This window comes from Periplaneta americana, chromosome 10, assembly GCF_040183065.1.
Source record: "Periplaneta americana isolate PAMFEO1 chromosome 10, P.americana_PAMFEO1_priV1, whole genome shotgun sequence".
Lineage (NCBI taxonomy): Eukaryota > Metazoa > Arthropoda > Insecta > Blattodea > Blattidae > Periplaneta > Periplaneta americana.
In genome coordinates, this window is record NC_091126.1 from 20,492,224 (window position 1) to 20,564,312 (window position 72,089).

Sequence of the window (72,089 nt, forward strand, 5' to 3'; positions counted from 1 at the left end):
GGCTACCATATGCTAATTCATTTGAGGTCTTCATATTAAGTCTTCAATTCTTCTGTAGTTTGAAACGATAAGCATACACGTGTTTCCCGCGTAATGCTAGAGACTCGTCGCGCCGATACAGAGCCCAGAGTTTACTGGTCAACATAGGTTATCGACGTGTTACTGATTTACTCATTGAGTTCCCCATGGTTCTTACCATCATCACTTTTCTTTATTAGTCTATCATTGTGGTAATGGATACTATTACTGTGCGTAATGCTGACTCCGTTTATTTTACTTTATCCGCTGACCGAAGAAGTCCTGTTCACACAGGCCAATATTTAAAAGAAAAAAATTGTTGTCCGTTTGAGAACCTTTTCCCAAAGGCGGTACTTTGATTTTTACCATACACTTCTAATTCGATGGTATTTGAGTAAAGGGAGATAAACCATAAAAATGAGTTTTGAGATAAGTGAAAATTGAACATTGAACCCTTATTGCAAATACTTTTCTACAAAAATAAACACATCAAATGCTTGTCTTATATTTTTTGCACACCAACTTGTAGAATTTAACCTGTGTATTCACCTGGAGAAGCAAACACTATTTGCAAAAAAAAAAAAAAAAAAAGTGACAACCCCCTTTAACCGAACATAATCGAATTTTTCGTGATCATATTATAATCTAATAATACAGGAATTTTAAAAGGATGGAATGACATAATTAACTTTATGCTCGACCATGCCGAAATGTAGTAATGATACACCTGGTAGCAGTCCTTTAATGCATGTCATTAAAGTACACCTACTCATTAAAGTACAGGTGTTCAGCCAATGACAAGTCAGCTTTGTACCGTTATAAAACCTCAGCCAATGACAAGTCAGCTTTGTACCGTTATAAAACCTCAGCCAATGACAAGTCAGCTTTGTACCGTTATAAAACCGCAAGTATCGATTATTCTCGGATATGCACTCGAAAGAGAATTAGCGAAAAGTCACGGAGGCTGGAAATCCAATACTGTCGCAGAAGGTTATGTTCTGTTACTATAATAATTAGCGTTAATTGTAAATAATATTCAAATAAATTCAATTTGTCATCTCGTTTTTCAATGTCTAATTTAATTTCAATGTTATATCAAAGTTAATATTTAGTTTACTCTGTAGGTTCTTATAGGCTATCAAGGTCAATGTGGATATCTGTTCCTCAGAAAAAATCAATACTTTCGCGTCTGCGCACATCTCACAATTTACGAGGTATTGCTCAAGGTCAGTTAGATACAAATGGAATGAATAATTTCAAGTTAGAAATATGGTCGAGCGTAAAAAGTCGTATGAAACTCGTCTATAATGGTAATTAAGAAGCTCGTATGAAAATTATGAAACTCGCTTGCGGTCGTTTCATAAACATCCATACTCGCTTCTTAATTACTATCATTATGGGCTCGTTGCATAATGTACTATTAGTTCACAATATAGTTCCGAAGCGTTCAGTATGAGTGTATAATCAGTGAATTCGAAGTTAGTAAGATTCTGTATTAAGGGGTTTTGGTCATTATTTCATGCAAAATAATGGTAAAAATAGCCTATCTTCAAACAGTCATAAATATAATACTATTTATCAGAGGTCTTTCATTTTTGTTAGCTATGTGTGTATACATATTAAGCTTTAAAGTGAAAAAGAATGGTTACTCTAGAGTAAACCTTTATCCTTAAATTAATTTTTTTAATTAAGCACAATTTTTTTTTATAAATTCACTACATGTCTGTGATTAGGTACACTCTATTCACTTATTATAGCACATATTGAATTGAAAATTTGACCACTTATTGCTAATAGATACTAAAACATACCCTACTAAAATTATTCATGCATCTGTAACATTATGGGTATAGGGCTTATAGCAATCATCACCGTCAATAAATTTAAAAAAAAATTGAAGATTAGTATAAGCTCTATGCCCATAATATTACAGATATTTTAATAATTTTAGTAGAGTATGTTTTAGTATCTGTTAGCAGTAAGTGGCCAAAATTTTAATTCAATGTGTGCTAGGATAAGTGAATAGAGTGTACCTAATCACAGGTATGTAGTAAATTTATACAAAAATATGTTTAAATTCAAAAATTAATTTAAGAGTAAGATTTACACTAGATTAACCATTCTTCTTTCATTTTAAAGCTTAATGTATATACATATATCACTAAAAAAAATGAAAGAGCTGTGATAAATAGTATTACATTTATGACTGCTTGAAGATAGGCTATTCTTACCATTACTTTGCATGCAATAACGTCCAATTCCCCTTAAAAATAAAACTTGAAGATAACTTGTCATGGTATGAAAACTTTTGCATAGCAAGCATAACGAACATGATTTTGTCCCCACAAAACCTGGAATTAGAAACTGTGCAAAGTACAGGGTGAACAGTAAGTAATACAGGGTGCGTCAGAAAGAACGGATGGATTTCACATGGCAAGAAAATTGTAAAGATTCATCAAATCAAAAATTTATTGTTATCAACATATTCACCAATACATGCAGTTTATTTATGTAAAACAACATTATCCATATGATGTCCTTGGCTTTCAATACAGGCATCGAGGCATTTTCTGATGTTCGCCATCACTTTCACAGTCATAGCTGGTGCAATTGCCACGATTTCTTCACGAATCGCTGTCTTCAGTTCGTCCAGTGTATGTGATCGATGTTTACAAACTTACGCATTCAAATGGTCCCAAAGAAAGAAGTCGCAGGGCGCGAGATCTTACCGTAGCCTCGGACAATCTCAGTGCAATAGAATTTCGTCCAGGTGATTTCTTCTTTAATGTTGAACCTGTGATACGAAATGAAGCCACCCACCGCAAAATTGTATTCCGAGTTGGAATCCTAGCGTGACATCCGATGTCGAAATGAGTCCTGAGTGGCGATCACAGACTCTTCATTTTTCAAAAATGTCTCTACGATGAAAGCACGTTGTACACCAAACCAACACCATATTCTCAACTGAAACTGCATTCTATGGCTGACCCAACAGTCGTGGTCCCCCTCACTATATCTCTCTCCTCGTTGCGTATCGATAGTTTGAAATCCATCCGTTCTTTCTGACGCATCCTTTATCATCTATTTCTGGGGGTTATTCTTTGAGATATTTCAAACGAAAACGTTTAATTTAATTTTGCTTGTTTTTGCTTCCTTCTCGAGATAAAAATTGTTTTATATGAAACATTTCATAGCGTGTTTTGGAAACGCCATTGATTTCATTCCCTATATGCTCAGTCATATTAAAATAGCACTGTATTATGATAATAAACGATTGGAAGAAGTTTAGTTTTGTCCTTTAAATATGCAGAAATCTGATCAGAATAAATGTAACTTTTCGCTCTCCAAGGAAATTTTATAATGTCACATTGCTTTGATTCAAATTTCTGCACATTTAAAGGACAAAAATAAAATTCTTGCAATATTTATTATTATAATAATACACCGCTGTCTTAAATTTACTTTGCATATTCGATTTAATTTAATGGGTTTCCCAAAGCACGCTATGAAATGTTTCATATAAAACAACTACATTTGAAAAATTGGCACTTCGCACATTTAGAATGTTAAGTCTTCAATTGTTAACAATAATAAAAAACAGTTCATCATAAGAATTTGAAGAAGAGGAAAAATAAATAAAGCAATAAAAACACTCAATATACGAGTATCCATGCTCTTAAATATGCAAAATAAAACAAAAATAAATTTATTTCAAAATCCTCAAAATAATATACAAAATAACTCTGGCTTTGTTTTTGGAGCTACAAGTTTCTATGAGGGAAAATATTTGCGCATTCAATAAAAATAGATTTTTCATAAACGTATGCAGTCTAGTTACGGCTATAAGAAAGCGAGTTCTATGATAGGCAAGTGCAGGTAAACATAACATCAATATGTGGAGTACTTGCTAATAATTAATTCCCCACAATTAAATTTTTGCACACTGATCGCAAATAAGACTTTAGTGCCGTTGCGATCAGGGGAATTTAAATGATGGAGAACTTGCATTCGTCATTGCACAAATAAAAACGTCCAAGATAATTTAATACTCTCTCTCTCTCTCTCTCTCTCTCTCTTCTGCAGTATTCAGTATCTTCCAACTGTACGACTTTCTTTCCATTCCCGAGTACTTCCTCAATCTGCTTTCAATCATACGTTCACATTGCATGAATAGCATCGCTATTAACGAAGAGCTTATTTACTTCGCCGTCAATGTGTATTTATATGTGATGGTGTTTGGACGTCTCTTGTGTCCATCGAAACCTTTTAACATCACAAATTCTGACGCGTACGACTGTCTATTCTCCGGACGCTGGATTACAAACTTCCAAATACACACCTATGTGATATGGCGTAGTGGGTTAGTGTATTTCAGCTTATTTACAAGGTGCCCTAGCATACTGACTGGACTATGCCCATGGCTTGTCAGTATATCTTTTCATTAATAGTCTTCCTCGTATGTAATCGTGAAAACTTTGTAACTAATTCAACAGTTCATAGCATAAATACACGTCAAAAAATTGACTTTCATACTCCATCGGCAAGTCTATCGTGCTATCAAAAAGGAGTGCGTTATATGGCAGTAAAAATTTTTAATAGCCTCCCTATCGATATAAAAAATGAAACTCAAAACATAAAATTATTTAGGGCCAAATTAAAGAAGTACCTAATTTCTCACGCCTTCTATTCTGTATGTGAATTCATGACATTCAATAACACTTCATGAAATTGATACTAAAACTATGTGTTGTACTAGTAGACTATATTGTAAATCTCGTCTGTATATATTTCATCTAGACTGTGACTATAAATTAAGATTTTATAATAGTATTAAGTTTTTTGACTTGTTTCATATTCTAGCTGTAAGCATGTATGAATACCATGGAATGTTAATAAATACAATACAATACAATACCAGTAAAGCCTGTTTGTTTGTTTGTTTGTTTGTTTGTTTGTTTGTTTGTTTTCGAATTGCCGACAGATAGCCACACTGTTTTCTTCACTTGCTTGTGGGAATAGTGGTACCCAGATATGAATGGTAATAGGGACTTGATTCTCTAATTTTATCTGTAGTAATGTCACGAGAGGTCTGAGATTTATCTGGGAAATCTCAGACCGCGAGTGACATTTATTAGGACTATTTCGTGAATAAAATAAACATGTAAATAATATATCCCTAAAATTCGATCACAACATGTTAATAATTGTATATTAACGAATATTTAACCTATTCCCACATTGTGAAGTTGAAATACTCGTAGATAAATATCGATAAAGAAATTCGATGGTATTATTCAGTAATGCCAATTGCAAAAAGCGAAATACAGGTTTAACAATGTTAATTACATGTACTGCACTTTTCTCTTATTATTATAACATAAATACATTTTCATTATCTGCTGAAATCATAATTTAATTTAACAGTAACAGTGGGGACAGCTATATACCAATGCTTATGTATTCACAGCGAGACATGTTGCTACACAGTGAAGCCATATCTGTATAGATAGGCCTAATTAAAACACGAATTTTATTACGCCATAAGGAAAGCAGTTTCATCAAAGACATTATTGCTATGTAAGGTCTTTGGGTTTGATATGCGATAATGTTATATAAATTTGAACATCTGACTTTCTATTAATTGTTTAATTTCATTCACGAAATACAAATTTTATAGGCTACTTATTATAGGTTACGTTACCTGTGGTAGCAGGACCAATGTCAGCTGTGCCTTATTTCGACCGTTACACACAATCAGAGCTACACGAAAGCATTTTTTATAGCTCGACAAATGCATTCTCGCTACAGTGTGTAACGGAACTAAAGCTGCATCTACACAGTTCAATATTTCAATCGCGTATGCGTGCAATTTGGGAAGAATATTGATAGAAACAAGTTTAAAAGGTACGGTCAATTAAGATGCATGAAAATTCTGTGTCTACATGGAGCGCCGTTTTGAACGTCGTCTTCACTGCGTCAATATATTAATTAATATTAAATATCAATCTTGCATTCATCGCTTTAAAGTTGAAAGAAAAGTTTAACCGTGTTGTTGCATCTTAATGTATTCATGATCATCAATTTACGGGGAAACAGTTGGCGACAACGACTAAACAAAAGAACGACCATGCGATAAATTAATAGCGATAAACCTAGCTGCAAAAATTATCGCAAAGTATGACTGTGATTGGTTGGAATTCAAAATTTCATTACACTTCACTGGTTGAAAATGGAATGACGTCATATAAACGAAATAGTCAACAGTAATCTCACTAGAGGTTTTGATTTGTCTAGAGAAAATCAAAACTCGAGTGAGATTTAATTGACTATTATACGATTAGAAGAAAGTATATAAACATGTAAACAAATGCTAGGGACGCGATAAAATTGTGCGATAATCAGCCATGACTGGTTGAAAGACGTCCTTTTGTACCGTTTTATTGGTCAAAAGTACTGTATGACGTAGTAAAAGTGTAATAGTCTTCATAATTATCACTGTTTTGTAATAATTGTATTGATTTTGTAATTTTATTGAATCTTTGTTATGTTCCATTTAGTACAAAATAGTTATTTATAGGAATCGTCCTTGAACACAAGCTTGCTCAGACGGGTGTGCGCTACATCAATACTATGTATTTATTTTGTATTATATGTTGCAATAAATACTAAATACCTTCTATTGTGTACTCCTGTTAGTATGTTTTTTATCGTACATAAACGTAACAAATATTTTAGGGCTTAGTCTATAGCTGTTGGAATTCTACGAATGTAGAAATGGTTCTGAGCAGAATTAAAGGAAATCGATTAAAATTGAACTTGAATATTAAAACATACTGCATTAAAAAGAAAATAAGCATACGTTAGTTTGAAAACAGATTTTCAAATACTCCTTTTCTAATATTTTGAGATTAATTCCAGAGAGGAAAAAGCAAAACAAATTCACCCCTCGTGACAAGCCGCACCACCCCAGAAGATGATACAAATTAATCCCATCCCATAGTAGGGGAGACTGTTGTACCTTCAGCATAGTGTACCTTTGAACATTTTTTGGTTTTTAATTTTTGCTGCTACCTAGAGGACTCAAACTGAAGTGGATTGTAGAGAAAGCCGCTAAGTAGCTCTGGTCGTAGTTTCGGTTTGATTTATTGCAAAGAGTAAGTTCCGTGGACAAAAGAAGTTTTTTTAGTACCAAAAGTAAACATTTCGTTCATTGATATATATTTTCTAACATAAAACCAGATTGTATTTGTTACTATCTTTCAAGTACGGTCTGTTCCCTATCATCTGGTGAGTAATAACATATTTTAATTTCCATGATTTATTCGAATCTCTAGTTTTGGGAGCCATATTTGTTTAAAAGTGCATCCTCTTGTACCTTTGAACAAAAAACATCTTCTACCATGGAACATGTTTCAAAGTACACAATACTATCGGTTTTTGTTTTTCTTTTATTTTAAGATCATGTCACGAAGTAAGTCTGGAGTTAATAGGTCCCTAGTTCATCCGGATGCCTTGAAGAAAGCTGTTGAAGCAGTTATTGCACCTCCAGGAAATAAAATCTCAATCAGAGAAGCCTGCTCTGGTTTATGATGGCAAATACATTTTAAATATAATTGTCAGTTTTTTTGGCTTATATTCCCACCTATATTCTATGTTTTCCAACTTAAAAGAAGGTATGTTCCAAGGTACGTGAACCTATTGTACCTTTGAACACATTACATATCCCTTCATTTTATTTTTTCCATCCTTAATAGATCTGTAAAGCAGGAAAAAACATACGGGAAGTTGTAAAGGAATCTTCAATAATTATTTCAAGCACCTTTTTATTTAAAAAATTTCATTTCCCAAAATTAAAAAAAAATAAAACGTGAGAAGTGTTTAAAGGTACAACAGTCTCCCCTACACAGAAGATGCCTTTCTTGGAAATAAAGAAACCACGTTTTTTGCTGGCTTCTATGATTTTCACGTAGCTGTACTTGGCATCGGAAAGGGTCGCAATGTACCCCTCCCAAAAAGGCTCGGTTTTCTTGAGCATTGATGCTGTGAGACACCGTGCCTCTGACTATGAACTCACTCATTACTGGTCTGTCACCTCTCACCACAGTTCAGCTGTCGTGTGACTCCTGACGCACATGACGTCATTCAAAAATCGTTTCCAGAGATCACTATCTCTCGTGTAGTCCTGATTTGTGCGAGTCGTCCCTCGCACCTCGCATGCGTCGGTTCAGGAAAACCAAGGCTTAAAGCAGCGGTCATCAGCACAATGCACACTCGGGCTAGCGTCTCTTACTCGCGGACAAGACATTGATTGCACTATGCTGATGATCTCCAACTCTATGTACATTTCCAACCTGATACATTAACCCATTAATGCCCAGCGTATGATTAAAAATACGGGTTGAGAAATATTTTTTCATTCATTTCCCTTTGACTTCAAGTTAACCATTTTTTTCATGTAGGCAGTACATGGATGTGGTTTAAGATTCAGGCATTGTTGAATGATCTGTGATCGTTTCTCTTGTTGGTATGAGGTTTCGAGTTTGGATCTTAAAGAAAAGAAAACAATGATTGGAATAAAGGTACTTATTTTCAATATAGATTATATCATGCATTATGAAAGTAGTGCTAATATTACTTGTTAGGTATTCGTGAATAATTCAGGCCATTTGGCGTACATGTTTCTTTGTATAGAAGCATAGCAATTTCAGTTTCTAAATATGGTATGATATATCATACGCTGAACAGTAACGATATCAATTTCTGTATATTCTGTTAGATTAATTTTCCTTGGAGCATGTGTGAAATGGACGGCAAAAAAACCTACAAACTATAAGCCTAGAGCAGAGGTGTTTAACACCAACCCACTGGAAAGAGGTGAAAGGGGTATAATGACGTATTATCCCTTCCGCGCAGGGTGAGTGAGTAGGCTACTCGAGACAGTGGTGGCATTTAGCTTACTGTTGTGTATTACTCACACAATTCGAGAAACTGTAAAATATGCCGTAAAAAAAGTTTATCCATATATCATAGGATCTATGGAAGACATGTATCAATACCTTGGCATTTTGATTTTGTCTGGATATCTCTAATTGCCTTCGCGAAGAATGTACTGGGAGATTCGTCCTGATAGCCATAACATTCTAGTTGCAAACTGTATCACCAGAAACAAATTTGAAACAATTCATCATTTCCTTCATTTCAATCACAATAACACAATTGAAAAGAATGATAAAATATACAAACTTAGACCCCTCTTCAATCGTCTAAATGAAAGGTTGACATGGTTCCGAATTCATATTCAGTTGACGAAGCAATGGAACCATATTTTTGTCATCATAGTATCAAGCAATTCGTACGATGAAAAACAATCAGATCTGGGTATAAGCCTTCGTGCTTGACGACGCCTGCAGGGTACCTTATAAAGTTCGAACCGTATACAGGGAGAGTCGACCGAGCACCAGGGTGACTCTAGGAAATGGTATTACATAGATGCTTTGTGTTGGATTGCTACCTAACGACAGTAAACTGTTTATAGACAATTATTTCTCTTCCTTTGGGTTACTGTAAAAATGTTCAGTAGTAAATATCACGTGCTTTGGAATTATAACAGCTGATAGAATTGAAAAGGCACCTTCAAAGGATCTGAAAAAATCCGCTAGAGGTAGTTGTCATGCCATCAGAGACACATCTAGTAATTTGACAGTGGAATGACAATGCAGCAACACTAGATGTAGTTTCTTTATGCTCATGCTCATGGTGAAGTACTAAGGATAAGAGAAAAATCATCGTTCAACAACCGAAAGTTATAAAAATATATAATGCGTATATAGGTGGTGTGGGCATGTTTGGCAAATTGAGAGGACTCTATCGACTTCGACTATGGTCCAAGAAATGGTACTGGCCACTTATCAGATTTTATATCAACGGATCAGTAGTCAACTTGTGGATGCTCTACAGACAATTGCTGGAATTCACAAGACAAATTATAAATTCATTGCTTGCAACACCACTAATAGGCATTTCTAAGACTGTAATACCTAAAGGGAGAAACCAAGTTCTCAATTAAATACGTTATTATAGACTTGATCACATAGTTGTCTGGTAAAGCACTCGGCGCAGATGTGCTTACCGTGGGAAATGTGCTAAATTTTGTTGCGTCAAATGTAATTTTGATCTTCATCCTGATACTTGTTTTCTAAAATAATATATAAAATGAAGAAAACCGAAAAAAAAAGATGTTGAAGTATCTAAAGTAATAAAATGTGATTAGACATCGATATATTGCTCAAATATTAGATCAAAATTCCTTTCTTACATTGTAGGGGCCTATTAAGTATTTGCATGAAACTGACACTGTAACTGCCCAGCGTATGTTATATCATACAGGTCATATCTACTATACCGGAAGAGACAAAATTGAAATTTTTGTGTATTTGTACTCAGTAAGGTGTAACAATTATAATATAAAATTATATGATTATGGATTCCTTTTTTTATCTGGGTATTAATGGGTTAAATGATTCTATTCACAAATTAAACAGCGATCTCATTTCAGTCTCGACATAGGCCAGCAGACTCAGACAGACGGACAGGTAAACTGCGTGTCGAAAATTATTTTGTCAGTGCCAGGAATTCTGGAAACCTGCATTTCCGTAAAAAAAAATCTGGAAAGAATCCTCTGCAGCGTCACAATACATTTTTCCACACACGCGGTGTAATGAATAAGTAACAGCAACATAAAACTAAGTTGAAGTTACCTTATTTTTACATAATGTACATCTTTCTACTTTTTGTATTAAAGCTGCTAATGACTAGGCCTGTATTGTTAAATCGTGTTCAAGACGTAGGTTTGTAAATACTGTGTTCGCAGTACCGGTCCTTAAGTAGAGTATTGTTAAGAACAGAACTACTTCCATCACATTACCTCCTAGATCCAAGGCTGGCGGTTATCAGTTAAGTTTCTGCACTTCCACTGCGACTGGTTCCGTCAAGTGCTAATGGAATTTCCAAACACTAGCTCTTCGCATTTAATTGTCTTTGTGCAATATACATATATTCCTTCTCTAATTAGGAAAATCACAGTTAAAGCATTAACTTTGTTTTGAACTTGAAACCACCTTTGGCAACTGCATCTGAAGTGCCGTCAGTCTAAAATACTAGCAAACCTGAGTTTCAAGTATGCCAGCAAGTCGATGAACGATGTTTGTTCCCATAATATTTGCAATTACAAAAATAAAGTCTTACTTACTGGCTTTTAAGGAACCCGGAGGTTCATTGCCGCCCTCACATAAGCCCGCCATCGGTCCCTATCCTGAACAAGATTAATCCATTCTCTACCATCATATCCCACCTCTCTCAAATCCATTTTAATATTATCTTCCCATCTACGCCTCGGCCTCCCTAAAGGTCTTTTTCCCTCCGGCCTCCCAACTAACACTCTATATGCATTTCTGGATTCGCCCATACGTGCTACATGCCCTGCCCATCTCAAACGTCTGGATTTAATGTTCCTAATTATGTCAGGTGAAGAATACAATGCGTGCAGTTCTGTGTTGTGTAACTTTCTCCATTCTCCTGTAACTTCATTCCTCTTAGCCCCAAATATTTTCCTAAGAACCTTATTCCCAAACACCCTTAACCTATGTTCCTCTCTCTCAGAGTTAGAGTCCAAGTTTCACAACCATAAAGAACAACCGGTAATATAACTGTTTTATAAATTCTAACTTTCAGATTTTTTGACAGCATACTCGATGATAAAAGCTTCTCAACTGAATAATAACAGGCATTTCCCATATTTATTCTGTGTTTAATTTCCTCCCGAGTATCATTTATATTTGTTACTGTTGCTCCCAGATATTTGAACTTCTCCACCTCTTCGAAAGATAAATTTCCAATTTTTATATTTCCATTTCGAACATTATTCCCATCACGAGACATAATCATATACTTTGTCTTTTCGGGATTTACTTCCAGACCTATCTCTTTACTTGCTTCCAGTAAAATTCCCGTGTTTTCCCTAATCGTTTGTGGATTTTCTCCTAACATATTCACGTCATCCGCATAGACAAGCAGCTGATGTAACCCGTTCAATTCCAAACCCCCTCTGTTATCCTGGACTTTCCTAATGGCATACTCTAAAGCAAAGTTAAAAAATAAAGGTGATAGTGCATCTCCTTGCTTTAGCCCACAGTGAATTGGAAACGCATCTGACAGAAACTGACCTATACGAACTCTGCTGTACGTTTCACTGAGACACATTTTAATTAATCGAACTAGTTTCTTGGGAATACCAAATTCAATAAGAATTTCATATAAAACTTCTCTCTTAACCGAGTCATATGCTTTTTTGAAATCTATGAATAACTGATGCACTGTACCCTTCTTCTGAAATAATATCAGTTCTCATTCTTTTAATAGTATAATAGATAGTAATTAATTCTAGTTAGACTTCTTTCCATGCAGAATGGAAATTTTATGTGATATTTTTAAGTTGTTCAGATATAAATTTCTTTCAGTTTGTTTATTTCAAAACTTGATGTAGTTATTATCCAATAAATGAAAACCTATTTCAACCGAAGACATATTAGGGTTAAATGTTTACAATTACAGTACATTCAGGTTATCTTTTAATAGTCATTACGCAGATACAGTGCTTGGACATTGAATATAAATATGATACAATAATTCAATAATAAAATTACACATACAATAATAGACTACTGTACTCCAACCATGAGAAAGTCTCTGCGGAATGAGACGAATGAATGTTGATGTCATAAGATGTCATAAGGTCACACACGTAGGTACTCGTATCTCTATTGGCTAGCTCTCACAGCAGAAACAATAACATTGATACACATATTTATGCAGGGACTTCATTTTATTTTTACTTCAACTTTTATTGTACCTGAGTTTTTGAATGTACTTCACTCCCACCCCTTCTACTAACTAAGTTCCAACTGTCCACACAGAACCAAGGGCGCAATACTGAGTTAGTGATTACAGTACGTTTCAGAAATATGTTCGCGTTTTTCAGTGACGAAAACTTCCAATATTGAATCATATTTTCGCACAGGTACTATCGTCCGTTTACCTACGTCGCATCCTGATTTCCCCCAACCTGCTTCTGCTCGCTCCACTGTAAAGACTAGTGGCTGGGATTTCTTAGCTCTTTTCTGAAAACATTAATTTCTGTTAGAAATTAATTGGACGTCTACGTAATATTATGCAACTGCTTAAAATAATTTAAATAAAAGGGCCTCGTTAAGTAATTAACTGTCACGTGATCCCCCCCTTTCTACGATCCTGCGACATGATCACTTTCACGGACAGTAGATAGCATGTCTGAGTAATTTTATCTGTGCGGGTCGGGCAGAAGTGAAGACTGAATTTAGAGTACGTAAGGTACTCTTTTATAGAGTAGGTACAGAATTATTTCAACATGAGTTGCTAAGTATGAAGGACGAAACTGGTAATTGGAATTAGATGCAATAGTCTATAGTGCGAGAATAGGCGCAAAAGAACTGAAGCCTGTATCGAAATGAACGGTCACCATTTTCAAAAATGTCTTTAAATATCCATATTATGATCATTTTTCATTTTAACTTCATTCTCTATATCGTACGCTAATGTGCTGTAGACAGTATAATATATACTGCATAATGAATACGTCCGAATGGATAACTCAGTTCGTGAGTAAAAATACTTATTGTTAATACTGTACTGTATTTTGATTAAACAAAACCTAATGAAAATTATCACACTCAAAATCGCGATATTTCCTACTTTACGTAAATGGATGAACTACTTTTCTTCCCTCCTGTACCTAGTAAAGTGATTTGTTTGTATTTTACGTCAGTATCATCGAACTACAGTCGTGGAAGAAGGTAGCAAACGGCGTTTCCGGGTCTCAATCACTAATCCAAAGTTATAGCCAGGTTAATATTAAAAATGTTAATAAAAATAAAATTATGTCCCTGTACTACCGTAGTTACAAAATTAGATCACTGATAATATCCTGGTCTTTTATTCCCTCCATACAGGAAATAACATATGCAGGAGAGCGCATGGTTTTTAACTGACGTTATAACGATAATATTATCTATCTACTTCGCTCCAATAGATGACGCAATAGTAAGCACATTCCTTTCACGGCTGATCTGCTGGTTGGAGAGCAGTAGAAGTAATGGAAACATCATAATTGGAAAAAATATGATAGGAATAAATTTGGCTTTTTGGATATTTACGTGCAGATTTGAAGTGAGATAAAAAGCTGGTTAATAATGTATGGAGGCTCAGAATGACACTTAAATTTGAGGCGTAATGAATGTTTAAAATGAATGGCATTTGCAGCTTAACATAATTGACATCAGTACAGATGAATGTTTAAAATAAATATGAAATATACCAAAGTACATATGAATGTTTAAATTAAACATCAAGTCACAGGCTAACTAAAATTAGCCACAGTACAAATGGATGTTTAAAATATACAGCTTATTACAAGTTAACTAAAATTAACAAAAGTATAAATGAATGTTTACAAGAAATAGCAAATTACAATCTAAAAATAATTTAACAACATTACAAATGGGAGTTGAAAATAAGTAACAAATTACAGGCGAAATGAACTTAACAACTGTACAGATGAATGTACTCGTATAAAGTAAATGACAATTTGAAGGTAACTAAAATTAACAACATTACGAATCAGTGTTTAAAATAAATAGCTACTTACAAGTTAAATGTAATTAACTGCAGTACAAATGAATGTTTAAAATAAATAACAATTTGAAAGCTAACAAAAATTAACAATAGTAAAAATGAATGTTTGAAGAAAATAGCAAATTAGCCTATAAGATAAATAAAATTAACTGTGAAAATGAATGTTTGAAGTAAATAGCAAATTATAAGCTAAATAAAATTAACAGCAGTACAAATGAATGTTTAAAATAAATAGCAAATTACAAGCTAAATTAAATTAAAAACAGTACAAATGGATGTTTAAAATAAACATCAAATTACAATATAAATGAAATTTATAGCAGTACAAATGAATGTTTAAAATAAATAGCAAATTACAAGCTAAATTAAATTAACAACAGTACAAATGGATGTTTAAAATAAACATCAAATTACAAGCTAAATTAAATTTATAGCAGTACAAATGAATGTTTAAAATAAATAGCAAATTACAAGCTAAATTAAATTAACAACAGTACAAATGGATGTTTAAAATAAACATCAAATTACAAGATAAATGAAATTTATAGCAGTACAAATGAATGTTTAAAATAAATAGCAAATTACAAGCTAAATTAAATTAACAACAGTACAAATGGATGTTTAAAATAAGCATCAAATTACAAGCTAAATAAAATTTATAGCAGTACAAATGAATGTTTAAAATAAATAGCAAATTACAAGCTAAATTAAATTAACAACAGTACAAATGGATGTTTAAAATAAGCATCAAATTACAAGCTAAATGAAATTTATAGCAGTACAAATGAATGTTTAAAATAAATAGCAAATTACAAGCTAAATTAAATTAACAACACTACAAATGGATGTTTAAGATAAACATCAAATTACAAGCTAAATGAAATTTATAGCAGTACAAATGAATGTTTAAAATAAATAGCAAATTACAAGCTAAACTAAATTAACAACAGTACAAATGGATGTTTAAAATAAACATCAAATTACAAGCTAAATGAAATTTATAGCAGTACAAATGAATTTTTAAAATAAATAGTAAATTACAAGCTAAATTAAATTAACAACAGTACAAATGGATGTTTAAAATAAACATCAAATTACAAGCTAAATGAAATTTATAGCAGTACAAATGAATGTTTAAAATAAATAGCAAATTACAAGCTAAATTAAATTAACAACAGTACAAATGGATGTTTAAAATAAGCATCAAATTACAAGCTAAATGAAATTTATAGCAGTACAAATGAATGTTTAAAATAAATAGCAAATTACATGCTAAATAAAATCAACGACTGTGCAAATGAAGGTTTAAAATAAATAGCGACCTACAAACGAAGTACAATTAACAACCGGGAAACGAACTCGGGACCTCAGGAGCTGTAACCAGAAGCTCTAACCATTTAACTATAAGGCTGGACGATATATTTTAATATAACACGTACAGTTCTTACATTTTTTTTGTATTACTACTGAATAATTTTTTATCTTAAACTCATAGGGGGGAATTATTCTAAACTGTCACCCAAAATAACGACTCTGATGGGGAGGAAACTTACGGGGTAATTCATAATTTGAAACTTCTACTAAAAAGGGAGATACAGGTATTTTGTTTATACGTTTATTTGCAGAGAAATAGCAGGAGTTCTGCTTTTAGACTGTAGTTAATTCCACATGCATACAAACTCTAAAGATTGGAGTGAAATAAGTGGAATTCCTACGGGTGGGTTTTGAACGCCGTAGATACCACAGAGATAGCTGAGGCAGTTCTCTAACGATCAGCATGTATCACAGGCCGCCCAAGTATGTCAGTTGCTATCGTCAACTGGCCATCCTCAGATTGGCATCTTGATCATCTCTGGCATGCAAGCGAGTCTCGCCAACATGGCGAACGTTGGCTACAGGCCTGGCGTGGTCCGTCGTCATGTTCGTAGCTTTGGCGCTGCTGTCTTCCACGTGATTGGTTGATGCCTTACTCGCAGACTTTAGCCAGCTAGGAAATTATTGAACGTTGCAGCATTTTTAGTTCATAGACCTATTAAAGCTTGTGTTATAACGATTGAGCGGATTATTATGTAAGTAAATATTTCATATCGCACCCCCTCCCGTGAAATACTGTCATATGTTCAAAATCACATTATTTCGTAAACATTTTCCCACACTGTTTTACTCGTTGTAGGTGTGATATTCTAATAATAAAATAGTAAATTATCAAAAGTTTTGGTACTTATTTATAAAGATATTCATGCTCGACCATGCCGAAATGTAGTAATTATACACCTGGTAGTAGCCCTTCAATGCACCTCATTAAAGTACACCTATTCATTATAATTTAGTTGTTCAGCCAATGAGAAATCACTATTGTACCATTATAAAACCGCAAGTATCGATTATTCTCGGATATGCAATCGAAAGACAATTAGCGAAACGTCACGGAGGCTAGAAATCCAATACGTCGCAGAAGGTTATGTTCTGTTACTATAATAATTAGCGTTAATTATAAATAATATTCAAATAAATTCAATTTGTCATCTCGTTTTTCAATTATAAATCAATTTCCAGATTATATCAATATTTTTATTTATTTATTTTATTTTGTTGCGTTATTTTACGACGCTGTATCAACATCTAGGTTATTTAGCGTCTGAATGATATGAAGATGATAATGCTGGTGAAATGAGTCCGGGGTCCAGCACCGAAAGTTACCCAGCATTTGCTCTTATTGGGTTGAGGGAAAACCCCGGAAAAAACCTCAACCAGGTAACTTGTCCCGACCGGGATTCGAACCCGGGCCACCTGGTTTCGCGGCCAGACGCGCTGACCGTTACTCCACAGGTGTGGACTATATCAATATTAATGTTCATGTTAATCTCTAGATTATATCAAGGTCAATGACATACGTCCCTCGGAAAAAATCAATACTTTCGCGTCTGCGCACATCTCACAATTTAGAGGGTCAGTTCCGCTCTTCACTTAGATAACCATAACATGAATACTTATGAATAATTTCAAGTTAGAAATATGGTCGAGCATAAAAAGTCGTATGAAACTTGCCTATAATGGTAATTAAGACGCTCGTATGAAAATTATGAAGCTCGCTTGCGCTCGTTTCATAAACAAACATACTCGCGTCTTAATTACTACCATTATAGGCTCGTTGCGTAATGTACTATTTTACAGCAGTAGTTTACTAGGAAACAGCTTATTATTAAAAATCACAATTTTCGAGTTACGACATTATTTTACTGGGAGTGTGATTTGTACGAATATAGACGCTTTTGAATTAATTCAAAATAAATTCTAGACTTTTTTAGTTGGTTAATTAACGCTTTATCAATTACTAGGGCCCAGTTTCACCGACAGTTAAAACAGAGTTAATGTGATTTAACAGTGGACTTAACACTGAGAGTGTTCCATGAACCACTGTTAACAGTAACATAATGTTAAACTCGCAGTTATTTTATCTTGACAAATTCCTGCAGTTAAAACCCTATCTGTGTGTTAAGCATGGCTGCCAGAAGAAATATATATCAAGCTATTTTGCTTAATGAAGATTTGAAACATATAGAACAGGCCTGCAAAAGGTTTGCTCTCTCCGAGCCGGCTCACAGCTCATGAGCGGAGGCAGATATTGACTGCGCTCTGTATAAGGATGGACTGGAAGAAGGGATGATCTCGTACAAAATGTACACAAAAGAAAGTACTATTACGAGTGTTTATGAAATGAATCCACGTTCAGTGTTTGCAAACTATCTTGGAATATTATGAATTAATAAAGAAATGTTTATTTTACAGAAATAATAGAAATTCTATAGCTACTTAAATGTACAATAACATTTTGTTATATTTTTATATTTATCAGTACATCAAAACGGGGTTTTATGCTGTTGGCAGCTGAAAGGAACAGTAGCCCACTGATCGTAATGAAACATCAGTTACAGATGTTCGATGCCTGCCTTTATTAAAGTTGATTATAGAAAACAGTTGCTCACAAAAATATAAATGTTGAGCCAAACATAACAATCATTTTCACAGCCAGCCTGTGTTGTCGTTGATATTATTGCTAATGTTTAGTCTTGTAAAACTCAACCAGGCTTATCCAAACGATCTTTAGGCCTTACATCACATTAAAGATCAATAAGTTCGAGCTGTAAATCGTTAAATGTTATGTTCCGTCTTTTAGATTCCTCCATACTGTACTGTAGCAGTAGGTAAGCAGCTTGAAACAGTTACTGAGAATAGGCGTACTCACTGCACTCCACTAGATAACTGAGTGGTCGTTTCCCTCTCCTCTACCAAAGCAAGTCTATGTCATTCTGACCTATCTTCCTCTCCGTTTCTGCGAGCGCTAAACACGGCTCTCCCGCTCAGAAGGAGCGCGCGCGCGCTCGTTGAGCGCTGTTTGTGCAGGTATGATATAGAAGAAAGACAAAGAAGAAGGGATGATATTATGATAAGAAGAAATGATATTACTGATTTACCAGAAATAAAATTTCTGGAAATATACAGAATTTCAAAGACTGTGACATTAAAAGTGCTAGACGAAATTCAGGAGAGGTTAGATTATCCAAACCAAGGAAATTTTCCTCTGTTATCAGTACAACAACTGCTGATAGCATAAAGATATTATGCATCAGGTTCATTTCAGCTCGTAATGGCAGATAATGCTGGTTGTATCTAAAGCAACTGTAAGCCGAACAAAAAAAAGTTTCTTCAGATGCTATTGCAGCATTAAACCACAATATATTAATCTGCCACAGCAGAGAGACATGGCAAATGTAGTAAATGGATTTTACCGTCTGGCGCATTTTCCTGGAATCATAGGTGCTGTAGATTGTAATATCGAAATTCAATCTCCTGGGCGTAAGAGAGGTGAGATATACAGAAAGTGGAAGGGGTTCTTCTCTATAAATGTGCAAACAGTTTGTGATTCAGAAATTCTAATTAGAGACATTGTTGTGCGTTGGCTTGGATCAGTGCATGATAGTACAATATTTAATAATAGCAGGTTAAGAGCAGAGTTTGAAACAGGGGGAATTAATAATGGGGTTCTCTTGGGTGACAATGGATACCCGTTATGTCAGTATCTATTGACCCCATACTTACGTTCACAAACAAGAGCTCAGATTATTACAGAGCTGATAAAAGAACAAGAAATTGTGTGGAACGAATGTATGGCGTGTGAAAAAGAAGATTTTCAGCCCTCCGAATGACGCTTCGCATTAAGGTTGCAATGATTTGGAAGTAATTATTGCAACCGCAATTTTGCACAATATAGCCGTTCAGATGAAGGATGATACCCCTCTGAAGACATACTACTCCATCAGTACCTTGTTCAAAGAAGAATTAGACCCCACCCTATAAATGCCCTAATTACTTACAATAAATATGCTTTGGGTCAAAAAAGAGCCCAGATATGTAACGTGAAGTTTTAGAGCTGCTAAGTTGCGAGGGTTAATATAATATATACTGGGTGTTCAGTTCAAAATGTGTCATGGCTCGCTGTATGCCGTCATGTGGCTAGCCGATGAGCCTAGAGAATTCAATCTTCCTACACTTCCGCAGCTCAGGTGTATAATCTAAGAGGCAGAGAAATTGCCTAGGAAGTACGGCGTTCATTCTGAAGACTACGTACCGATACGTACGGTAACGCCGGTAGTGGCAGGAATGTGAACTGTTTGGAAATACGTACTGTCGGGATATGGGGAGAGGGTTAAGACGATTACTTACGTATTTGTTGACATTAACTTCGACGGTCAACATGGACACGGAGCATTTGATTTGTGTTGTGGAATGTTACCGTACGCAACCGATGATAACAAATACCCTGCGTACGACTTGCCGGCGCAAAACACAGTTCGAAAGAGGTTATGGTAGCACACAGACCGTACAGACCGCCATCTGTTGCTACGACGTTCAAGTTATACCGTACACGTTCTCAAGTTCAGATTGAAGAACGCCTTAAATAACAGGCAACTTCTCTGACATGTAAGCAGAAACTCGCTTCAAATCGGTGACCCAACAACAGTGACGTCATGACACTTTTAAATGAACACCCAGTATTATGTAGTAATGCAGCCGTGGCGAAAATGTAACTCACGAGCACATTGTGGCTCGCAATGGTAGCTGTGCATTTCCTTTGCTTCCTACCTCCCACAACCCCCACCCTCTCATCACTGGAGTCAAACTTCGTTCCATTTGTATTTGTCTCTGACCTGCGAGTGGCGTATCGTCACAATGTCTCTCTCGAAACCATGTACCTCTATAAAAACGAAAGTTTCAAGTAGGATAGGAGGACTCATTTCTTTGATGACAATATGATGAGAATATTAAATGTATGATTTGTTCACGCTGGTTCGATTCCTCATGGGGGAAGGAATTTTCTCATGAAATTTCGGCCAGTATATGGGACCGGTGCCCACCTAGCATCGTGATGCACTTGGCGAGCTACGATAGATAGCGAAATCCGGTTGCGAATACCAGCTATAACAGCTGGGGGATCATCGTGCTAACCACACGATACCTCCATGCTGGTTGGATGAACGTCCACCTCTGCTTCGGCATGTGGGCGTGAGGCCAGCAGCCGACTGGTCGATCTAGGCCCTTCACGGGCTGTAGCGCCACGGATTTTAATGATTTGTTCACAAGTATTACGAGGAAAACGGTTGTATAACATATAACGGCATTATAAGTTACTATATGTTACTGATGATACATTAAAAGATTAAGTGTTATTATTATTATTATTATTATTATTATTATTATTATTATTATTATTATTATTATTATATTATCTCTGTACGTCGATCCTTTTCAGCAGATGTACGAATAATGCGGTTAAATCTTCCATTTAAACTCACAGATTTACAATGTGATGTTAAATGAAAGCTAGATATCAGGACTTGACAAATGTTCAACCTTTCAATTGTCTGCCAAAAAATAAATATCCCAAGCTTCGTTCTTCCGCTTGCTCTGTTGAAGCCATGTTCGCTACAACTTACGTTTGTGAAAAATTATTTTCAACAATGAAAATAATAAGAACCAAATTTATATCACGACTGAAAGACAAATACCTTCGTGATCAACTACGACTGGCAGCAAGTGACATAATTCCTAATTTTGAAACTCTGTCGCAGAGACATTCTGAAGACAATTAATTTTAGGTTGTGATAATGTGTCCTATGTTTTCTAGTTCATTTCTTTCCTCGTTACACATACTAAACATTAGTTTGTAGCCTTGTAATGTATAAAATTTTATTTAAGAGCTAGACGTAAGGAAAATGAAAATCCGTTAATAAGTCAGACAGTTGCTTCACTTCCCCTTCGGGTGTCCGCCTCCCTCCATAGGTGCTATGCACGTTGCAGGTTACACAGTGGCTCGGCGCACGATCACATTTTCGCCACCGCTGTAGTAATGTATCCCCTTCATGAGACAAGAAAGCGCTATGGGGACGTGGACATAGAGCTCCATGTTTTCATGACTTCGGCGCTAGAATGAGGTGGTGTGGTCGGCTCCACGCTCCGACCCCCCTTATCTCCGAAAAGATCCTGTACTTAGTTCTATGGGATACTGAATGCAGCATGGGTTCGTTCTAGAAGTTTCGGCAACCAAATAAATTCCACCGGGAATTGTGGGCTGTACCTTCCAGTTTGTGGCCAGTTTATCATAAGCGCCCATATTTAACATAATAATTATTAATCTGTTTTACTAATTGTAGTGTCAGTTACACAGACATAAAATCATTCTTGTTCTCTGAATGATATACATGCCTTTAGCAATATTTCACAGACAGCTGTTCCCAATAGATGAAGTTTGGAAAACTCGGGAACATTTCACACAAGCATAATGTATTGGACAGCCAATGTCAGTGAGCCAAATGGTAAGCTGACAAGAAATGTAGTCATGATTTCCTCCAAGAAATAAGAATTTGTATACTTTATTAATTTGTAATTTCACGACGCTTTATCAACTGTTATCAGCCATCGGCGTGGCTCAGTCGGTTGAGGCATTTGCCTCCCGATCTGAAGTTTTGCTCGGGCGCAGGTTCAATTTCCGTTTGGACGGAGTACCTGGTTGTTTTTCACGAGGTTTTCCCCAACCGTAAGACGAACGTCAAGTAATCTATGGCGCATCGTCGGCCTCATCTCGCCAAATATCTCGCTATCACCATTCACGTCGACGCTATATGGCCTAGCAGTTGACACAGCGTTGTTAAATAACATATGTGTATTTCAGTACATCATAATAATATAATGAATTTAGTTTTTTGATACATTTTGAATTTTAATGTCTTTTATGCTCGACCATGCCGAAATGTAGTATTTATACACCTGGTAGCAGCCCTTTAATGGACCTCATTAAAGTACACCTATTCATTAAAGTTCAGGTGTTGCACCAATCAGAAAATACCATTGTAGCAATATGAAAGCGCAAGTATCGATCATTCTCGGATATGCAATCGAAAGACAACAATAAATCAATAAATCACCTATATTTGAAATAAAGTCAGTTCTGTTACTATAATAATTAGCGTTAATTGTAAATAATATTCAAATAAATTCAATTTGTCATCTCGTTTTTCAATGTCTAATTCAATTTCAAGGTTATATCAAGATTAATGTTTATTTCACTCTCTAGATTATATCAAGGTCAATGTCGACATTTGTTTCTCAGAAAAAACCAATACTTTCGCGTCTGCGCACATCTCACAATTTACGAGGTATTGCACAAGATCAGTTCCGCTCCTCAGTCAGATAAGAATAACATGAATACTAATGAATAATTTCAAGTTAGGAATATGGTCGAGCATAAAAAGTCGTATGAAACTTGCCTATAATGGTAATTAAGACGCAAGTATGAAAATTATGAAACTCGCTTGCGCACGTTTCATAAACATACTCGCGTCTTAATTACTACCATTATAGGTTCGTTGCATAATGTACTATTCAAAGGTTAGTTTAATAATATATGAGGTGTACAAACAATACTGTTATAATATACTGTATATGTAGGTAATAAACACAAAAAAAATGTTTATATTTTCTCTTGTAGTGCTAGCATATTTTATTATTATAGTAAATGTTCTACGTTTTCAATAACATTTTTTTGTGACTTCGTTTGAAATACAATTTCCAGTATTTCCTTATTGTATAGTAAAAAGTTACCTTAATTTGAAGGAGGTTATAGAGAATTGAATTTAATAGGAAAACACATATGTCTGTGGTACAAAGTTTCCCCAATTAGCTGTGTAACTTTGTACCACCATTAAATTTCAAATTTCACCTATTTAAAATATGATTTTTGATGTTTATTATGTCTCAACTCATTAAATAATTAGTTTTCTTGAACAATTTACTTTTTAACGTCAATTTCAATAGACATTGTTTTAGGTAAGAATATAATAGAAGTGGTACAAAGTTACCCCAAATGACTGTACTACTTGGGACCGGTCTTCATAGGAACTCTATGTGCGTTTTCTTAGCGGACATCCCCATCATTGTAATGTAAATGAAGTGAGTTATTTAGACTACCCGTTTTCTAACGTACTTTAACATAAAATAACGAAGTAACTCTAAATAGAGTTACTGTAACTAAGCTTTGCTTCATAAGATATAAACATTTTGTGTTGCTTATAAATAGGCAGTAGCGGCTATATTCCTAGATTACACACAAGCCTTTGACAGAGTTTGGCATGCGGGCTTGATACATAAATTAATTAACAACAATTTAAATTGCCGCCTAGTGAAGCTGTTGGACAATTATATTCCTGGCAGAACGTTCCAGGTTAAACTGAACGACGTGCACTCCACGTCGCGAGGTATTAACGCTGGAGTGCCTCAGGGCAGCGTTCTGGTACCGATACTTTTCCAAATTTATATTAATGACCTACCTTTTCATCAAAATTTCAACAATAGCATTCTAGCGGTATACGCGGACGATTTGGCATTTCTCACTGCATCGTGGAAGCCAAATGTTGCCATTAATAGGCTACAAGGTCACCTACGTGACATTGAACCATGGCTCCTCAGATGGAGAATTAAATTAAATACAGACGTGGACAAATTATTAGCAAAATTGAAGATTTTTATTATATATTTTTACAAAATATGATTTTTCAATTTAGACTACAGTTGACATTTTTGTGTATTTCCAAATAATTAGCCAAATTGAAGATTTGTATTGTATATTTTTCAAAATTTAACTCCTCAATTTGGACTACATGGGATATTTTTGCACATTGACAAATTATTAGCAAAACTGAAAGTTTTTATTGTAAATTTTTACAAAATTCGATTCTTCAATTTGGACTACAGTTAACATTTTGGATATTTCCAAATTATTAGCAAAACTGAAGATTTTTTTTATATTTTTACAAAATTTCCCTCTTCAATGCAGTTGACATTTTTGCAAATTTACAAATTATTAGCAAAATTGAAGATTTTTATTATATATTTTTACAAAACTTGACTCTTCAATTTAAACTACAGTTGACATTTTTGCATATTTCTGTCTACTGTAATGATGTAAATATGCAAAATTGTCAACTGTAGTTTAAATTGAAAAGTCAAATTTTGTAAACAGAATTATCATAAAAATCGTCAATTTTGTTAATAATCTGTCCACGTCTGTATATCAAAAACACAAGCCATATTATTTAGCAGGAGAAATAAATTCAATAGACCGGGCATAAATCACACAAAATTAGCCATAAATGGATCACAAATCGAGTGGAAAACTTCAGTAAAATATCTCGGAGTAAAGGTTGGTTCACAATAAATCGGGAACGGAAACGACAACGAGAACGAGAACGGAAATAATGTTAAAATAAATGTATTTAAATGTGAACATTCACAATAGTTAATTGTGAATGCTCACATTTAAATACATTTATTTTAACAATATTTCAGTACTCGTTCTCGTTGTCGTTTTCGTTCCCGGTTTATTGTGAACCAGCCTTAACACTGGACAGACGGCTCACTTTCTCCGAACACGTACTACAAAAACTCAGACTTTCCAATGCTAGATTGGTGGAGCTTTATCCAATATTAAATAAAAGCAGACATCTAAACATACACACAGCTCTAACTTTGTATAAAACATTAATTAGGTCAGTAATACTATATGCTTGTCCTGCTTGGGGACATGCACCTATTACAGTCCGTAAAAAATTACAAGTTTTCCAAAACAAAATTTTAAGATTCATCACAGGACTTCCTAGAGTAACTCCTGTTAGATTGATTCATGAAGAACTAGAAATTCCGACAATTCAAGAATATATTTCAAGTCAAGCCTTCTGCACGTACACCAAGTCGTACAGCAGCACAAACCCACTAATTTCTTCACTAGGAAATTACGACCCTGCATTAGACAAACATAAAAGACCTAAGAGCGTACTCCACCCTCTAGCTTGGAACGACAACGTACAAGAGGAATACCAACTTGAACACTAAATAACCACTTGACTCCACACACAGACAAGGCTATTAATGCACTAATAATGTTATTTCTCTGTTTCAGGGTCATCACGTTATTGGCAGCATAGATACATTGCTCTTATTGCAAACAATTTTTATGTACGGTAGCTTTACTGTATTTGCACTTTGAATCATGATTAAACTAAAACCTCCCACCTGAACATATATAAATAGACATATGGGACATCACTTTATTTTTACCAACATTTTTAACATTAACCTGGCTATACTCGGAAACACTGTTACCCCCTTCCATTACAGGAGTTTGGTGTTACTAGTGCAATATGTAAGCAAATCATTTTACTAGCTATAGGAGGAGAGTAAAGTAGTGTATCCACTTATGTTACAGGGAAATGCGATATTACGATTTTCAGTTTACGATGAAAGAGTAATGGAACGGAGAAAAATTCTCTCCGGCGCCGGGATTTGAACCCGGGTTTTCAGCTCTACGTGCTGATGCTTTATCCACTAAGCCACACCGGATACAACTCCGACGCCGGTTAGAATCGTCTCAGATTAAGCTCCAACTCTTGGGTTCCCTCTAGTGGCCGCCCTCTGCACTACGTCATAGATGTCTATGAACGCAGGATCGAAGTCCACATATGTGCTGAGGTGCACTCGATGTGAGTGACTAGTTGGCCGGGATCCGACGGAATAAGCGCCGTCTTAAATCACGAAGTGATTTACGCATATCATATATATTTTCAGTTTGTTTATTACTTTTACGGAATTTTATCAAAATACAGTAGAGTAGTAACAGTTTTTTTTAACTCAACTCTTCAGGCGATTTTATTCATCATATAATGGCTACTTTATTCAATATATTACCGTACTTTCGATAACTAATTATTTCAGTTCTGCTCAGTCTACACAGATAAAGTTATTCAGTCATGCTACACACCGTACCTGTTCGAAATAAGCAGGGCCAGGTTTTTATGGAGATCGCGAAAATCACGACATAATAGATGTACAATAGATTTTTACTAATCTTTACGAATTAAGTGATTCTGATTAATAATATGCGGATAAAATAATCACGACAAATCGCGAAATAGAGTTCTAATAGCGAAATATGGACACATTCGCGCATTATTACTGTGTCGTTTTATAGCGAATTTCATATTCTGAGTTCTTTTTTCGGACTATTTTTTTCTTTTGAATTTGTTATAATATCGAAGTACGCTACATTACATCGTATTCCAGGTGTTCTGATTACATTAGTGAACAAAAAGACGGAGAATTCAATATTTCGCTAATAATTTGAAAGTTTTAATTTGAGGGCTGCAAGTTTTTTTTCGTGTTTAATGCATGTGTGTTAAATACAGTCTCAGTCCAACAAATATTGTCTATTGGCCATACCGCACCTTTACCAGAATCCAACGAATCTTTGATATTAATTATTTGTGAAGTAATATTCATACTGAGTTAATACTCCAATTTCAAAATAATTGTATTTTTCAAAATTTTCATTAATACCCGCCAAGAGTACAAATCAGTCTCCAACAATCTCCGCCGACACTAGGATTAAAAAACACAAATGATAAAGTTAATCTCCATAAATACCTGCCCCTGGAAATAAGCTTCAATAATATAGGCTCTTTCTTCTATAGAAAACGCAACCATATTTCTGAAACACGCTATACTCTGGACTGTTTACTTCACTGCTAGCAGACTTCGAATGCAACAGCGGCCGTAAGTTTGTGTGGCTGACGGGAGCAGGAAAATTAGTGAAAGAGGTGGGAGTCAAGTACATTCAGAAACGCAGGTACAATAAAAATGCAAGTAAAAATAAAGTGATGTCCCTGTATTAGTTTATTTCTACTTCCAATAATCGAATAAATGGAATAGATTTACTTAGAGTATGTGCGGGTGGCACAGTCGGTAGAGTGCTGGGCTTCTATGCCCGAGATTGCGGGTTTGATCCCGGCCCAGGTCGATGGCATTTAAGTGTGCTTAAATGCGACAGCTCATGCCACTAGATTTACTAGCATGTAATAGAACTCCTCCGGGACAAAATTCCGGCACAACGGCGACACTGATATAACCTCTGAATTTGCGAGCGTCGTTAAATAAAATTTAATTTAAATTTAAATTACATAGAGAGGCCATGTCCGTTAAGAAGACTCCTATATTATACCCAGTGTTATTTTCTAACCTACGATCGCTCTACAGGTGTTTACGGATAGAACTTCTTAGCTTATGAATGAATATGTTTTATTTATTTTTATTTTATTGGGTTATTTTACGACGCTGTATCAACATCTAGGTTATTTAGCGTCTGAATGATATGAAGGTGATAATGCCGGTGAAATGAGTCCGGGGTCCAGCACCGAAAGTTACTCAGCATTTGCTCGTATTGGGTTGATGGAAAACCCCGGAAAAAACCTCAACCAGGTAACTTGCCCCGATCGGGATTCGAACCCGGGCTACCTGGTTTCGCGGCCAGACGCGCTGACCGTTACTCCACAGGCGTGTCTGGGGAATGATAAAATACGTGTTTATGTCAATAGCATGTCACGGAAACCCCAAGAAAAGTTGTCTGAATTTTGTAGGACTTTACTTTAAAATGACTGGATGCGTTTGATTTTACTTATTGCAGCCCCACTTCAACAGGGCACGTCTAAAACAGTAGAGGTCGTCATAAAGATGTGTAGAATAGCATCACAATCTAGTATATACATTCACGAAACTTGAGTTGTGAGGGTGCTAGGAACAATAGACTGTGCCGGAATTATTTTGCATTGTCTATAATGAGGCGATATTAGCGATCCTAATGGTTAGCAACTATCTATGGATGCATATTTACTACGTATTGAGCTCCGTGACTGTATATACTAGACTGTGGCAGCATGCAAAAAATCGATAAAAGAAGAATGTAAATTAAAAAAAAAAAAGAGCGTCGCGTCTACCCTGATTGGTCCGAATTGAACACATGGCAACGAAACTTAACATGACGTGGAAGGAAAGATTGCCAATGGCAAGCTCTTAAAATGCTATACGGCACGGTAATTGAATAGTAATATGCGTTACAAGAGCGGTATGTTGAAGTTTTCATGTTCGAGGAAAAGTTTGAAAAAGTGAAACGTAGTTGAGCTTTTTTAATTTTCGAGAATTGAAAGAAAACATACCGCTCGTGTATCGTACATTATTTTTGTGCGAAGATCGTTTATTACATACCTGAAAGAGGAATTTCTAATTAGTTGCAATGAAATCTCCATCTTGGTTTCTGTTCAATGACGGCAAATTTGCAAAACAAAAATATCTATCTTCAACATTGTTGCTTTAAAATATTTTCTGTGTTTACTATACTCCAGCATGCCGTGATATACGTCTGTCTTTTTTTTTCCCCAGTCTGTGATGAGTCTGGAATCTTGTTGATTTTTTCACGGCTTCCTTAATGTTACTTGCACCACGAATGCAGTAACTTTAGTGGAGTTGTAGAGTTTACTTAATTTTTTTCAAATATTTAAAAACAATAATTAACAGTGCAATTTAGGTTAAATTGCAGTGGTAAGTTTCCAATTTATATTTATTACTATATTGAACGTCTTTAAAAATAATATGTTAAAAGCCTAAAGCAGTAAAATGAATATGACGCTTAAGCGGTAAGAATAGGGAAATTGTTATGTGTGTTACGTTGGGAATACTGAGTGTGGTATTTCACACTTACCGCGTATTGGTTTTGTGCGAAAAGCAAGCAAATACGCACGATCTCGCACAAAGTTCTATTCAGCGCCGTGTGTTATTCGTTTCGGAAACATTATTTCTACGTTTCCATGGAGTATTCACATCGAACTGACTACACTTACCGTATTGAAATCTTCATGAAAACGGGAATTCAGTTCGATCTGAGCCTCAAGGTCGGTACACGTAAAAAGTGGGATCGGATCGTATTCAGTTCGAATTGAGTTCCATAAAAACGGGTATCGTATTCATTTCGATCCCAATACGCTAAACGCGTGATCGATTGTCATTTGTATGATGTGTCAGCTGTTTAACCAACAGCGAGGGACATATGTATGTTGAAAAAGAGTGTTGTAAAACATAATATTTAGTGTTTTCCTAAAAGTCAATATTACCATTATTTATCAACACCCAGAATATTAAGTTTTCATGCGCCTCATTTGGAAAACACAACATTGTTTATACCTAATGCCTACAGAGTGACCAACACGCTAATATGTCGCTGACATGTTAACCAACATAACTACTTTCGAAACTTCAGCTTCCGTACTCAGATCGGTTTCAATACGTATCGAAAATTGCATGAAAACAGGGAACGTATTCAGATCGAACTGAATACTGCATGAAAACGTAGTATATGTTAGGTTCAGTGCATCGTAATGCCTACTTTATCCAGATTTAAAATCAATCTCCCTTGGCTGGATTTCAACTGGCGAACCTGTGTTCCAGTAATCAGTATGGTAATCCAAATTATTCTTACTCCATTCCCAGTAATGTTACATATTTTTCTCTCGTTGGTAACCCTGAGATAGGCATATGTATATTCGAAACCTTACAGCCTTAAGTTCTATGGATGTGAATTAAATATTTTCTACGTAATAACTTTTCTTGTGACAGTGTATCAATTTTTATGAAGAAGAATGACATTCCTCGATTGATGTGTCGTCAAAAGTTTGAAGACTCCGTGTGCGGTCGGGAAGTAGATTGAGTCTGCGCGTTGCGAGGTTGTGTTCTCTCCCTGGCCCAAGGCGCGCAACTGGTAGGTTAGTTACTCTGGTTGTGCATCCGTCGTGGGAAGACGCGTTCCAGCACAGCAACAGGTCAGTACGAGCTGCATGCGTGTATGTGTACATCAGATATCGTTCACGAGTGTTGCCTGGTTTCTAAATTAAAGCCGCTATTTGGCAGATTTATATACGTAAATGCCAAACAAAATTTTATTCCTAATAAAACTGATGAAATACACGAAAAAATATATATTTTTTGCCCTCGTAGGCATTGAAACGTACGAATTTAACATAAACTCAAATTGTTAGATGGACATTTAACATTCTCAATTTCTCTGTTCACAAAATTATTCTCGTACATTTTTGTGTAGGTTATGTAATATGATATTCTGACGTATATTGCCTTTTTACATTTAAATGTTGCCTTGGTGTTCCTTTGTTTCTTTTCGAAGATTGAATTGTTCAGAATGTGTTACTCTCTTTGATAGTGAACTTGCTAAACATAACCTTTGTTGAAAATTACCTTGCAAGTCTTTTGCGAAAATATTTTAACTGTCTCTTAAAAAGGTTACTTAGTAATGTTTGTGGTGTGGATCGAAAATGTGAAAATAGTGACGTTTGTGTGTTCATACAAGATATCTGACTGGTGTATTCTTTAATTTAATTTTATAAATTTTGCAATAACAGGTGATTTTTTTAGAAGACTTCTCGCATATGAGATGAAATACAGGCAGCAGAATCTTGATTTATTTTCTAGTAAATATTGTAATATTTTCCATAAATCTTCATGTAACCATCGTAGGAATTCCCCATTCCTCACCACCAGAACGTGTTTACTTTCGAGATTGGTACGTACGTTTTCACATGCTGTAGATTCCTTTTGGGTAATTTGATTTTTTTAGGTAATTTCGTCCCATGTTTTATCATTAAACGCTGTTGTAATCGCGTGCTTTTAATTTCAAGAAACTATTTAAGTTGCTGGTGAAATATTTTAGAAAGAGATGGTAAAGTAAATAACAAAATTAATATAATACTTCGTTATACGTTATACATTACAGAGGTAGAGAAAATTAAATTTAGTAATACCTAGCGTATAACCGAGACGTTATTAGCCGCTCTATAATTCGAACATTGAATGCAACAAGTGCGAAAAATAAGTAAAAGTAGACATGTTAGGGAGAACAAATTGCTCAAATCAATCGTGAAATTCGTAAAAGTAGAATTAATTCTAGTTTCAGGAAATAGTATTACACTGAATATCCTCAATTGTAATAAAATGCGTGTTTAAAAGCAACAATTCTGCTCTATATTGTACCTGTTTCGGATTTTCTCTCTGGCATAAAAAGCACAGAACATGCCGAGATATCTGTAACAGGCAAAAATAATTTTGTTAGTTGCATGCGGTTTTTGGAGTAAATAATTTGGACCAAAATCGCATTTATTCTTAACTTAGCATTTGTTAAAATATGTGGAGATACTTTAATTATTACTAATATTGAGAATTTCAAGTTCTTCGTGGAAGTTCTGCACAGCTATCTAGAACATTCAATTCACATTCATTAAATATACACAATGGAGAGAATTTCTTGTGAATAATTGTACCACAGTTTGTCACATTAGTTTGATATGAAGGAATAGAAGTAAGATTCTGCTCCCACATGCAACCTGTTTATAAATTTTAGTCATTGAGTTTCTTTTTCTATGAATTGACGTCTAGTCTGATTTTAGTCAAATATCATTTGACTGTGTCTAGTGCAACGTTTGAACATCGTAGTGCGTCGATACAATGGTTGTTTCGTTAACCCTTCTGTGGTAGGGTGCATCATTAGTAGACGGTGGTGACGGCGGGATGACTTATCGTTGAATGTAGGTGCACATTTACTATATGTTACATTTTTTTTATTCAGACCATTGGCTCAACAGGTTTTAGACGTAAACAGACGACATCTACATGCTACTGTATCTCCGTACAGTCGGAAGGAAAAGAAAAATAACGTACCGTAGTAGTGTAGCACATACCTTGCAAGTTCAGTCCTCGTCATCATTGATGCAATTACCAGCGTTGCAGTAAACGACGATATATTCTCGTAAGTTGTCGAAGCTGAATCGTCTTCGCCTATCGCTTAAACAGTTTTTGTACAGAGAGAATTTCTGAAGAATAACTCTAAAATGGGGATCACTCAATTTCTTTAGAGGAATATTTGCACTGAGCATCATGTTGCACGTGTTGTTTAGACCCACACAACTAAATGATGATGATGATGATTCCTCAGATTTCATTTCAACGCATTTCCTGTGCGATGTACTGTTCCAAAGTTTCTCTATAGCCTGAGTTGTTCTGGTTTTTATTTTAATTTTACATACATTACACACGATATTGTCTTCGTTAATACATAAAAGTCACTCTCATACTTCTTAATTGCAATTCGTATTTCTAAGCGAATTTGAAGTTTTGACTTCGACATTATGAATGGATGAGCACTACACTATTCAACTCGTACTAAATACTTGAGCAGGATAACACAACTGCACACATTGTGTTGCAATGTGGATCGGGGTTCCTTCGTTATGTACGCTGCTGTAATCGCCAGGTACACAAAAGACGAACGACGCGGCACGTGCCATATACTCCGATACGAAACAACTCCACTTTCCTTAAGTCATCCCGCATCCACTGTCTAGTCATTAGCAATGCTGAGAAGAGCCGTCATCTGCTGATAAGGAAAGTAGTCTTCTGTCATTAAAATCAGCATTTGACTGAAGGAACTACTTAAGCCTTCTTCAGTTCGCGATATGAATTTCGAGACACGTTGCAAATTAATATATGAAGACCACAGAGGAAAAACTTGGAAAGTCCAAAATTATCGATTTTCTGTTTTAGATGTGTAATATCTCAGGTAGTGCACATGTGTAGTTTAACTATATGGAATAACCACCTCATTATTCCAAAGAAATTTGAAAAACTATAATCCAAAGACAAAACAATATAATGGTTCTTGAAACTTTTAACTAACTGTCCTCTAAAAACTGTAAAACGTGACTCGTCAGGTTTTTCCCCTGTTGTCGGCCTGGTTGACGCAGTTGGTATAGTGCTGGCCTTCTATGCCCGAGGTTGCGGTTTCGATCCCGGGACAGGTAGATGGCATCTAAGTGTGCTTAAATGCGACAGGCCCATGTCAGTAGACTTACTGGCATGTAAAAGAACTCCTGCGGGACAAAATTCCTGCACACCGGCGACCCTGATATAACCTCGGCAGTTGCTAGCGTCGTTAGATTAAACAAAACATAACATTTTTTCCGATGCCTTGTTTAGGAGGTAAGCGACATCGAAACACAGGTTTTAGTGACATTGACAATTACGAAATTACATATTTTTCAAATATGTTTGCTGACAAGTTACAAGTGTTCAAAGTGTCTACCCTGAACCTGATTACATTCATTACACCGTTGTAGCAGAATTTATAAACAGCTAATACTCCCATAGTCGGTTTCTCTCTGGTGTCAATTCGAGTGGTGTATTACTTTACATGTCCCGAAAGAAAAAAATTAAGGGCGTGAAGTCTGGTGATCACGCTGGCCACGCAATAGGTCCGGCATTCCCTATCAATTGTTCCCCTTAGATGTTGTTCAGATGTGCTCGTACAACCAGGATGAAGTTCGTTGGGACGTTATGTTGAATCACATATCCCCTCACATCGTGAAGGGTACATTTTCCATGAGCAGCGGAAGCGTGTTGCGAGGAGCGCTCCAATCAAATGGGGCAGCAAAATGACAGGAGACTTGTGACCTATCCGCAAGGCTACTTGAAGTAAATGAATAATTCATTTAGTAATTAACTGTAAATGTCACTAAAACCTGTCTTTCTTCGATGTCGCGTAGCTCCTACAAGATGCATCGGAGAACTTGGGTTGTTTTAGGAAAAATTATCCTCATTGCGAGATCTATACATCCCTAGTTTGTTGCAGAGGTCCTGAATGGCCCTGTATGTACAGTACACCAATATTGAAATTTTAGACTAATTTTGAATTGAATTATTTCGAATCACTACCGTGCCATACATATCACTAATTACGAATACATTAGCACTATTCAGTAGCGAACAAACCTATAGAAAGTCTGTATTTTGTAGGACATGAAATCAAAATCAATAACAGCTCTGTGTCTGAGGAAGTGTGAGCATTCGTAGACAAAACGACAAACTCGCTTCCGTTGAGGATATTAAGCCACGACGGCTAACTTCCCCACTGCTAAGCCAGCGCTGGACGATAACATTGCAGAAGGAAATGAACAGGCAGGAGCAATTTTCAACAGAGCAACGTTGTAATTTCGTCAGAGATCTTTCGGTTTTAAGTTCTTGATTCAAATGGCACTGACTATAAACTCGAAAATGCTTTTAAGTCTATCCCTACAAGGCATTTGCTTCATAAGGAACAAAGCGACTTGTTTAGATCTGATGATTTACAACATGGTTGTGTGAGTAGTTGCATTTGACGTAGCTTTTGCGTTTTCTCTCAAGGTCAATATGCTATAAGCTGTCCAGTCCTATACATTTAACAGAAAGTTTATGTTCCTTGGTTGTAATGAAGTGTTATAGTCATTAATAAATTTTATGCTCGACCTTGCCGAAATATAGTAATTATACACCTGGTAGCAGTCCTTTAATGCATGTCATTAAAGTACATCTACTCATTAAAGTACAGGTGTTCAGCCAATGACAACTCATCTTACAGGTGTTCAGCCAATGACAAGTCAGCTTTGTACCATTATAAAACCGCAAGTATCGATTATTCTCGGATATGCAATCGTAAGAGAATTAGCGAAAAGTCACGGAGGCTGGAAATCCAATACTGTCGCAGAAGGTCATGTTCTGTTACTATAATAATTAGCGTTAATTGTAAATAATATTCAAATAAATTCAATTTTTAATCTCGTTTTTCAACGTCGAATTCAATAATCAAGGTTATATCAAGTTTAAGGGAACGCATAGGTGAAATTACTAAATCTTAGTTTTCATTTTTTTTCTCAAAGACCAAGGACATCAGAATAAAATTATGTGACACGTTTCCTTATTAAGATGCAATAAAGGGCAGGAATTTTTTCAACGTGATTTTCTTTAATTTTCGACGTGTGGAACCATTTATATATTAATTTAATTATATATTAATATATTAAATTAATATATAAATGGATCCACACGTCGAAAATTAAAGAAAATCACGTTGAAAAAAATTCCAGCCATTTATTTCATCTTAATAACGAAACGTGTCACATAATTTTATTCCAGTGTCCTTGGTCTTTGACAAAAAAAAATGAAAACTGTAAGATTTAGTAATTTCACCTATGCGTTCCCTTAACGGGATTACATCAAGGTCAATGATATTATTGTTCCTCGGAAAAAATCAATACTTTCACGTCTGCGCACTTCTCACAATACACGATCTAGAACAAGGTCACTTCCGATCTTGTCAGATACAAATAAAATGTATACATCTGAATAATTTCAAGTTAGAAATATGGTCGAGCATAAAAAGTCGTATGAAACTCGCCTATAATGCTAATTAAGAAGCTCGTATGAAAATTATGAAACTCGCTTGCGCTCGTTTCATAGTCATCCATACTCGCTTCTTAATTACTATCATTATAGGCCCGTTGCATAATGTACTATTATTTACTCATCTGTGTTTATTTTTAAGAATATTAATGCATAATAATAATAATAATAATAATAATAATAATAATAACAATGTGGCACGACAGCCCAAAAGGCCAGAGCCAATCAGCCGGCTGTTGGCCTGACATTTACATGCCTCAGCAGAGGTGAACGAACATCCAACAAGAACGGGGGTATCGTGTGGTTAGCATAATGATCCCCCCAGCTGTGGGATACAAGTATATCAACTGAAAATGTGATGTTAATGTGATATATTAATTTCTTCTTCTGAAAAAACTGTGATTTGGAATTAGTGACGGACCTCTTCATAACAATACCGTAATATTAATAATACCTTAATAGATCGCTAAGTGAAAAGCGAAAACCTTGCACCATAAAACGAGTTAATTAAATTAATACTAAACAAATAGCCCTAAGCACTAAATCGATGAACACAAAACACGGAACGGCACGTCGAGCGCCCGACTTCAAAGTTGAAACTGCTTCTGAAGTCTTTGTTGTGGTGTTTTGAACCACAGACAAAAATATCATTTGTTTCGTACTGCATTCAAATAATTTAAGACTACCTGAATATACCTGGACTGGAATTAAATTATTCTTTCACTTCCTGCCATGTCCACACAATCCATTTTATTGTCTATGATATCTTTGTATTTTTTGTACCAACTCCAATAAAATATCGAATTCAAACCGCGGGAAATACAGTTTTATCGGCTGTATGTTCTCTAGGTAATAGCACAGTCTACTATATACAGTCGGAAGTGCTACAATTTGGAGGAGCTGTGCGATACCGACCGATGAAGTAGAAGCAGGTGACGAACAGTTAATAAGAGGTAAAATGACAAATAGAAACTCTAACAGAAATAAAGTAGATTCAATCAAAACTATAGATACTGGACGAAACTACCTACTAAGAGATAGGCATCAGCAAAGATTAAATTTTCCTAAAATCAGAAAAACTTATTATTAATTAAATAAGGTAAGAAGACAGGTTTTGAAAATAAGATAGAATTACGTCAAGGTTTTTTTTTTAAATAATAATAAAAAAAAATTGAAAATAGAGAACTAAGGTAGTTATTAAGGTATTCCGATACTTATATTAATTAGTAAAAGTTCAGAAGAAAATTTGACTTTATAAATTGGTTAACTAATATATTTTAATTTCAATAAGAATGCAATTATAATAAATTTATTAGATCATAATAGAAATCATAATAGAAATGAATCGATAATGAGTACATGCGACATAATGATGAAACTAAATTGAGGTTGATTATGTAAGCAATTTGTCAAGCTTGTTTTTAAGCAGGCATGCGGTAGTCTTCGTAGAAGTTACGCAAACGTTTCTGCTGACATGAAAATATTGTAAGAAAGAAAGATTAACCTACATATGGAATGTACCGATTCAGCTATTTCAGGTTCATGACTTACAGTATGTCGACATCTGATCATCTAATTGGAATAATAAATTATTATGTAAAATAAGACCTAAATATTACAATTAGATTTTTGGAAAGGGGCAAATAATTAAGGTTTTAAGTCTTAATGGTTATCACGATTGGTTTAAACATGCACTAAAACAAGACGTAAGTGCAAGTTTGAACCAATAAATTATTGAGATTTGCGATAGATTAATTAGTTTAGGAAATTGTATATTTATTATGTAGAACTACATTTGTATATAGATCTTTTGTTAAATTATTAAGTTTTGTACTTTTGTGAACAATATCAATAAAGCTATCTATCTATACTATATACAGTCACGAAGCTTGAGTTTTGAGGGTGCTAGAAACAATAGACTGTGACCTTACTATTTTGCATTGCCTGTAATGAGGCGATATTAGCGATCCTAGTGGTGAGCAACTATGTAATGTTTGCATATTTACTACGTATTGAGCTTCGCGACTGTATATACTAGACTGTGGTAGTAGCCTATGTTTCTCCCGTCCATCGTAAGAATCTAAAACAAAAGGCAGTCGATATGGTTGTTGCGCATTAGCGGGATATAATCAACTGATCGGATCTGATTAATGACTGCCAGCAGACGCCTGTTAGATAAAACTGGTCAATGTTGGTGCACCCATTTGCAAATATAACGCCAGTAAAAGTTTACAGTCGTTGCGTAATGGCTGAAATTAATCGATGTTGATGCACTCAGCCCTTAGTGTATTAACGACTGTTCAGCGTGATTTAGGCCCGTAACACACTTGAAGAGTTTTCGCTAGCGAGAAATGTGTTGCGAGAAAGAGGCGAAGAGCCTTCCTCCACACACTTGACGAATACTCGCTATCACAGATCACACCTCGCTATGATCATATATGCACTGCCTTCATGCAGAAAGCATTTTTCTGATTATAGTAATGACTCGTTGGGGGAAATATTATAGGTTATGTATTTACGTATGTCTTACTTAAATATATAACCTGTAAGTATATTGTCGTACTTTACAAATTACGTACGAACGCTATGTTGAATCTGAGTATTCAGATGATGAGGAAATGGAGTTACATGAACATGTTTTGTTCATGAAAAGAAGTAGGCCCAAAATTAAAGCCAGAAATATCTGAAAATCACATTGTATCTTACAAAAATAAGGGCAAGTTTTGGACACTGGTTTCGATTTGAAAGAAGATACGTTTAGGCGTTATTTCAGGTTCAATAATCAATACTGTTAAATCTCGTCAAAATAAAATATAGCCCTATTTATTTTCAGATAATCTGATATTTGTCTCCAGATTTCTTCTTTAAGTTTCGTGTTTTATAATAAAATTTTCATCCCGTGTATAGTATAAATAGGCCTACGGGTGACATCGTACAAGTTCGATAAGTTTCTGACTGCAATTATCAGCCATCTTTCCTCATTTTCAAATAAAAACGATACAAGTCATCGCCACCTGTGATATCTTTTTTCTACATTCAATCGTCAGAGTATAAATGTCAAACATCTTTGATAAATAATGTGTCAAGAAAATTCGCTGAGCTACCAATTCCAGCGAGAAACTCGCACGAGGTTTTTGCCCCGAGCGAGAATCTCTTCCAGTGTGTGGACGTCCATTTGAATCCATGTTATCAATTTTTTTGTGTTTTATGATACAATTTTCATCCCGTGTATCATATAAATAGGCCTATGGGTGACATCGTACAAGTTCGATAAGTTTCCGACTGCAATTATCAGCCATCTTTCCTCATTTTCAAATAAAAAAAATACAATTCATCGCCACCTGTGATATCTTTTTCTACATTCAATCGTCATAAAGAATATAAATGTCACATATCTTTGATAAATGTGTCGAAAAAATTCGCTGAGCTACCGATTCCAGCGAGAAACTCGCGCGAGGTTTTTGCCTCGAGCGAGAATCTCTTCCAGTGTGTGGACGTCCATTTGAATCCATGTTATCAATTTTTTTAATTTTCTCCGAACACATTTCTCGCTGGCGAAAACTCTGCAAGTGTGTTACGGGCCTTAACTTTGAAGATTCAGTACGAATTTCACCTTCCAATACGGAAAGTGTCTGGTTCTCTGACAAACTTAGGACTACTGAACACAGTTGTCTTTTGTTGGGTACTTCGACTCTATTTTGTATGTGTTTAGAAATGTGCCTGACTTGAAATTAATACTTTAATGAGACTATTATGTCAATACTTAGGATATTACTTGAGGTTTCCAATAAGAAATAATCAATATTACGGGTGTCCGTCGAGTTAGCTCTGTGGCAGAGCGTCTGCTTTTAGACTGCCGGCGCGGGCTCGATTCCCGGCGGGGTCAGAAATTTTCATGTAAAATTTCTACATCGGAACTAGGAGAGGTGGCGGTGCACAAACTTTAATCACTAAATTGTGCACCAATATGCTTGGGTTAAATTCCAAATCTCTCCGCAGTGAATATGAAGAGAAGACTTGCTGTATGACACTGTTGATAGTGATTCGTCTGTCGGATGGGGACGTTAAGCCTGGCGGCCCACTTCGTGCTATTGGACAGGAATAGGCTACTTGCCGGCACGGGGTTTCCCCTTCTCCCTCCCTCAACATCCTCGCCTAGTCTCTACACTACATTTCCACGGACACTTACACGTGGACTCACCCTAGTACACGACATAACTCTTCAGATACACATAATGTACAGCAGTGATGTTAAAGCAAGAGCATTTTTCTGACCTTGACGTCGTGCACGAGCAGCAAGCGCTAAGTATGGAAAGAGGAAGGGTTGTGTATATGAATAAGCAACCTGTTGGATTAAGAAAACAGTGGTGCACAAACTTCAAACGGAACGTGAAATTTTATGTCGTTATTTTTATATGGCTTCTTTCTGTTTAATATTATCTATATTGTCTGTAAAACAAAAGTACTAACACTGATTTCTTAATATTGCACTTGTGTTTTAAATTTTAATAACATAACAGAGAGTTAAGAAGGAATATTGACTTAAATTCCATAGTAGTATAATATTATACTGTATTAAGTGGATGAAACACATCATTCATAAGGAAAGCGATATTCCAAAGAAAGAGATTGAGTATGACATGATAAGTTGGAATTTATATTGATGGTATCTTTAGGCACACAAAAGTAATCAATAAACTAATCATAACAATATTATAGTACAAAGCAAAGTTACCTAGGTACTGTATTTGTTTTAAGTGTAACTAATATTACATAACAAAACACTTATCGCATTATGCTTTTAAGGTGATATTTGTGAGAACTTCCTATCATCAGAATATTACATTATTTTATCTGCTGAAGCTATAGAGCTGACATTTTTACAACATATGGGCACGTATCTTTTGCTTATGATGTAACAGTAGTTGCTTTGTTAATTCATTTCCTTACAAACAATTTCCATGCGAATATTTTCAAAATTTTCAATACACTATCTCCAGTAATACGTATATACGGTATGTTAGATTTACGAAAACATTCTGTAAGGCTACTAAATAAATAGGCCTATACCTGTAAATTTCACTTTTCTATACGAAAAGTTTAAAAAATATTTCTTTTGAATAAAAAAAATTAAACTTGTGAAAAATGAGTATTAAAATTAAAACTTACATTCTTATAATGCACTTATACTTCTCAGGCAAATCTAAAAATTAACATGGATACAGTTTTAATAAGTTCTCTTCCCTTTATCTATTGAATCAGTGCTGGCCATCCCTGAATATAGCTCGATCAAGCGGCATATACCACCTCTTTCGTCTGTCTCTTTCCTTTACGCTGTAAAGCGCTCAGGCTCTCCTGGGCTCTAAAGCGCGCGCTTGCTCTTGTGGGCATCAATTGACATGCCTGATGTACAGCGTGGCCCGCCGCAGTGGTGTGCAACTTGAAAATGGGTGTCCTGCCATCTATCAGCAATATGCGGAACCAGACTCACGCAAGTGGAGTGGGTAGGCATTAGATACATACAGTTAATATTATGGTGTTTCAGTTAATTTTGAACTAACATTTCTCAAAACTACTCGACAATAAAAATGCTTATCGATATTGATAGCACCACAGTCTACTGTATAGTCACGAAGCTTGAGTTTTGAGGGTGCTAGAAACAACAGACTGACGGTTCTATATTGCATTGCCTGTAATGAGGCGATATTAGCGATCCTAGTGGTGAGCAACTATCTAATGTTGCTTATTTACTACATATTGAGCTTTGCGACTGTATGTACTAGACTGTGATAGCACACTGTTATAATTCATGAAAATAAGTAAAGGACATTTAGAGGAATATATGTAGGCCCCAAAAACAAACAAGTACGAAGGTAAGAATCTTCATTGTTATTGCTATCCCAAGTGACCTACTACTGCATTTGATGTTCAATCATTTCTATAGTATTAAGTTCGTTAGAGAAGCTCGTGTTCGTTAGAGAATTTCTGGTCGCCTAGGGATCTGTTGAGAGGCAATCAAAATCCGTTTATGATGCTGTATCTCCAAGACATGGCATTGAATGCTAAAGGGTGAAGTGGCGTCATTTCACATTAACGTGGAAGGAAATTATCACCATAACAGTAATAATATTGAAGGTAATGATGATAATAATATAACAGTAATAATAATAACAGTAATAATCCTTCCATGTATTGGGCCTATTAGCTTGTTACGGTCTCTTGCTAAATTTTTAATGGTCTGCCCAAGGATCTCTTGCCCACAGGACGATAATTCAACATTTGACGTGAAATTCTAGATTGAAGTATTCTCTTTACACGAGACTTCCAAATTTGCCAGTAATTTTGTAGGTAATTAATTAATTTAATTAGTTTATTAGCAGATTATTTTGTATTTGTATTTTTAATTTTTCAATTATTAGAGAACACATTCATTTTTCTTGAAATACAGCACAAAAAAGGAAATTATTACATCAAGTATTAATTATGTTTAGACAATTTATTAATTTAGTTTCATCACCTGCTGCAGTAGAAAGAACAAGAATCTAATTTTAAAAATACACATAATTACTTTTGAACAGACATTTTACCCATAGCCTGCATGGCAGTTTGTGCTATATTTGTTTCATTTATTCACTTTTGAAAGTAAATGTTCACTTTCTCTTCTTCCTCTAATTATGTTGCAAAAACGTATAATCAAAATTTGTTTGCAAAGGCGACTGTATTATCCAACTAATTTGAACCATTCCGAATTGAATGTTTTTAGAATTGACCAAATTTATAAATACTCTTTAATGAAATTCTATCATAAAAATAGAATGAAATTTGTAGCTCAGCCACATGATCATAATACAAGACGAAATGAAATTCTTAATTTAATTGAACCTAAATGTTTCACATCTGCTGCTTTACTACACAGTACAAATTATGGTCCACGTCTATATAATTCGATAATAAAATTTCATCCAGAATTGACTACTTTAAGCAACGACATTTTCAGATCCAGAATTAAAAATTTTATATGACAGACTTCCCTGTATTATATTATGTACCATGTATTGTAAAACAAGTTTATTTCTATCCTAAGTATATTTTTTCTATCTTATCTTGGTTACTATATCAACATGACCTGTACTAATTATACTACTAATAATAATTTAATATTAATCCACCAATCTCAACATCGTCTCTTTTTTCACTCGGTTAATACTAGTATTATTGTTACTAATTTTATTGTCATCTTTATGTGACTTTTTTTCTTAAGTATTTTGTCTGCAAAGTATGTATATTTATGTAACGGGACTGTCCCCGAACGCGAGCTTTGCTCTTTCGGGGTACTCTAATGTAACGTTCTTATGTATATGTTAGGGGAGACTGTTGTACCTTTAGCATAGTGTACCTTTGAACATTTCTTGTTTTTTATTTTTTGCTACTACCTAGAGGACTCAAACTGAAGTAGATTGTAGGGAAAGCCACTAAGTAGATCTGATCGTAGATTTGGTTTGATTTATTGCAAAATGTGAGTTCTGTGAACAAAAGAATCTTGTTTAGTACCAAAAGTAAACATTTCATTCAATGATATATGTTATCTAACATAAAACCCGATTGTACTTATTACCATCCATTAAGTACAATGTGTTCCGTATCATCTGGTGAGTAATAACATATTTTAATTTCCATGATTTATTCGACTCTAATTTTGGGAGCCATGTATGTTTAAACGTGCACCCTCTTGTACCTTTGAACACAAAACATCTTGTACCATGGAACATGTTCCAGAGTACATAATACTATTGGTTTTTGTCTTTCTTTTATTTTAAGATCATGTCACGAAGTAAGTCTGGAATTAAGAGGCCCCCCCAATTGATCTGGATGCCTTGAAGAAAGCTGTTGAAGCAATTCTTGTTCGTCCAGGAAATAAAGTCTAAATCAGAGAAGCCTGCTATGGTTTATGATTGCAAATACATTTTAAATATGATTGTCAGTTCTTAAAACTATATTCCCACCTATAATACACTTGTTCCAACTTACAAGAGGTTATGTTCTAAGGTACATGAACCTGTTGTACCTTTGAACATATTACATTTTATTTTTTCCAGCCTTAATAGATGTGTAGAACAGGAAAATATGTACACGTAGTTGTAAAGGAATCTTCAATAATTATTTAAAGTATTTTTTAATTTAAAAAATATCATTTCCTAAAATTAAAAAAAATAAAATAAAATCTGAAAAGTGTTTAAAGGTACAACAGTCTCCCCTATTATTAAATAAATCTAAATCTAGATCTTAACGTAACTTTGCTTACAGCAAAACACTATCACTGCAAAATAATTCTAACTAGAAAATAAAGATGTATTGTATAGTTGGGGCCATCTATGAACCCAAGCAGTAAACATGGAAAAAATACATGTATAATTATGAAATAAAAATATTAATTGTAAAGGAATTAAAACAACCAAGGATAGCATATCTAGGTTACTGGAACGTTTATGCGTATGTGGCTGTAGATATTAATAAAAGTTTGTGTGGGGTCAGGAAAGACCCCAGGTGAGTGTCGAGGATTTATAGGAGCAGTTGAATAAGTTTAACGCTACTGCTTGCTTCTTTCGTTGCAAATCACACAGCTGTATTAAAAGTTCACAACTAATGCTCCCGCTTTCTTGTTTGCTTGCTTTGTTTATTCTTCCCACCCCCTTCCTTTACGCCAGCATAACTACACCCAATGACAAGACGCTTGCCTCATGCCTCGAAAAGCAAGTGTTCCACATGAATTTTCGAACTGCTAGGTCGTCATAACCCCCTCCTCTCTCACCCATATAAATCGGTTAATTTCCTCTTTCGACGGTCTCACCGGCGCTGCTCTTTTGTCAGTAATTTTGTTAGTCAACTGTTCCGAATACTTCAAACGTACTGAGTGCTCAATATTGCCGTATTTTGTGTACAGAACCTTAACATAACATAAAACAGAATATTGCAATTAATGCATTTTATTGTATGTGGGAATTTAACTTCTAAACGTTACATGTTCAAGCTTTCAAATGCACTTAATATAAATGTTTAATGAGATAGAACATTTTCACTAATTCGCAATCAGATTTTCAACTGTGTAACTGTGTATTTGCCCACTTTAACACAAATATGAAACCGCAATATTGTTTTGTATATTTTGATTCCCATTCATATAGATCCCTTCTATTCCACCGAGTCGTAATATCTACGTGATTGTGTAAATTGAAGCCAGTGTTCCGTGTTACATTTTGTGCGCGCTTCCTGGTGACGCCGTTTGTGTTACGAACGGTGAAATGGTTTCTGTCTGCTGTCGAGCAACATCCTTTCATTTCCTTGGAGAACTAGACCAGTGGTATTGTGAACCGCGGAAATAAATCGCATCATTTTTTTTCTCTCCCACTCGGAATCAATTCTAACTTCGAGCACCGCAGTTGTGAATGAGATTTTTGAAGCAAACAGTCGCACAATATTTTTTGTTGTATCCATACCGATATATTTGAGAATGAATTACACCACGTTGTAGCGGTAATGAAACCGAGCTTTCAGATATTCATAAATACAAGCCAGAATTCAGTGAGGCTAAAGATTGGGGGAAAAGTTTAGGGCCACGATCCACATAAAAATTTTATTTCTTCTTTGCACGAAGTACCGGGTGGTTCCATTGTTGGTTCGTTGTATAACTTACGGGTGGTTTCAGTTAAGGGGAGGTAGAACTTCCGCTAGTATGACTTTATTATACAGGGACATCATTTTACTTTTACCAACATTTTTGATATTAACCTGGCTATACCTTTGGATCAACGGTTGCTACCCCCTTCCACGACTGGAGTTCGATGACGTAATATACAAACAAATCACTTTACTATGTATAGGAGGGAACAAAAATAGTTCATCCATTTACATAAACTAGGAAATATCACCCATTTGAGTTTGATAATTTTCATTAGGTTTTGTTTAATCGGAATACATTACAGTATTAACAATGAGTGTTTTTACTCACGAACTGAGCTGTCCATACCGAAGTATTCATTATGCAGTGTATATTATACTGTCTATAGCACATTAGCGTACACTATAGAGAATGAAGTTAAATTTAAAAATAATCATACGGATATTTAAACACATTTTTCAAAATGATGGCCGTTCATTTCGATACAGGCTTCAGTTCTAATGTGTGTAATTCCAATTACCAGTTTCGTTCTTCGTACTAGTAACTCATGTTGAAATAATTCTGTACCTAATATGTAAAAGAGTACCTTACATAATGTAAATTCAATCTTCACTTCTGCTCGATCCGAAAAGACAATATTACTCAGACATGCTATCTACTGTCCGTCCAAGTGGTTATGTCGCAGGATCGTAGAAAGGAGGGAAATCACGTGACAGTTAATTACTTAACGAGGCCCTTTTATTTAAGTTATTTTAAACAATTGTATGGGTATAATATTACGTAGATGTCCAATTCCTAACCGAAATTAATGTTCTCAGAAAAGAGCTAAGACAGCCAGTCACTAGCTTTTACAGACAGGCGAATAGAAGCTGGTGGGGAAAACCGGAATGCGACGTAGGTAAATGGACGACACTACCTGTGTGAAAATGATTCAATATTGAAAGCTCTTTTGTCATTGGAAAACGCGAACATATTTTTGGAACGTACTGTGACGGTAAGGCTACTATGACTGTATATGCGGTCTTGGATCTGTGTGGAGGGCGGTTGAACTTCATTAGTAGAAAGGGTGGGAGTGAAGTATATTCAAAAACTTAGGTACAGTAAAAATTGAAGTAAAAATGAAATTATGTCCCTGTATTTATATAGCTACTTATTTCAACATTTTTTCTCAGATTCTATATTTTCGAAATAAAAATTGGCATGCTTAATATAGGTGCACTGCCTTTACATCACTAAGCACTTTAATTTTTTTTAATATTGGTTACTTTTCTTAATTATGAAAATTGTGACGTATTTTGTTCAGCCGTACAGCGTATACCTAATAACTCGAAAAGTATTTAAGGTACTTTTAAAGTATACATTGACTCCAGGAATGTCAGATTTCTTAAAAATGTTGGTAAATAATATTTTTGACCCATTCATTTCTTCTAGCTTTAAAAAATATGTAACTTTTACCAAAATTATCCCAATAATAGGATGAAAGAGTAATGGAACGGTGAAAAACTCTCTCCGGTGCCGGGATTTGAACCCAGGTTTTCAGTTCTACGTGCTGATGCTTTATCCACTAAGAATCAGCACGTAGAGCTGAAAACCCGGGTTAAAATCCCGGCGCCGGAGAGAGTTTTTCTCCGTTCCATTACTCTTTCATCCTATGATGACACAGAATATCTGCATGGAAATATCATATGTACTTCGGTACATTAAAATAATATATATCTCAATAATTTCATAATTATTTAGGCATTTGTAATTTAAGCGCACTATACTTTCTATACCCTACGCCATCTTCAATGTCACATTTTTCGACTTTATTACCCTTCCGGCAAACAAAAAGTAGACTTCCAATTGAAAAAAAAAATCTTAATTGAGGTACCAAATTGAAGCTTAAACATGTGGCTATGTTGTAAACTGAAATTACTTTCAATCTATTGTAATTACTTTATCCCAAAAATATAAAAATATGATTTTTTTTTCTAAAGAGCTTACATAATGTGGCATACATTTTGAATGGTTCAAGATAAATAATTTTAGTATTTTAACATTCTCCAAATTTAGGGGATCATTTTGGCGGAAGAAGTTTTACCTTAGGTCAATTCCTAATGGAGTTAGTTCGGTCCAAAATTGTATTAATTTTTTTTTTCCAAAAAATGTGCCTTTCGTCTACCAAATTTAATTTTAAAGTTCGAATTAAATAAACTCCTTAGTTTACTTCCAAGAACCATGTCGCCAAAGTTTAAAAGACGTTAAGGAAGAAATCTGGATTTTCACTCTTACCCCCGAGTCTGTGTATACCTTAATGAGACTGTATTATACTGTAGTTCTTCCATGTGAAATGTAAATGCTCTGAAACCTTCAATGCAGAATATATAATTTACTGATTTAGTAGAAAAATGTTTCTCAATGTGATTAAAATTATTTTTTAAACATGTCCATAAAAGTTTTAATAAAATTAACTTCTGGAGTTAAGATGTCTTCTTTCAGCTGTTAAAATGCACGAAATAAATATTTATGTTAAAAATCTCAACTGCAAGAAAAAAGGCCCTTCAGAAAAATGTACCTACTGTAAAAGTGACAGAAAAAATATTGAAAAGTCTGACGAAAATTTATTAACAATTTTGTGTGTAGAAGATATTATTTAAAGATTCATGAATATAAGCGAAAAGACGCTAAGTTTAATTATTTGAACGATACCTTGGTTAATGAGGGCCATAGACTTCGAGAGTTTTGGGGTCATTCGAAAATAAAAGCAGAAAAGGGACTTTGTATTAGGTAACATCAAATACCTTACAAAACTGATTTCTCTGTTTGCAATCAACACGAGTTTTCTTCAGGATCTCCACGAGTTCAGTCCAATCCACTCTATCAAAAGCCTTATAGATCCACAATAATGTACACTTCTTTATTCTTCTCGAGGTAACGAAACGTATGATAGGTTTTTATTTATTTCAATTCATTCTATAGCCTCTTTTAATCTGCAAAGTTCTATAATTTCCACTCTAACAGAATTGTTCCCAGATATTTAAACAAAATCTACACAACTATTACTTTCAGAATCCAAAATTAACAAATTCAGGGGTATTTATTGCTGATATTATTTTAATTACACTAGGATTAATGCAGTACTAGTCGACCTGGTTGGCGAGTTGGTATAGCGCTGGCCTTCTATGCCCAAGGTTGCGGGTTCGATCCCGGGCCAGGTCGATGGCATTTAAGTGTGCTTAAATGCGACAGGCTCATGTCAGTAGATTTACTGGCATGTAAAAGAACTCCTGCGGGACAAAATTCCGGCACATCCAGCGACGCTGATATAACCTCTGCAGTTGCGAGCGTCGTTAAATAAAACATAATTAAAATTAAATACAGTACTATGATAAAATAAAGCTTATGTCATTTTATATGCAAAAATAATATGCTTTCTAATAGCGATTAGTTTAAGGAATTAAAGCGTTTATATCCATCTTCTGTTCTAATTAGTTATTGGAAGTGTCCCCAACCAAGCAACTGTTAGCAAGATGAAGAAGCTCGTCGAGCTATTCTATTGGTTGAACATTTCCGCTTCTAAGATAATTTATATCCTCCGGACTGATAGTGACAGAGGTGAGTACACCCTGAGTAGTCATTTAAATCATGCAATTATATCCAAGGACAATAATACTGGATATGTAACTTTATTTTTTTCTGATGTTGGTACTTACTAATAGATACATCCATGGTTATTGATATCAAATCTCAATTACATCGTTATTGATATTAAGAAATTTGTATCTGAAATGTACCGTACTCTATGTGATGTCTTAAGAAAGTGAATTTGAAATTAACAATTACTAACGTAAATAAATAGTCATTCTCAGTATATTAAAGTGTGTACTGCACTAACATAGAATTTTGAACTGTGTTACAGCCTCAAAACCACTACAGTTGCACGGATTCCAAGGCAGATTCGAGAGCAATCGGACAAGGCAGCTAAAATTCTCAGTGATAACTTTTATTTTGCACCATGTGCCTATTGGTGCAAACAGTTTCCGTCAAATGACTTACCTTCTATTACACAAGCTCAATTTACCAATGTTTTCGCCATACCGAAGACATATTCAGTTATGAACAAGCATTGTTTCACAATTAAGGAAGATGTAAAAATTAAAATTATTGAGAAACAAAATATTAAATTACATTAACCAACATTTTATAATTAAACCTTCAGTTACAACGAAATAAATATAAAGATCTTTTTTAGAGCTGTAGTCTCCATACTGGAAGCTTTTAGAAGATGCTTTAGAATATTTGAAATATCAGATATTCATAACACATTATTTCGCCGTACATTAAGGACTGGCTTTGAAACACCAGTGTACCGTAAAAGTTATGAAACGATTTAAAATATTACACTAAAACACTAGTTCAGTCGGAATAAGCTGTTGATACTAACAATTTAGCTTCAATTCATTGTGGGTGTCAAAGAGCGAATAGATGTTTCTGAGAGATGAGTGTGGATGCTAAGACTGTAGTTGATTTATTAGGTTTTGTTAAGAACTTTGTTAATGGAAGATAAAATTGTAGTCTTGGATGAAACTTGTTTTGGAAAGGTTAAGTATGTATCGCAGAGGGATACTGTTAGAATGTATGGCTGTTTGGTGGAGTTGTTCAAGTTTATAGGAAGGGGCGGAATTTTTTTAATTTGTTGAAAGAAGGAATATATCGACTTTGTTGAATGGAATAAAAAAATCCTTAAAAGTAGTTTTATATATTCCGATATATGGGCGTGTTAAGGACGTTTGGATGACGATGGTTTGAGGCATATTATCATTAATCATAAAGTTAATTTTAAGGATTATTAAACAGGATGTTGTACAAATAGTATTGAGGGGTTATGGTCAGCTTTGAAACTTAAATTTGGAATGGAGAAAAAGGGGGTGCTAAACTTTGCAGTGTCATTTGGGTGGGTGTGTATGGAGAAAGAATGTAAGTGAGGTTAATTGTCGTGTGAGTACGTTTTTGAATGATGTATTTTTTGTTTGCACCAAGAAATAGGGATGTGTGAATGTTTTATTTTGCACAAATATTCATTTATTTTGTTAGTGCTGAAATTATTGTTACAGTTTATTATTATTATTATTATTATTATTATTATTATTATTATTATTATTATTATTATTATTATTATACTTAACTCTTTCTATAGATGTTGTATTTGTTTATTTCTTATGAAATAAGACTAGCGTTTCATTTGTTTTACAATGGTATTTTCTTAGGATAATTATGCGAAATGTTTGGTATGGTGTTTATTCCATTTATTTAAGAAATAATCTTTTATTTTCTTGGTGTTTGTGTATTTTTTCGTGTGTATGTAGATCTATTCGTTGTTTCTACTTATTTATTTAATTTGTGGTTTTAACTTTGTAAGAGAACTGCAGTATGACTGGGTATTTTGTGAAGGATTTGAAGGCCAGCTTTTTAATTCATTTTTTATTATTTTATCGTTTCATTTCTATGATTTCTCTGAAAGAAAGATAGGTTTGGTTTCTTGAGATTTTTTATGTCCATTGCATATATGATTGAAAGGAGGAGGGCGATTTTCCATTACGTTTGACTTTTCGAAGCTTCTGTTATGCATTACATATATGGTTTCATATGTATATACATAGATAACTTAGAAAGTGAGTTTTCGTAACTTCTGAGATCGGAGGGATTGGATTTGCTTTGTTCAGGTTCTTTTGTATGCTTTGTTCCTATAAACGCATTTAGTAAAGATGTTGTGTTGATGATATTCTATTATAAACAAAGCTGATGGGTTTCTTTACATTGGGATAGCCTGTATTTTTTCTTGTTAAACTATTGCTAATAATAGCGTGCGTTCTTTAACGCAAATGGAATGTCGTGAAATTGTGCTGATAAGCTCTTGCAAATAAGTTCATGCATTCGTTTAGTACGGGGTATCTTAAAATTGTGTACATAAATTTTTTGTTCATTGTTTTTACGTCAGCATATCTAATCAGTGGCACAAAGTTTTGACGTCATTGAGGCTATGATGTGGCGTCTTTAAGAAAATTAAGCGGCACTCTAATGTAAAATAATTCACAGAGTTCAACATATTGCAGAAAACTAATTTCAAATGATAGTGAATAATTATTTTGAACAACTCGATTTTTGAAATGGTATATACAATCAAAGCCACTTTTCTTTAATAAAATACATGCAAGTCATATAAAAAATTAGTAATAGTAATTTAATTTAATTTTTAATGTCTCATTCCACAATGTAAAAATAAAAAATATAGGCATTTTTGACAAGACTTTAAGAATTTTTACATTTATGTGAACAAATATTTCAATACAATGATTAACTGCTTTGTGAAATGTAAAACTGATATATGGCAGTGTGAAACTATTTTGTAAGAAATAAAGTTGGAATTAATAAAAATTCTACTAATTCGTTGGGTACTAATTGTTTTTCTCCTATTCCACAATTCCCGACTGTCCTTCCTCATTTCTTGAAATGCGTAAAGGTGTCTGTAGTATTCGAGAAATTGAGATTATAATTAATTTAATATTGAGAGTAAGTTACCTCTGATGGAAGTGTGTTATAAGTAGGATATCAAGTACACAAACTTTTCAGTATTTTAAAATATGGTTTAAAAATATGTTCAAACGTTTTTGTAAATATAATTTAGTCGAGATCTCAATTTCGTAGGTGAATACATCATACAACTCCACTGGGCGTAGCTTCCGTCACCGTTCGCAATACAACAAACGCTCTAAAGACAGCTATCGGGTATTTATCTAGTGATGTATTTGATAAAACTACAGGGCTCAAAAATTCATTACGGAAAATTACCTTTAAATTGCATTTGGAAACTGAACTCATGTTTTCAGTGATCTTCCCTTTCAATCGATGAAAAGTAACGACTGTCGCGAAATAACACGTGACGTTGCTAGGACACCCATCGTGGAGTAAAGCGAACATTCCGTACGTAAAATCTAAAAACATTTTATATGACGAAGAAAACGTGAAATTGGAGGTGTTAAATTGGTAAATGGCTTCCAGAAATAATTCGGCAAGTATTTATAATGTTTCGAATTAAACTAATATAGTCTACATGATTGATAGCGAAGCTATGTGGAGGGGGGGGGGCTAGTGGGGCCAAAGCACTCCCACAGATGCAAATATTTTTACTGTTTTTTTTAATTAATAGGTATTATTCACTATGATAAAAACAGACGACGAAAACAATATAGTGAAAGCAGTTCACATTGTGTTTGAAAATAATTACTGAATTCACTGTCGTTAGTATTACAAATGTCATAGGAAAACGCACCCAAAATAATGCCTAACTTTCTGAAAATAACCTGCATTTCACAATGCATATAATTCGTTAAAAATCTTATGCGGATTCTTTGTATCTGAAAGCATGAAGCACCACAGAACTTTCCGTCAGAAAGCTTCGTCGAAATAAGTTATATTATCTAAGAAATACGGTGTGTGAAAACTGAATGGTTTGGTCAGCCTTATCCACAGAGAAATTACGTTAACTTCAGAAGAATTTATCAAAGAATGGTGGCACAGATCTCAAAATCTAAACTTCTACTTGTGATTAATGGTATTTAAATTTATTGCAGATTTAAAGATAGAATAAAATAAAATATTTTTACTGTAGTGCTAAAAGTTAATGTGAAACCTGTAAATAAGACTGGATGAATAGAAGCAATAATAAATAAAAAAAATAGTAGTTTGATAATTTCATAGAATTTTTAACACATCCAAGATGGCGACCGGAAATTCCCACAAGGGCTACCAACTTTACAATGCCACGTTTGCACCAAATCTAAGTGCCTGTTCACAAGGTACGGGAATTTCTCGAAACTGGCGTTCGAATCGATTTCGTGAGGACAGCAGTGAACACACGGTTCGATATTATTCCCGTGAACAATAAAAAGAATCGAACCACGTGTACAGTGCCGTCCGCAAGATATCGATTTGAGTAGACACGTGTTTGAAAATAATTATTACTGAATTCATTGTCGTTAGTATTAAACATTTCAGAGGAAAATACGCTCAAAATAATGTTACAGAAATCCTAACTTGCTGAAAATAACATGCATTTCACAATGCATATAATTCGTTAAGAAATCTTACGCGCATAATTTGTATTTGAAAGCACGAAGCTTCATAGAAAGTTCCCTCTGAAAGCTTCGTCGAATTAAGTTATACTGTAGCTATCTAAGAAATACTGTGTGTGAAAACTGGTTTGGGCATCCTTATCCACATGAAAATTACGTTAATCTCAGAAGAATTTATCAAAGAATGGTAGCACAGATGATCTGAAAATCTAAACTTCTACTTGTGATTAATGGTATTTAATTTATTGCAGATTTAAAGATAGAATAAAACAAAATATTTTTACCGTGGTGCTAAAAGTTAATATGAAACCTGTAAATAAGACGGGATGAATAGTAGCAGTAATAAATAATCAAAAATAATAGTTTGATTATTTCGTAGAAGTCTTAACACATCCAAGATGGCGACCAGAAATTCCCACAAGGGACTACCAACTCTACAATGCCACATTTGCACCAAATCTAAATACCTGTTCACAAGGTATGGGAATTTCTCGAAACTGGCGTTCGAATCGATTTCGTGCGGACAGCAGTGAACACACGGTTCGATATTATTCCCGTGAACGATAAAAAAATCGAACCACGTGTACACTGTTGTCCGCAAGAAATCGATTTGAATAGACACCCGTTTCCATAAATTCCCGTGCCGTGTGAACGGATCCTCAAATTAAACTGTATTTCGGTAAGTTCTTTATAAAAATATAGTTTAACTGAATTTGGTTTACAATGTAATTCTGAAAGTAGCAGTACCTTTGAGGGTTTCTGGTGTCGTGTACGATAACAATCCTTTTACATTATCCTTAAACCGTCGAAATCCGACACGCTTGCTGTACGTGCATGTCATATAAGATAGGCCTACAACGTGGGGGGGGCGGGCTTAAGCCCTCCGTCATACCCTCATGTTTTCGCCATAACCGCTATAATATTATGTCTAAACCGTCAAAAAACCGGCATAATACATAACATGCATACATTCATGCCAGTGTCAGTGTTACAATAATGCCTACGAGATGCAAGATTAGTCCAAAAGTGGAGTATGTGAAAAGCCGACAGACAAAAGTTTCCAGCATCCGAAGTTCAGAACTGACGTTACGTAGAATACGTTATAATAAAAAATCACACACACAGACGTTAAAGGGGTAATTGTAGACCACTACTGGATTCTTATAGAAATGATGTCACTACCAATAGCAATCGAGAAAAGTCTCTAAACGGATAATCACGTTGGCAACACTTGCTCAATAAATAAATTTGAACCAAGTGAACGACTTCTATGAAATTACCAGTAATTTTATTAAATATTTCTTTTTAAATTAAATGTGGAAAGGAGCATACTATTATTTAATCCGATTTCAGCTGAAGATGATTTATTTATTTATATTATTTTTAATTTATTAAACATGACATTTTAGGTAGCGCCCCTCTCCCAGATTAAAACGCAGCTGTTTAAAGGGTCTCAAGCTGCCTCCTTATCGTAGCCAGTTAGATCCCGTTGAATTAATATATAGCCATTCTGCAAATCAAATATTGAAACTTCGTGATATCAGAAATTTAATTTATTTAATTTTTCTTTTTCAATTCATTTATTTCATTTTATATAATAACATACCGAACATAAAACGTTACATAAAAGTACCCCGAAAGAGCTAAGCTCGTATTCGGAGACTGTTCCGTTCTGGTAAAATAACTTGAGAATGACATAAAGTTTTGCATCGGTAATTCACAAAAAATATATCTGTCTTCTCTGAATTAAAATTTAGAATTATAATAGCAGAGTATTATGTTAACACAGATTGTAGATAATTCACGCAAATAAAAGTTTGTTATTTCTAAAATAAAATTTGAAATTCTTACACTAGTATCAGATTCTTAAGAGGAGAAGATAGACAAAACCATACATAAATTACAAATATACATACTTTATAGACTAACTTTAGAACTTCAGGACAAAATACTTAATTAAGAAGTAGGCTACAAAAAGATGATAATAAAGTTTAAAACAATAATACTAGTAATAACCGAGATCATTTATATCATAATTTGAGTCAAAAAATAATGTTGAGAATGGTATAGATTAATATTATTATTGTAATTAGTAGCAAATCATATTGATATGCTAACAAAGATATGACTGAGAAATAGTAATATACGTTACAAGAGCGGTATGTTGACGTTTTCATGGTCGAGGAAAAGATTGAAAAAGCGAAACGTAGTTGAGCTTTTTTAATTTCCGAGAACATGAAAACAAACATACCGCTCGTGTATCGTACATTATTTTGTGCGGAGATCGTTTATTACATACCTGAAAGACGAATTTCTAATTAGTTGCAATGAAATCTTCATCTTGGTTTCTGTTTTAATGACGGCAACTTCGGAAAACCAAAACATCTTTCTTCAACATTGTTGCTATAAAATGTTTTCTGTGTTTACTATACTCCAGCAGGCCGTGATATACGTCTGTCTTTTTTTTCCACAGTCTATAAATGCGAACTTAAAACAAACGGTAAGGTTATGTAATGATTTATTTTTCATTTTAATATTTTAACAATATTATTTATATAACATATTGCAGTAATAACATCGGCATCTGGAATCTTGTTGATTTTTTCACGGCTTCCTTAATGTTACTTGTATCAGGAATGCAATAAGTTTCGTGGAGTAGTAGACTTTACTTAATTTTTGCAAATATTTAAAACATTGCAATTTAGGTGAAATTGCAATGGTAAGTTTCCAATTTATAATTATTACTATGTTAAACGTCTCTAAAAATAATATGTTAAAAGCCTAAAGCAGTAAAATGAATGTCGCGCTTAAGCGGTAAGAAGAGGGAAATTGTTATGTGTGTTACGTTGGGAATACTGAATGTGGTATTTCACACTTACCGCGTATTGGTTCTGTGCGGAAAACAAGCAAATACGCACGATCTCGCACAAAATAATATACCGGTACTTAGGGTAGAAATAAACTTCCTTTACAATACACGATACATATAAACTAGAGAAATATGAATTTGAAAATTTAGGGCCGTATTAATAGATATTCTTAGCTCGGGCTTCCGGTGGATGATCAGCGAACTAACGTTTTTCGTATTCATAAACCAGTGTTAGCGATATGATGTGAATCCCGTACAACTAAACAGTCGAGAGCCGGGGCTAGTTTAGCACGCTCGTAGCGCGGGCTAGCAAAATGTCTATGAATAGCACCCGTAATTACTAAAAGTATACATTTCTGGATGACATTTTATAATCAAATTATATAGACGTGGACCATAACGAACAGATGTGAAGCATTTAGTTTCAATTAAAGTAAGAATTTCATTTCGTGTTCTATTATAAATTGACTTTCACAGAATGACATTAACTCCGAACTCGGAGAAATAAAACACTACGGAATAAAAAGGTCGATCTATTTGACGACTGGGCATATATCAGTTGTATCAGATGAGGTATGTGATTGTAGTTTGCCGTATAAGAGGGCCTGTTCTTACTTCAATTGAAAATATGTTCACTGACGTCACCAGTACTCGAAATATACTGCGAAATGTGTACCCATTTCCTCCAATTAAGCAGGCAGGTTTTAGGTGGCGGATGAATGAAGATGTGTTTGTTTACATCTCTCGAAACACAGAGAGAAAATTGTACATTTTTCATTTCATGCTTTGCATAGACCCATACTTTGGTAAATACCACAAATGATTTGAATATTATTTGTGAATGAATAGAAAGAAAATAATCCAGTAATAGTAAACCGTAAAAACTATTAGAAGTTCAAACACAGGAAAACATTTCTAAATGTTTGGGTTTAGATTTAAATCTAACAGCCCAGTCGATGGAGGAAATGCTAGAGGGTCTAAAATTGATTCATATTTAAGAAACTTTGTTAAATGTCAGTCTTTGGAAAAACAGCTGAATATGCCTACGCCAATAAAAGTGCTTCGGAATTTTGTATTCAAGTTGAAGCTCGATATAATAAAATTTAATTAAAATATGGCCGTCTCTTTCCTGAACCCCTTGCCACACTGGTACCTTGGAATTTGTTTTATTAATTTTATGTTCGCATTTAATACCATATTATATTACAGCTTTTGTCATTCGCTAAGATGTTAAAACTATGCCGTATAAATTTCTAGTTACATTGGTTATTGGAGATTCGAAACAATCCGAATCGCACACAACATTAATATAGATATTCTCCATTTTATTTCCATATAAACTTAATACACACAGAATTTCATATTTCATACCGCCTTGTAAGGATCCTAGCTTTCTCGTGGTTAGCAAATTTTCACGTAGAGTGGTTTTATCTATTGTGTTTCCAAGTTTCTTAAGTCCTGTTCAAGATTTCTTACATAATAGCACCAGTCTATTTTGGTAGCGAGTAACTTATTTGATTGAGCAGCCGGTTAAGGACTGGATCCTAGATCATATATGTAACAGATAGCCCATCCCCATGTTAAAATTTGGCAGCACTTTGAAGAGAACAACCGCCAGGATCGCCACCCGTCCGCCGTAAACGAACACGAGATGGCAGTACAGCCGCTAATGGAATTCAAATGGGAATTATGACGTGACTCCTTACGTAACAACTAGATGGCAGCATAGTAAACCTGACAAAAGTTGTTAACGTCAAACTCTATAAGGCCGAGCTATCTGGGTATATATGATCTACGACTGGACGTCTTGAGTCAAATCCCAAAATGTAGCGTAGGGGGAGGGAGAGAGGAAACAGGCTACTGTGTGTTATATTTTCCAACTATCTAATGCGCTGGTTGTACATGCGGGTCTTTTTGAAAGCAAAACATAATTCAAAACTTTTTGCATTTCCATAAGTTCAATTGTTAATTAATTAATCATGGTTTACTTAACGATGCTCGCAACTGCCGAGGTTATATCAGCGTCGCCGGTGTACCGGAATTTTGTCCCGCAAGAGTTCTTTTACATGCCAGTAAATGTACTGACATGAGCCTATTGCATTTAAGCACACTTAAATGCCATCGACCTGGCCGGGATCGAACCCGCAACCTCGAGCACAGAAGTCCAGCGCTATACCGACTGCGCTATCCAGGCCGACTAAGTTAAATTGTAGGCCCTAATGTTTAATTTTTTTTAGTGACACAATTTTGTATGTAGACACTGTAAAGTCAGCATAATGGATAGTTGGAGTCACGCAAAGTCCCATGTTCTTTACTTCCCCGTGTCGTTGGCCCGTAGATGGAAGGGAACATTCTACGTCGTGTTTACAACCTTCGGCTATCCATTTCGCTGGCTGGCAAAACATAGGCCTAATTCGTTTTTTTAAGTGACATAAATCGCTGTATAGGCCTACCTTCTCCAGTTCTTATGAGCATAATGTTGAATATATTTAATATTTTAGTACCTATTTAATACGGTAAAATTTTTATCCGGTCATTTAACTACTCTGTACCATCTAGTGGGATATTTAATATCAATGGAACGCGTCATTTATTGCAAGATGAAGCAGACAGTTCGCCGTATGATTATCTGATAATCGTCTTACAGTTGGGATCTGTGCTTGAGGTTGCGGGTTCGATCCCGGCCCATGTCGATGGCATTTAAGTATGTTTAAATGCAACAGGCTCATGTCATTAGATTTACTGGCATGTAAAAGAACTCCTTCAGGACAAAATTCCGACACACCGACGATGCTGATAGAACGTCGAGAGTTGAGAGTGTCGTTAAGTCAACCATGATTTAAAAAAAAATGTTCTTACTCTTGGGAATATTTCGAAAAACACAAGAATATAAACAACCCAACCGAATATCGAACACATGTCCGAGTGCAACTTCGGATAAGCATACAAATACGCCTATCTCTTGAGCTACGCCGATGATCATTAACTCGTATTATATACTAGTACATTATGCAACGAGCCTATAATGGTAGTAATTAAGAAGCGAGGATGTTTATGAAACGAGCGCAAGCGAGTTTCATAATTTTCATACGAGCGTCTTAATTACCATTATAGGAAAGTTTCACACGACTTTTTATGCTCGACCATATTTCTAACTTGAAATTATTCATAAGTATTCATGTTATTTTTATGTGAGTGAGTGCAATAGCTAAGTATTCATGTTATTTTTATTTGAGTGAGTGAAATAGCTTACCTCATAAATTGTGAGATGTGCGCAGACGCGAAAGTATTGATTTCTTCCGGGAAACGAATGTCGACGACCTTGATATAATCTAGAGAGTAAAATAAACATTAATCTAACCTTGAAATTGAATTCGACATTGAAAAACGAGATGGCAAATTGAATTTATTTTAATATTATTTACAATTAACGCTAATTATTATAGTAATAGAACATAACCTTCTGCGACAGTATTGGATTTCCAGCCTCCGTGACGTTTCGCTAGTTTTCTTTCGATTGCTTATCCGAGAATAATCGAAAACCTGAACTTCAATGAATAGGTGTACTTTAATGGCATGCATTAAAGGGCTGCTACCAGGTGTATAATTACTACATTTCGGCATGGTCGAGCATAATCATATAAATGCAAGTAGTAAGTAGGATTATTTTTAAATATTCAATTAAGTCATTATCAAAACTTCTTGAAAAATAGAAGACTCGGTAATATACCGACAACTGGAGATGCTTAATGTATTCATGATAGGTAGCTTGTATTTCCTCCCCTCTCAATGCATGCAAAATCCTTTTTCATTAATTTGAATAGCATCTCTAAATACTTGCATTGGAATAATCTATGTTTATATATTGCGTTTTACATCTCTAGCTGGTGAAATATTATGAAGTGTGCAACCAGAAACTTGCAGGTATAAATCTCGGCGAAATTATAAAACTGTTTTAATTAATGAATTAATCCGTGGCGTAACAGCCCGTGAAGGGCCTAGATCGACCTGCCGGCTGCTGGCCTCACGCCCACATTCCGAAGCAGAGGTTGACGATCATCAAACCAGAATGGAGGTATCGTGTGGGTAGCACGATGATCCCCCCAGCCGTTATAGCTGGCATTCGCAACCGGATATCGCTACCTATCGTAGCTCCCCAAGTGCATCACGATGCTGGGTGGGCACCGGTCCCATACACTGGCCGACATTTCATGAGAAAATTTCTACCTCCATGAGGACTCGAATCAGAGCGCATTCCGTAACGCGAGGCCTATGCAAGATGCCTTAGACCACGACACCACGGCGCGGGACTCTAAAACTGTTTACTAATTATAAAATTGGAAGTGTTAATTAAAATTTGTTTTCCAGGTTTATTGACTTGGGGAAGTTCTGTTATGTTTGAATCTATACTAATAATAAATCTGTAGCCAAAATTTTTCTGGTAATTTTCGATTTTCCAAAAATAATTGGTGTTAACATGTATAATTAACCATCCTGAGGCCGAAAATCGCTTTTTTGAAATTTTTGTCTGTCTGTCTGTCTGTCTGGATGTTTGTTACATTTTCACGCGATAATGGCTGAACCGATTTATATGAAAATTGGAATATAAATTAAGTTCGTTGTAACTTAGATTTTAGGCTATATGGTATTCAAAATACTTTATTTAAAAGGGGGGTTAAAAGGAGGCCTGAATTAAATAAATCGAAATATCTCGCTTATTAATGATTTTCGTAAAAAATATTACATAACAAAAGTTTCTTTAAAAATATTTTCCGATAAGTTTATTCTATACAAAATTTTGATAGTACTTATATTTAATGAGATAAATGAGTTTTAAAATTACAATAACAACGCCATCTAAGGCGCTGTACTGAAACAAAAACAAATGACTTCATCTATAAGGAGCCTTGGACAACAACAATCGAAAGCTATTAAACATAGCCTAAGAGAATGTTTCTGTGTTTGTATGAAGTAATATCGGAAGCTAATTAATTGTTTAATTGTTATTCCACCATTGGAAAGTATAGTTTCTCTAGATGGACATAATTCTACAATGTTATTACAGTAACTTCTGAAAAATAAAGCAAGTAATATAAAGTATACACATTAAAACTGAATGATATGTCAATCTTCATTAAACTATGATTGCATGTAATAACAATTAAGAAACCTGTGAAAGGAATTGTCATTGCACGAAATGATTGCTCTCTGGACCAAAATGACTGCATTTGAATTATTTAAATACAATTTAAATTAAGTAACATATTAAACGATTTATCCTTCTATCAAACACGAATGTTCCCTGGATCAAACGTCCTATTTTAATTATGTAATTACTTTATATTTATTTCTAACAGGTGCAGCGGAGCGCACGGGTACGGCTAGCATTTTTATAAAAAGATTGACATGTCTTGCGTAAATGAAGTTCTTTTAATTTCTTATTTTAAGACGCTTTTTCAACTACTATGATTTACTAGCGGTTCTAGCATCTGAAGGTGATAATGCCAGCGAAATTAGTCCAGGGTCCAAGTCCGAAATTTACCCAGTATTTGCTTTTAATGGGTTGAGGTAAATCCCCGAAAAGAACCTCAACCAGCTAACTTGTTTGAACTAGGATTTGAACCCTGGCCCTCTCGTTCCACGGTCAGACATGCTAACCATTAATCCACAGAGGTGGACCAGTAAATGGATATTGACTGAATTGTCAATGTTTAAATGAGTACTGGAATATTACGATGTTATTTAATAGCTTCTTACTTTTGAAAACTCCCACACATATGCATTAATTTAATGACATTTTCCAAGTGCAGAGGTTGTAGCGATCGATTATCACTCCGGTGCGGTATCCCAAGTCTAGACGCGTTCTACGCTTTCTTACTCACCAATTCATCTCCATTCCGTCATTCCACGGACGTTGGATTACCGCTCCAGCTGAAAGCGTCATTAAATTAAATGCGTAGCTATCGAGGGTTTTCCATACCGCTGCTGCGGAAACACACTGCATTCATTTCTTTCCAAGTTTCCCAATCTCTCACTACATAGAGTTGTAGACGCTGAACTCCTGCGGAGTATATGTAGGCAATACACCAGATGAAGATGAAGTGTGGTAACAGTCTAGTATATACAGTCACGAAGCTCAATACGTAGTAAATATGCATCCATAGATAGTTGCTAACCACTAGAATCGCTAATAACGCCTCATTACAGACAATGCGAAATAGTACCGGCACAGTCTATTGTTCCTAGCACCTTCACAACTCAAGCTGCGTGACTGTATATGGGCTATTCCATCTCAAATCGACCGAAATATAGAAAAAATTGACCTTGCAATTTTTAAATACAATGAAACTTTTTCTGTCCGTAGACAACTGTGATACAATGCTTTGTGCAAAGTTTGAGGCATCAGAACTTCGTAGTGTTTAAATTAAAAATAGTTAAATTTATCGTATTTTCATAAAATTAGCAAATTTAAACTGTTGTGGCTCCGAAACCCTTTCACCCAATGATCAAAATCATGGTTTATTTTGATGCTGAAAAGTTACAGTTTATATTGACATGTAAACAGTTTTTCTTACTTTTTATGGAAATGGAGAAATTTATTTTTTCTTCATTAAGACGTCTTTGCCCACGAAAAAATATTTTTAAAATATATGGTTAGATTCCGCATTGAAAGTATAAATAAACACATATTTTTTACTGGTGCACCGTTGATAAGAAAGTATTGAAAATATCAAATAAAAAAATAAATAGTAAGCGCGTGAGCTAACCAGCTGACTGTGAGGCGAGAGCTAGCCGAAGGAAGCAAGGCCAGGAGACATAAACATATGACGTATCGTCTAGTAGCGCATAGCTGGGCTAGCTTTATCACAGGTTTTCATAAACACAGGAGTAAAATGACGCCCAACGCTCGCTTATCGTCATCTCTCGGCCAGTGAGTGCGGTACTGCGCCGTTCAAGTCTAGGCGTGTGAAAATAATTTATTTAATACCATTGAAACTTATTGCCGTGACACTAAACAAACAATGCCGAATCCCTCTTAATAATGCAAGTTTTTTTCTCAATATTTTTTTTACATTTTTACAAATGGGCAAAAAGCCTAAAAGTAAGTAAAATCAGATTATCTCTCTCTCTCTCTCTGTATACAATAAAAATAAGGATTACTTCTTAACATAACCTACCAAATGTTAGCTTCAAAATGAGCTCTCGTTCGATGTTCTGCAGTAAATGATTCCAGAGTTCTGAGCACTGAAAGAGGCTTGTTTTTCTAAAATACGCTAAATTTGTCGCTCAACAATACGAAAACCGTTTGACTTTCGATAGTATATTTTTGCAAATGCACTCTCCTCAGCACCTTGTATAAATAGGGAAAAAATTAGGGTATAAAAAATGCAAGGTTTTTTACTGATCGAATTCATATGGAATAGCCCATATACTAGACTGTGGTGTGGTAGTGACCGGACTTTCTTTAAATCCCTGAAAGTTTCTCCAAGCATTGTTAGAACATTTAATGAATGTTAAACTTTTTGATAGTTTGCTAAATATTGCTTCTTCATGTATTCAACACTAATTTGGCTTAACAGATTGCTAAATATTTGTTAACTTTAAATGTGGTATTCTAGGTAGTTAAGGGGATAATATGGTGAAATAATGCTGAAAAGTTAAGGAAATCCACTTTTTTGTTTTTATGTTCGTAATTATATTTGAACCTTCTAGTTTCATCATACGGTTTCATCTCTTGTTTGAATGCCTTTCAAACTGTGTCACGTGAATTTTATATATTAAAATAAAACTTACTATAGCGGTGTGCTGTAAAGTTATCACTAAATTACCAGAATGTTTTTTATTATAAAAGAATAGAAAATAAAAATATTAATAATCATCAAAAATTCCTAGTAATGTAATTTACCGATTCACAAATATTTTTAATTTTCAAATATTTGTACCTTATTTCTTTGTCTTTTGTAGAAGTTGTAATATAAATTCATTACAATTTATTTACTACTGCTGATCATTATTGTGCATGACGTATCTCAGGCACTTATAACATAAATTGTCACATTTATAAGATTGTGGCTTTTCCTACAACTTCAATTCTTTGCTTACTGTAACACTTTCTAAACCCCTGCTTGAACGCTGTGAAGTCGTACGGTTATATGCGATCTTTTACAGAGGAGCACCCAGCATTCCCGAAATGCTGGTTCACAATAAACCAGGAACGGAAACGACAACGAGAACGAGAACGAAAATAATATTAAAATAAATGTCTTTAAATGTGAGCATTCACAATAGTTAATTGTGAATGCTCGCATTTAAATATATTTATTTTAATAATATTTCCGTTCTCGTTGTCGTTTCCGTTCCCGGTTTATTGTGAACCAGCCTTAACTTCAAAATCATAAATTTCCGTGCTGATTTCGCGACACCACTAGACTAGGCTCCACTTATGTAACTGGTCGTAGAAAAAACAGTGCATGCAACTCTCACATAAACATTATTATTAATACTTTTACAAAGTTTACTACCGTCCCAAGCTCACGTCGTAACTTACTTCATACTCGTGTCTTAATAGCTATCATTACACGATCGTTGAATAATATACTACTAGCGGGATTTTTTTAACAATTTAAAAATGAATATAATTGCATGTTACCTGTGTTACAAGAGAAGTTCCAAGTGTCCTACTTGAACACGTTTTTTTACGTTTCCGACAATCTCTTCTTGAGAAATGTTCGAAATATCTTGGCGAGTATTTTCTTCCACTTTTCGTAAAACTTAAAACTACAAAAAATAATCTATACTAATAATAAATCTGTACGGTAGCCAAAAATTTTCTGGTAATTTTCGATTTTCTAAAAATAATTGGTGTTAACATGTATAATTAACCATCCTGAAACCGAAAATCGCTTTTTTCAAATTTTTGTCTGTCTGTCTGTCTGTTTGTCTGGATGTTTGTTACTTTTTCACGCGATAATGGCTGAACGGATTTCGATGAAAATTTGAATATAAATTAAGTTCGTTGTAACTTAGATTTTAGGCTATATGGCATTCAAAATACATTATTTAAAAGGGGGGTTATAAGGGGGACTGAATTAAATAAATCGAAATATCTCGCTTATTATTGATTTTTGTGAAAAATATTACATAAAAAAAGTTTCTTTAAGTTCTATTCTATGCAAAAGTTTGATAGGACTGATATTTAAGGATATACAAGACTTTTAAAATAACGATACAATACATTTTCTCCGCCGCCTCAGATTATAGCGTTGTTGTTCATGCAGTAACTCCTATGTGCAAAATATAAAATTTTTGAGTAGGAAGGAAAAACAAATTTATTCATTCCATGGCAGCGGTACATAGGATATCATGAATTCTTACATTTTCGAAAGAAAGAAATATAATTACATATCACTATATATACTGTACCACTATTTAAATTATTTGAAGGGTTCAGAAACATAGTGGACCAAGCGCCATTTACTGAAGACGTAGAAAACAAGGGTTAAAATTAAGTTATTACCACAATTCAATGGAAACATATAGCAAGTAATATAAAGTATACACATTAAAACTAAATATGTCAATCTTCATTAAACTATGGTTGCATGTAATAACTAGACTTCGTTGAATTGCCACACGCATCATGCAATCAGGTTGCCGATGTGGGGTAGTATAGAGGAGGTGAGCGACCGCCCGGTCTCGTAGTATAAGCAGTTCATGTTAAGAGTTGTGATCGGTCCAAATAGATAGAGCAGCTACAGCTAATGTATACCTATGTAAGCAAATGTTTTTGCATTACTGTGGTTGGAATAGTCAAAGCTTAACATATGTTCAGTGCAGACAAGAATTCAATCAAACATACTACAATGAGAGTGTTGCTGTTCCAAACAATTGCCCCTGGAATACCCTTACCCCCGCAGCCATTCTTGACCCGTTGGGGAACGTGGTTGGATGCTGTTAATTATTATTCAGAACATTACGGCAAAATAATGGAGGTAATTGATGCATTGGATTGCACAGACAGTTCCGCTGTTGCAGCTGTAAAATCATTGCCTTCTGAACAGCTATTGGAAGATATTCTGTTCATTGATTCTAATTTTAAAATAGTGTCCAAAATATCATCCTGTTAGAATCGTCTAAACTACAACTCTCAGAAGCCCTTAATATAGTGGATAAAGTATCACAAACCGTTATCCAAAATAACAATTCACTAATTTCAGAAAAAATGAAATGTAAGTTGAGAAACATTATTGCTAAAAATTCTGCCTGTTCACAACTTCGTATTATAAATTATGTACTGTCGGGTCACGATAAGACATTTGAAGTTGGTGTACTAAAACGTAGTGACTTTCCGTTCTTCAAATATGTACGTATTACATGGTGTGATGTTGAACGTACATTTTCCCAAAATAAAAACTGTTTAAGTGACCATCGGAGGAGGTTACTTTGCAGTCGCTCAAAATGTACGTAACTCTTCACTGCAATGCACATATCCAAGGATGATGTGAGTATCTTGCATTAAATTTTAAGAGTTAATATATCTCACTATAAAATAATTGTGTATTTACATGTTTAGACATTTCCTGCTTCAATGATCATTCATTATATTTCTTGAATGCAGGATACAGGTTTTATTGTAATCGCAGTATACTGCTCAGTGTTTACATTAGAGGCATACTCCATCCTTTGCACGCACCCTTCTCATACAGTCTATACCACGTGAGCAGTAAACCTTGCGATTCTCGTGGCAATTCCTCGAAGTCTAGTAATAACAATTAAGAAACATGTTAAAGGAATTGTCATTGCACCAAATAAGTGGTCTCTGGATCAAAATGATCGCATTTTAATTTTTAAGTACAATTTAAACGATTTATTTTTCTATCAAACACGAATGTCGTATTTTAATTATGTAATTACTTTATATTTGTTTCTTACGGGTGCAGCGGAGCGCACGGGTACGGCTAGTAAGAGAATAAAATAGCTTGCACTATGTTACGCGAGAATGACTAATACCTTCAGGTTCTGAAAGAATTAGAAAAACATAATAGCTACTACTACACTACCCATGAATAAGTAACCCCTCTGGTAACTCACAACAGACTGAAATATACCGCACGCATGCTACATCCGACAAATACCTTTGAACCGTGCGTACTACAGTCGCACTGTGTGAGGCAATGTTTTTGTTCGTGCCGTAGCGTCATAGATTAAGAAAACTCTATTGAGGAATGAAACATAGTGACTTACTGTAGAAACTCCAATTGAAAACATTCAGAACATCTCTGAATGCCATACAATGTTGCAGATTAATTATAAATGAAGACTTGATAATTTAACCGTTAGTTTTCTGCAATTTTTTTTGAAAGTATAGAGTTAACCGACAATCTACCGTGAATAAAATCCATGCGAGATAAAACAGACTTATTCATAGAAAAGGACTGGGATAGAAATATACTGATAAATGGGCAGTTATACATACAGTAAATCATACTCAGTACATTAGTATTTGACAAAATTAACGGAAAGCTTACATAATAGATGTAATAAACTCAAACAACTTTATAGTTTTCCTATGAAACCAAAATGTGAAATGCAATACTCTGCAATTTAAATTGCATAACTTTGGTAGATAACAGATGTAAAAGAGCTTTTGAATAGTGATGCCAGAAACAGATTTAAATCGACGCTCTATTCATGGCTCTCTCGTTTGCTTGTACACCAGTAAAAACAAATTCAAGTCAATGCAGAAGGCTAAGGCTAGTGTATTTAACATCGTCCTAAAATACTTCAGCAAAACTTAATGGATCATAACAAACACAAAACATGGTATAATTGATTGAACTATTGAAAAATTGAAGGAATGTGTCCATGAAAGACACAAAATATAATAATAATAATAATAATAATAATAATAATAATAATATCTTCTCGCTTCACCGAACCTCATTTTCAATATCTATGATCTAGTAATTCGTGATTCCTTCAACAAGTTGTCTCCTTCAGCACACGATCGCTGTTCAGTAAAACACTATTTATTTATTTATTTATTTATTTATTTATTTAGTTTAGTGTATTCAGAAATGTATATTTTATTTTTTGACTTTAATATGTTCCAAAGTCCATGTGTAATAGTTCTCATATGAAAATAAATTAAATTATATATTTTCATAAGATAAATTAGAGTTTTATTTGGAAAATAGAACTGTAGAAACAACACTGTTATATCCGTGGCGCTACAGCCCGTGAAGGGCCTAGACCGACCAGCCGGCTGCTGGCCTCACGCCCACATGCCGAAGCAGAGGTGGACGATCATCCAACCAGAATGGAGGTATCGTATGGTTAGCACGATGATCCCCCCAGCCGTCATAGCTGGTATTCTCAACCGGATTTCGCTACCTATCGTAGCTCCCCAAGTGCATCACGATGCTGGGTGGGCACCGGTCCCATACACTGGCAGAAATTTCATGAGAAAATGTCTTCCCCCATGAGGACTCGAACCAGCGCGCATTCCGTAACGCGAGTCCTAGACAGCGACGCCACGGCGCGGGACACACTGTTATATACTGTGTGTAATTAATGAGTTTGTCGAGCTATGGAAAATTCTTACTTTTACCACAGAACTCCGACGTAGTTGACATCGGTAGACAGCGATTTTTTCAAAATATAGTTGCCTCACCACGAGTATTTCCCGATCTCAAGATAACCTATTCAGTTTGTAGCCTATAAAATTTATATTATGTGAATAAAATTGAACAATAAGTATAAAATCACCTGATTTATACCACTATTTCTATCAGCTCATATTAACTGCCTTCCGTTTAGCGCAATAAAATACGGGTTTTCATTATCTATACAGAGATGGCTCCACTATGCTGCAACATATTTTCCGCTTTAGTATGAAGATCTAAGAATTACTAAGCTATCGCTACACGTATTACATACAGTGGTTCTCGGTGCAGTGTGTTACGGGACAGGTCCTATGGAATGTTTGACGTCTAAATGTCTTTGATACAATTAATTAGTAGTGTAACAGCTTTCGAAAGTGTCATTTAAAGGTTGGATAACGACAAAATAATGAGCTAAACTATTTAATCTGTTTATATCTGGCGGTGTATGACAAGAGAGACTGACAAATCCGATGTTCGACGATGATCCAGTTACAGTGAAGAGAAAATGGCTGCGAAGAAATGTCGTGAGTTATTTCACTTATTGCTTTAATTACATTTTTATTTATGTACCAAGCTTGTTAATGTTACTATAATGACATTTGTGAAATAGAAATATATATTGGTCGTACTGTCTATTTACTTTAGACAAATTTACGAACTGTCCCGTTAGTAAATTTATCGCCGAACAGCTCTCGTGTAATATTTTGTGATAGTTGACTATAATTTGTTTATTCAGTGTTACTAAAATAACAAGTTTATTAATTAACTATGTAAAATATAAAATGAGAAAATACGTGGCCTTTACATCAGATCTGATTTTATATTTGATATCATTTATGTCAATTCTCATATTTCGTAAGAATTTGTTACGGAAAGCTATATTAAAAATCTACTTATAAGTGTGTAGTTTTGAATGAGGGAGAAAGAATTTGTGGATTATCCAAAATCGGTGTAGGTCCAAACTCTTTGTATTACAAGTGAATATCATGCTGTCCATTTCCTTGCAAAAAAACTTGGGAAAGGAATAAACGAAGTAAGCCAGCTACCGAAACCCTCACTGTTGCTACGGAACTCGATACACGGCAAAACAGTGTTGCAATATGTCGCGCAAAATGAACCATACGTTACTAAAATTTCAGAGTCTGACATTATTGTTACTAGTGACATTTATGTCAGTGTGAATATATTTGTTTATTATTATTATTATTATTATTATTATTATTATCTATAAATAATTTTATATGCCTACTCTCATAAATAAGAAAATTTACCTGTTCACTGAGGTTTGAATCCATCTCTCACCGACGATGGAGGTGACGTATTGGTGTTGTCCAAATTGATCACTACAGATGGTTACTCAGTTCCTCCTTTGTTATCAATAGCAAGATATTTTATTTCTGTCGCCTCTAGAAGCTCAATGTAGTTTGGCCAATGTTTTTTATTGTCAATTTCCTTCATAACTTTCTTATAAGTTCCCTAACTTCGGGGACACTTCGTACTAAGTTTTTTTTTTATTGCACATTCCTTTCTTCATTTCAGACCACATATATCCAATCAGGTTGAAAGAACTGTGATACTGAAGTAATTTCAAAACAATATGTCCGTATTTTAACGCCAGTTCATCTACTGCATACTGATTGCTCTTTTGGTAGGAGTAACTGTAATACGGTTTTAGATCGTGGAGTGATAATCTTACGTTATGTAGGTCTCTGAATTTTCTATTTATTTCACGAGTTGTGGGTATTGGATTTGGAAGCTGAGAATGTTACGAAGATTTATCCAAATGATTACGGACTGTCCTTCAAGCAGTTTTTCAGCATGTCTCCCAACCATTCTTCAAATATATGTAGTGTAGACATAGATCTATGATAGTCAGCTGGGGCACCCAATATGCTCTTATATGTTACTTGTAGAGCTCGGGGAATAAAACCATTTCTTCCTTCGAAGTAGAGTGTGATAAATTTTTCCATTCCCGGTAGATAAATTGCCAGTTCGAAGGACATTTTTACCTGACTATCGGTGAAAAATACTTTTATGTCTGTCGTACCATTTTTCATCAAGATATAAACTTGATATTCTAGTCCACTGGAATGACGCAGCAGATTCAATCTGCCTCTTAAGTCTGGATTCCATTACTTCGATTCGGTAAGCATGTCTCTTAACCCTCCTGCTATCTGCTGTAGGTATATTACAACTTACTAATACCAAGGAGGTTAATACAATTACCCCCATCAAAATGATATACCAGTCTTTGTTAAGAATTTGTAATATATAACAATTTATGTATTATTGACTGTAGATCTATAGAAAAT

General features: G+C 34.8%; 1 protein-coding gene and 1 long non-coding RNA gene across 2 annotated transcripts in view; both read left to right on the forward strand.

Moving 5' to 3' along the window:
• The first annotated feature begins 30,909 nt into the window (after positions 1-30,909).
• Positions 30,910-51,187, forward strand: LOC138707519 (uncharacterized). Its single transcript, XR_011334252.1, has 3 exons — positions 30,910-30,995; positions 49,604-49,726; positions 50,031-51,187. It is a non-coding gene; the product is annotated as an uncharacterized lncRNA (long non-coding RNA).
• Positions 51,188-70,097: 18,910 nt separating this feature from the next.
• LOC138707517 (uncharacterized) overlaps positions 70,098-72,089 on the forward strand; it is a 636,564-nt gene continuing 634,572 nt past the window's right edge. The window contains exon 1 of the mRNA XM_069837043.1: positions 70,098-70,301. Within this exon, the coding sequence (XP_069693144.1) occupies positions 70,283-70,301 (19 nt within the window). The 5' untranslated portion in view covers positions 70,098-70,282. The remainder of the gene's footprint in view (positions 70,302-72,089) is intronic.